This window comes from Pseudochaenichthys georgianus, chromosome 18, assembly GCF_902827115.2.
Source record: "Pseudochaenichthys georgianus chromosome 18, fPseGeo1.2, whole genome shotgun sequence".
Lineage (NCBI taxonomy): Eukaryota > Metazoa > Chordata > Actinopteri > Perciformes > Channichthyidae > Pseudochaenichthys > Pseudochaenichthys georgianus.
In genome coordinates this window covers 3220561-3292649 of record NC_047520.1, presented here as the reverse complement: position 1 = coordinate 3292649, position 72089 = coordinate 3220561, and the positions used below count along the sequence as shown (strand labels likewise).

The following is a 72089-nucleotide window of genomic DNA, read 5'->3' as shown; positions in this document are numbered from 1 at the left end:
ATTTACTGTAGCTTTGAGTGTTACTGGCCTGAGATTTTTTTATTACATGAATGAAGGTGACTGAGGCTTTTTAATATAGACTTTTCAGTATCCCACATTTTGCACAGAACTGTCCCACATTAGGAAAACAGATTGTCTGAGACAACTTGGCACTAAGAGTACTAATATGTCTACCATTTCTTTTATGAGTTTAATATCTGCATGTTCTCTTTTGGTTTGATTAGGACACATCCTGGGGATTTCAGAATGTTACTGATTTTGATTTATTGTATCGGCTTCATGTTGCAATATATTCCCGAAGTCTGAAATTCAAAAATGTTCCACATTAGGGCAATTCACCCTACATTTAATCATTTTGTTTATTTTTAACGAAATAAATGTGGTTTAATCCATCATGAAATGAATGTAGGCTATTTACTTAGTACATATCTGACATAAACGATTAACACACTGTTCATACTGCTCACAGGCTGATATCTAGTGTATTCATACCCCTCACTGTTTATTCATCATTCAATTCATTATATATTTTATTCTGTAGATTGTGAACATTACTTTTCACTTTACTGCTTGTTGCACCTGGTTAGAAGCTAAACTGCATTTCGTTGTCTCAGTACCTGTAATCTGTGCAATAACAATAAAGTTGAATCTAATCTTGAGCAGGAACTAATGTAGGCTATTTACTTAGTACATATCTGACATTAACGATTAAACACGTTTGTGCATTCTTTATGAATGCAAACCGAGTCAACCAACCCCCCATGTGTCCTATGCATGTTGGGGACCCTTTGTTTAAAACTAATTGGCCATCGGAATGTGTGGAGTCACATTCCACAGCTCTCCCCCCTCCTGTGATCCCCCGCACACAGAGAGAGAGAGAGGGAGATCGCTCTTCTGGAGTGAAGAGAGCGGAAATAATGATATTGCAAGTTAGAAACGTAAAATGTATTTTTACAGACACTTGGGGGAAATATGCTGCATTTTGAATGTCCGATAGTCCACCATTAACACCTTAGTCCGTCTCGTCTCATCAACGAAAACTAAATATACATGACATACTTTGTTTTAATAGATTTCGCATGAGAGCAAAAGGAGAATATCCGTGTGTAAGAGTGAAAATGTATGTATGTAAAATGAGAATATATGTGTGTAAGAGTGAAAATATGCTGCATTTTGAATGTCCGATAGTCCACCATTTCCACCGGAAATATCAAACATTTAATAAAAGTGAAAAACAATGAACAAGACTTAACGGATTCATCATAATTAATTATATTTATTTCGTTTGGATGTAGGATTTTTGACTTTGTTTAGAGCAGTGATCTTCTACTATATGAACATGTTGGACCCAAAATCTCAACAAAAAAAACGTAAAAACAGATTTTGAAAATGATTTTATTTTTCATAACACAAACATACACAACGAAACCATTTAAAAGCTGGAAATATATACATGGGATGTGACTATGATAATGTGAAAGTTTAATTGAGGTAGCATGGGATTTCATTCTGATAAGGCAAAAGTGTTATTATAAATATAATACAAATATATATATATACACATTATGTACAACAATCTGTTTTTTATGTCTTTATCTGTGCCACGCTTCAAAGCGGTTTCTGTCAACTACGACACAGAGGGCAACATCACAGATTCCTCCTCCTCCATGTCAAAAAACAAGCTTAAAGCTTGACTCACGTTCAGAGTTCTCTTCATCATAGTTGAGTCTTCAAAACTCAAAATCTATCTAACTATATCTAAATTCTCAATGTTTGTCTGTCACTTTACTTCAATCGCAGTCTCCCGCAGCCTCTCTTCGTCTCCCGCCGCCTGTCTTCGTATATCTTTGTCTCTCTCCATTTCCCGCCGTCTCTCTTCGGTTCCGACCGTCCCTCTTCGTCTCTTTTCGTCTCGTTTCGTATCACTCCGTTTAACTGATTACCTCACCCCCTCCCTGGTAAATACATCCTGTTGAGCAGAATCTACAGTTTCCAGTATTTTCCGTTTCGTAAAATGATAAAATACGGCGAAGATATTAAAATATGTGCTTCCATTATTCATACTTCTGAAATATATCTGTATTAACTTTATATCATCATATGTCCGTGTTTATTGGGTATTTTTGCATGAAACAAAGACTGGCATATAGTTTCAAGCCAGTACTTTCAACAGCAATACACATATACATCCTGTTGAGCAGGATCTACAGTTTCCAGTATTTTCCGTTTCGTAAAATGATAAAATACGGCGAAGATATTAAAATATGTGCTTCCATTATTCATACTTCTGAAATATATCTGTATTAACTTTATATCACCGTATCTCCGTGTTTACTGGGTCTTTTTGCATGAAACAAAGACTGGGATATAGTTTACAAGCCAGTACTTTCGACCGAAACACACGGCAATGTTGTTCGGACTGTTGTTTTTATGCGGCACCGGCTTGAACAGGTCATGTGATCTGATCACGCCGGCGTGACGGTCGACTCCAAAGGGTTAATATTAAATACATATAAGTATTTTTACAACTTGTATTTAGAAATACTCTGTTGTAATTATTGATGCATACATGTGTTCATCCATTCAATGTGGCATCTGCTATAATGGGGTTAATGTATGATATTACTTAATAATACAATACATTATAATATATGATATGATAATTACATTTTAGTTTTATTCATTTCTTATTTCATAGTTTCTCATTATTATTTTTAGCGCTCATCTTATTTTTGATTTTATTAATCTGTGTGAATCTGTGCTGTCCTGTTTTTCACTCTCACCCTGTTGCTGTTTGAACTACTGAATTTCCCCACGGGATTAATAAAGGTCCATCTTATCTTATCTTAATGTATAAGTTGATTTACTTCAATCTACTGTACAATATTACAAGAAATATACTGCATAAAGCAAACTATATACTTTATTTGATCTAAAATATTGATGTTTCTACAACACCCATTGTGTATTTTGTGAATGAAGCGCCATCTCATGGTTAAATCCTGTAATTGAACAAATAGGGAAATTGGGCAACGCCCTCTAGCAATTTGGCAACACCCCCAGCCACTGGCATCCGCTGGGCTTTTGACTGAGACACACCCATTTGAGTCTGATCTGGAGTGCTACATCTGTAAAGCTGAATAAAACCTCATTATAAACTTCAACAAAGGACCGGAAACTCATCTGTTTGTGTCTGCGTCTGGATCACTCTTCAGCCCTTCTGTGAAAGTAACGGCAAAATTATATAGGACATAGGAAAGGAAATTGCCAATACAGAATGGTTTAGGCCCAAAATACATTTCAGACCTACTGCTAAATTATGAACCATCCAGAACTCTCAAGTCTTCTGGTCAGCTTTCTGTCCCCAGAGTCAGAACTACAAATGGAGACGTTCAGTTATTATGCTCAAAATATCTGGAACAAACTAAAAGAAACCTGCAGGTCCGCTGCAACTCTTATTACTTTTAAATCCAGGCTGAAGTCTTTCCTTTTTGCCGCTGCTTTTAATTGATATATTCTGCTGCACTGTAACTTTTATTCATGTACCTTTGTTATTCTTGTTTTATTATCTTTGCTTTTAAATTAGTGTCTTTAAATGCCAATGTATAATAAGTTTCTTAATGCTCTTAATGTCTTTCATTTTTGTAAAGCACTTTGAATTGCATTGTGTTGAAATGTGCTATATAAATAAACTTGCCTTGCCTTGTCATGCTTTAGCAGGGTGGATGGTTCTATCATATCACCTCAACCATCAATTTCTTTCTACAGGGAGACTCAGGTGGACCAATGATGATCAAAACTGGTTCAGTCTGGGTCCAGAGTGGTGTTGTGAGTTTTGGAGAAGGCTGCGCCTGGCCAGATTTTCCTGGAGTTTACGCCCGTGTGTCCAACTACGAAGACTGGATCAAAAATCACACTGGCTCTAGCCAACCAGGCTTTGTTGACTCCATGTCCTCAGGCGTTGACACCGACTTAACCTTTAACTGTTCTGAAATAACCACAAACACCCATGACGACAGTTTGTTTGGCAGTGGTGAGAGAGTGATCTCCTCACTCGGTCTTCTCCTTATGTGTTTTTATGCGCTGGTTGGAGTCATATAAACATGGAGATGTTGAAGTAAGACAAGTTTAAGGTTTCTGTGCCCAAATGGCTCATTCACTTGATTTGATATGAGCCCTAATTTTTTCGAAAATAGAACATATGATTTAAGATATATAACTGAAATGTTTTAATTAGCGATAACCCTTCTTGTGATTTAAAATAATATAATAAAACTCTTATAGGTTAATTCCTGTATTGTATTATGTGTGTGTTTATTGTAGTTTTGGTCTAGTTATGTTCAAATGACCTTAATGTAGTTTTCAAAGTTTTCAAAGTTGCAATAATTGTTGACTTAACCTAAAGTTTAAGTAACATAACGTAACTTCCAAACTTTGTGCTAAACTGGGCTGAACACATAGATACATCCACCAGATTAACCTAACCCTAACCCTACCTAATCTAAAGTTTAAAGGTGGGGTAGGTAATTTTGGAGAAACAAGCTCGAGTGCACTAGAATTTGAAAATACACAGCCGGAAAAAATCTGCCACTTCCTTACAGAGCCCCTCCTCCAACACACAGGAACGCGCACATGACCAATGAGGGCACGAGATAAGTTTGTGCCCAGATGGAAGGCTGACAGGCAGGTAGGCCATCCAGTTACTTTAGCCGGGCCGGCTCAGATAATTGGTCGTGATTTTTACAGCGCCACGGCTTCCACTGATGACATTTATTTATGGATTTTTTGTCAAAGCACTTAAGATATTCATTGCTATCGGGATGTTAAGAGCATTCCATGGAATATAACAAAAAGTGTATCTCAAGCCGGTTTCTCAAACTTACCGACCCCACCTTTAAGTAACATAACTGCCCGACTTTGTGCTAAGCTAGGCTGAACACATACATCCAACAAATTAACGTAACCCTAACCGAACTTCACCTTAAGGTTATGTAACATAATGTAACTTCAAGACTTTGTGCTAAGCTAAATGGACAAATCATCTCCTCAGTCACAGCACAGTCACCCCTTGTGACTTTAATCACCTCCGGAAACCACCGTGAACTTATCCAGTTTAAGGTAATATCCTCTCCTTCTACACCTCTGGTTTTGGGTTACCCGTGGCTACGTACTCACAACCCACACATTAATTGGGCTAAGGGAAGGATTATTGAATGGGATCAGCACTGTCTCGCTAACTGCCTGTGGTCTGCCATACCTTCAACTTCTGTTTCCCCAAATCCTGTTGTCTGCCCTGATGCATCTGTAGATTTGACTGGTGTTCCTACTACTTACCAAGACCTGCGTTGGGTCTTCAGCAAAGAGAGGGCTCTCTCTCTTCCTCCCCGCCGACCCTACGACTGCCCAATTGATCTGCTCTCCGGAGCTCCTCTACCCTCCAGCTGCCTCTACAATCTGTCCCGTCCTGAGAGGGAGGCTATGGAGCTTTATATCACGGACTCTGTGGCTGCTGGTATTATTCGTCCCTCCTCTTCTCCTGTGGGTGCCGGGTAAGAAGGCAAGAAGGATAAGTCGCTACGACCTTGCATAGACTTTCGGGGGTTAAACAATATCACGGTCAAGAACAAGTACCCATTACCCCTTCTCACCTCAGCTTTTGAACCTCTCCAAGAGGCAACCCTGTTCACCAAGCTTGACCTTTCGAAACGCCTATCATCTGATCCGCATCCGCCAGGGGGATGAATGGAAGACAGTGTTTAACACTCCATTGGGCCATTTTGAATATCTGGTCATGCCTTTTGGTCTCACTAACGCCCCAGCAGTTTTCCAGGCTATGATCAATGATGTCTTGCGTAACTTCCTTAACCGCTTTGTCTTTGTCTACTTAGACGACATCCTGATTTTCTCCAGGAATCAGGAGGAACACGAGAACCATGTCCGCAGGGTCCTACAGAGACTGCTGGAGAACAAGCTCTACGTTAAGGCGGAGAAGTGCGAGTTCCACCAGAACCGGATCAGCTTCCTGGGCTACATCATCAGCCAGGGCAAGGTGGAGGCAGACCCTGGAAAGATCAAGGCAGTGGTGGAGTGGCCAGTCCCAACTACAAGGAGGGAGCTCCAGAGGTGTCTGGGATTTGCCAACTTTTACCGTCGCTTCACCCGGAACTTCAGTAAAGTAGCTGCACCTCTCTCCAGACTCACCTCCGTCAACATCACGTTCTGTTGGACTCCAGAGGCTAACAGAGCTTTCATCAAACTCAAGTCCTTGTTCACCTCAGCTCCCATCCTTATTCAGCCAGACACAGAGAAGCAGTTTGTTGTGGAGGTGGACGCGTCTGATACTGGAGTAGGAGCAGTTTTGTCTCAGACGGCTGGTCCTGATAACTTCCTCCATCCATGTGCTTTTTTTTCACGTCGCCTCTCTCCTGCGGAGCGCAATTATGATGTTGGTAACAGGGAGCTTCTGGCTGTTAAGTTGGCACTAGAGGAGTGGAGACACTGGCTCGAAGGCAGCAAGCAGCCTTTCCTGGTCTGGACGGACCACAAGAATCTCTCCTACATCCAGTCGGCGAAGCGACTGAATTCCCGACAGGCCAGATGGGCTCTGTTCTTCTGTCGCTTCGACTTTTGCCTCACCTTCCGCCCTGGCTCCAGGAATATAAAACCCGATGCTCTGTCTAGGCTATACTCTCCTGACTCTCCTGATCCTCCAGATGCTTCAATCCTTCCCAAGAGTTGTGTAGTAGGCGCCCTCTCTTGGGAGATTAATAACACCATCCTGGAGGCATTGAGAGAGCAACCAGACCCAGGCAATGGTCCTCCGAACCGTCGGTTTGTTCCTGATGCTGCCTGCTCCAAGGTTCTACAGTGGGTCCACAATTCCCGGTTCTCAATCCATCCCGGAGTAAACCGCACTCTTTCTTTCCTGAAAAGACATTTCTGGTAGCCAACGATCAACAGGGACACTCTGGAGTACGTGTCCCACGTGTGCTAGGAGAAAGTCTCCTGCAGGGTTGCTCCAGCCTATACCTATCCCTAGTCGTCCCTGGTCACACATCGCACTGGATTTTGTTACCGGCCTGCCCCTCTCCCAGGGCAACACCACAATCCTCACTGTAGTAGACCGGTTTTCCAAGTCGGCTCACTGCGTTGCTCTTCCAAAACTCCCGTCAGCCCTGGAGACCTCCCAACTCCTCACAGAACATGTTTTCCGGTTACATGGTATCCCTGCCGACATTGTCTCAGACCGCGGTCCCCAGTTCACCTCTCGAGTTTGGAGGGAGTTTTGTCAATCCCTAGGAGCCTCAGTCAGCCTGACTTCTGGATATCACCCCCAATCAAACGGCCAAACAGAACGAACTAATCAGGACCTGGAGTAAGCTCTCCGCTGCATCACCGACCGAAACCCCTCTACTTGGAGCTCTCATCTCTCCTGGGTTGAGTACTCCCACAACGCACTTACCTGCTCCGCTACTGGTCTCTTCCCCTTTGAGGCTTCATTAGGGTACCAGCCGCCCCTGTTCCCCGAAGAGGAGCGAGACTTGGCAGTTCCCTCAGTCCAGAAGCATGTGCGTCGCTGTCAGAAAATCTGGAGAGATACACGATCTGCCCTTCTCCAGACTTCGGCACGGAACCAGCGATCAGCCGACCGTCACAGAAAGGCAGCTCCTCTACACGTCCCAGGCCAGTCAGTCTGGTTGTCCTCCCGCAACATTCCTCTCATCTCTGAGTCCAAGAAGCTTTCCCCACGCTTCATTGGTCCTTTTCCCATCCTAAGGATCATTAACCCTTCCACGGTTCGGTTAAAGCTTCCCAGAGCTCTGAGAATTCACCCCACTTTCCACGTGTCTCAGATTAAGCCGGTTCACACCAGTGAATTAAGCCCTCCGGCCTTACCCCCTCCTCCCGCCCGTATCATCGACAATCACCCTGCTTATACGGTGCACCGTCTTTTGGACGTCAAACGTCGGGGCAGGGGTTTCCAGTATCTGGTGGACTGGGAGGGTTATGGCCCCGAGGAGCGATGCTGGGTTCCTCGTTCCCGTGTCCTGGACCCAATCATGGTGAGGGCCTTTCACAGGGCTCATCCAAACAAGCCTGGTGGTCGCCAGGTGGCTCCCATTGAGGGGGGGGGGGTACTGTGAGGAATTGCAGTATCTCCTTCTCCTTTTTTCGGTTTGTCTGTCTTCCTGGCTGGGCGTGGTTGACCTACTTTCCGTTTCCCACCAACTCACCTCCGCTCCTGTTTCTCATCATCACTGATTACCACCACTCACCTGCTGCTGCTTAAAACTCCGGTTCGATCATCAGACTTCGCCAGTTCTTCGTATACTCACAGTGGTAAACTCCAGTTCCGGCTGACTAGAATTGCTAGTCTTTTTGTATACTCTTCCAGTTGGATTGTTTCATATACTAATCTTGTTCTGTTTTGTGCCTGATCCAGAAACTACATATTCCATTCCGTCCTGCCTGCCACGTCCAGCCCAACCTCCGTCTCAGCCCTGCTCCACGGTCTTCCCACTCTGTTGAGAGTTTACTTTGTCTCCTGCCTGTTTTTTGAGGACTTAAATAAATCCAGTCTTTTTGACACTTCACCTAAGTCTCCGTCCCAATTGTTCTTGCATAGCGGGTTCAAGTTTTGAGTCTCTTTACGAGGAGCGTAACAACCACATTGTGTTTGTTTGTGAATCATGAGGCATTTGTAAAATCTGTTTAGTTTGTTTGTGGAGTTATGGCAGGAAATTAGCTCCATATTATTTATTCTAATCCTTGGCTGCTCCTGGTCTCTTGAACGCCTAGCAGGCTCATAATTATAATCATATGCATTCGAATATATATTTTCAACCTCTTCTGTGTCAAAACTAGCATTGTGATCCATGTTTCTTCATACACTGGCCGCTCTCCCCCATGTTACGTCACACGCGGGAGGTCACGAGTAGGGTTGGGAACCGAAACTCGGTTCCAGATGAGAACCGATAAGAAAATGCCGGGTACCGGGCGGGTACCCATACAAAATACACAATTTCTGCTTAACGGTTCCTAAACGCGGTAGACCCTGTATTCCACCGGGTCCGTCTGCGCCGCGGGTTCGTCTGCGCCGCGGTGACCCGGTGGAATACATAGCGGACTGGCCATCTGTGTGTTCTGGAGAATCACAGAACGGCCGGTTGTCAGCGGGCCGTTGACGCCGGCTCGGTACGCTGACGGCCCGCACCGCCCTTAATTTTTTTAAACGGCATCATGTAAGTTGCGCTGACAGGCCACAGAGGTCCACAGTTGCCCCGCAGTGAGGCTCCCCCGCCCTCCCGTAGATAGTTCACGAGCTCAGTCACTTCATAACACCAAAGATGGGTCGCGGTAAACGCTCTGAAGTGAGGCTCCACTACACTAAAAAAGAAAAAGACAAGACACAGTGTAATGCCTGTTAATAGCTTTCCAAAGGCATAGCTCAGTTAAAATAAAGCACAGCTATTGTGCATTACATTTGTATTGCATGTATATATTTTTTTTTGTAAAAATGTCAGTTAAAGCTTAAAAGAATAAAGATATTTTTGTTATCTAAATGTTTGACCTCTTTCTTTTACAATTTTGGAATCGAAATGGGGAATCGATAAGAACCGGAATCAATAAGCAGAACCGGAATCGGAATCAATACATTTCAAACGATACCCATCATGTGGGGAGGCTTTTTTTATGCTGAAGTAAAAATGTCTTGTAAAAACGACGCCAGATGTCACTGTAGTGTATATTTCTGTATATTTTTTTGAAAATCTAGTGTATAAATCATTTTCCTACACATTTATTCACTGGTGTGTCTAACCTGCAAGTTGCTCTTTATGGGAATCATGCTTTCATATAACCTCAACCATCAATGTATTTCTACAGTGAGACTCAGGTGGACCAATGATGATCAAAAAGGGTTCAGTCTGGATCCAGAGTGGCGTCGTGAGTTTTGGAGAAGGCTGTGCCTTGCCGAAGTTTCCTAGAGTTTACGCCCGTGTGTCCCAGTTCGAAGACTGGATCAAAAATCACACTGGCTCTAGCGAACCAGGCTTTGTTGACTACATGTCCTCAGGAGTTGATAGCGACTTAAACTTTGTCTGTCAACCAATCCCCACCCCCACCCAACACCCCTCTCCCACCACCCAACACCCGTATCCTACCACCCAACACCCCTATCCCACCACCCAACACCCCTATCCTACCACCCAACACCCCTATCCTACCACCCAACACCCCTATCCTACCACCCAACACCCCTATCCCACCACCCAACACCCCTATCCTACCACCCAACACACCTATCCCACCACCCAACACCCCCATACCACCGATGACGACCGTGTGTTTGGCAGTGGTGAGAGAGTGATCTCCTCACTCGGTCTTCTCCTTATGTCTCTCTATGCGCTGGTCGGAGGCATATAAACATGGAGATGTTGAAGCAAGATAAGTTTAGGGTTTCTGTGCCCAAATGGCTCATTCACTTGATTAGATATGAGCCCTCATTGATTGATCTACTTCTGTGCCTTTAATTTAAGTGTAAAGCTAATCTTCATTCAATTTCTGGTGGAAAGGCAATCATTTTATAACATAAATGCAGATGAGTGGATTGATGTAAAGTTTGGTAAAAAGATCAATGACTTTGCATTCTCCTGTAAAGAAATGTTTTTCCAGATATAACGTAATAAAAACAAAAATAAATTAGATTCTTTCCGTAAAAAATGTTTTTCTTTTTCTCGGGTCAACAGGCCTATGAAAATTAAAAGAGTTTGGGTTGATGAGAGCTTTGAGAATGAAGAAAACAGTAAAGTTTCGGGATACCAAAACAGTGCGCTGAAAGACACTAAAAAGCTAGTGCTAACTCTTTCTGGGTTCATTCCTTTAAGAACATTCTTTAACATAACGCCTACTCATTTGACCAATGGTTTGAGATAAAAAAATAACTACTGTGGCTCAAAACTTATATCTGTCAAGAGCATAGACTGTATATATAAATGGACGTAGTGTCCGTGACGTCACCCATAGGATTCTGCAGAGTTGCCGTGAAGCCCTTAGTAGGCGGAGTCGGCCACTAACGGCTCGACTGTGACGTCAGAGTCTAATCCCAAATAAGGGAAAAGAGGCGGAGCCGAGGCGGGACCTGCTGTCTCCGAACTGGAAGTAAACAGAGCTAGCTCAGGCTAAGAAGCTAAGCTAACATGAAATACATGCATACCAAGTTACTGCTAACAGTGTAGTTCCCCTATATAAACGTTACATTCATAATCAAATGAGACAATCTGCAAGAGAATTAGCTATATTTTGTTATTCTTAATACTTGTCATTCACACGTTGAGAAAAGACAGACTCCACCGCCCGGACCTAACGGAGCCGCAGTGGGCTAGCTCCGGCGGCCAACATTTGCTCCCGTTTAGCGTTATGGGCGTCATAGCCATAGACTATACAAGTCTTACCCAAGGCTGAATCATAAACTAAAATGTATATGTTTGCATAAAGGGTTACGTCCTTAGATGGCTAATATAAGTAACAAGCTAAGCTACCAAGCACACAAACACCTGCGAACGGGGTTAACATGTATAATATTATAATTTTAGACTTCTTGGAAGTTCTGTTAGTACATTCAAGTGCACAGCACGACATTTTAATTGTCTGGTATTTGTAACAATATTCCCTAAAAGGCACAATCACCACAAACACGGCTAAAGCTAAAGGGTCAAGTACAGTACTATGACTAACTAACGTTGTAGCCTCTATGGTTGTAGCCTAGCAGAGTGGACAAGTTGCTGTTAGCTGACAGTGAGGCATGTACATGTCCATCAACGTGACCACGCCCTAATTTATGCAAAAACGTTAAGACCTAATATAAATAAAAGGGTCGTGTTAGAAAACAATTCACTCACAGATTCATAATCATGAAGGTGGAATCTAACTATATCGATAATAATATTTATTGCATCCATGGGTAGAAACATATTTTTTTCTGCTATAAAGTTGGGCATTTTAACATGGGGGTCTATGGAAATGTCTCCTTTCTGCAGCCAGTCCCTAGCGGCCCATGTATGAACTGAAGTGTGTGGCACTTCCGTATTGGCGTCCCGGCTGTTCCCCAGAGTTTGCCGATTGGTCAAGAGCTTTGTAAAACAAAATATATATATATAAATCTCTTTTATACAAGAGGAACTACAACTACTGCCTAAACCTGAAAAACAGGAAGCTCTGGTTTCTTTTACACTTCCTTTTCCACAGAGCTCATCAGAATATACAGGTCAGATGTACAAAAAGGTAACACTATTGAATATGTGTTGGGTCAATCTTCAATACTTTGGAGTGTCCTTTTTAATGCTTTCTTAAATAATAGGTCTCTTTTGTAAGGGTGTACTTAAAAACACATAATTATGTCATTTTGTTCACTATAGTTCAAAGACAAAGATGAGTCTCCAAGACAGAAACTGCAATATTTCTCACACCCTATTTCACAAGGCCTTTTGAAAAGTTTTCGGGGCCATGAGAAGAAAGACAGGCTTGAAAAAGAAGAGGTCGCTGACTCTTAAGACGCATTTAACAAAAGCCCATTGAAATGTGGTCACTGTTACTGAGGCAGTAAACAACAGATGTTTTTTGATCACACAAAGAGTAGGATCGGTGATGGAGAACGAAAGCCAGACACTGCGAGTCAGTCCTTGTCCAGAACTTTTTAACAACTTTTACTATTCTATGGGCATAGATTTGAACATAAAAATAATTTGTGCGTAAATATGTGATTTGTAAATGTAAAACACCATACACAAATGCATTTAAAAGATTTGCAAACTCACAAATACATTTGCAAATGTAAAACGGATCTGCAAATACGCTAAATATTTGCACAAAATAAAAAAAGATCTGTGAATATCGCTTTACCTTTAACAACTTTCGATCAGGCCGGTCTCGGCTAAAATCTACTCGTGTCACTCGGTTATTTTCGGAAACCACGTGATGGCCTGCTGATGACGACATTTCCGCATGATTTCAAAGTAAGAGCATGATGGTTTGTTCTATGCACTGTTTTTGTATTATAATGAACAGCGGAACGTTAGATGCATTCTTTATCGCCATCATCATCATGTTATAGTGATACAGTTAGTTTGTGTTGTGTTCAATACAGCATATATCGAACACTTTCGTATGCATTGATGATGAAGTACAGGCTACAGGTAGTGCTGCGTACCGGTACGCCGAACCGGTACTGGACTTGTAAAAAGTTTCGGTTCAAGTCCGGAACGTCGGGAACCGGTATTTGGACTCGCAAAAAAACTAGCACTTACGTATATTCTCCTTTTTGTTCTAAACCATCTAAAACCTTCCATAGATCGAGAAATTTGCGCTGTGAAAAGATGAAAAACATCGTGTCGCCTCTGATATGGAGGCTTTTACCGAACTCACGAAGTCTCGCAAAATATCGCAACTGCTCGCAAGATCTGTGTGACCTCAAGGGAAGCTAGCGATGTGATTGGCTTAGACATAGTGTCTTGAGTCTTGACAGTCCACAGTCTCCTCACTGTCCGAGTGACATAGATGAAAGATGCTTAACCTCTTAAGCCCCAAGCCTGTTTTTCAGGTTTCAGGCTCGAAAATGACATGCCCAAAACAAAGGACTATAACTTAACTTCTAAAAGGGTTGTATGAATAATTTATTTTATCAAAGCAAGGTCACATCTGTGAGTTGGATGTAGAAGTGACAGAATCAATAAAGATGTTTCAGTGTATTCAGTAAATCCAGATGGAACATAGTCAAAAAGTGTAAATTCTTGTCTCCGCCCAAATAAAACCCAGTACTTATAGTGAAAACCACCCTTGAATGATGGGTTAGTAGCCTCAAAGCTTTAGGAATCCAAAGTATAACATATAAGTACCCTGTATCAAGATTGAGGCAAAACAAGTGAAAAAAAACAACCTTTTTAGAGAGATTTAGCAAAAAAAAGTCCAAGCGGACTAAGCTTTGGGCACATTTGGGTACATTTGGTTCCATCAGTGCCATTTAACCTTTTTCAGGTACCAGACTGTAAAAATCATTGTATAACATTTAATTATCACTATAGGTATTCATTCCATAACATCTTTTTTTTTTAAATAGTAAAAAAAATTGTGTGTGCGTGCGTGCGTGCGTGTGTGTGTGTGTGTGTGTGTGTGTGTGTGTGTGTGTGTGTGTGTGTGTGTGTGTGTGTGTGTGTGTGTGTGTGTGTGTGTGTGTGTGTGTGTGTGTGTGTGTGTGTGTGTGTGTGTGTGTGTGTGTGTGTGTGTGTGTGTGTGTGTGTGTGTGTGTGTGTGTGTGTGTGCATCACAGTGCCTTTAAATGCCTTTCAAGGTTCACCATTTTCTGATAATGAAATTAAAAGCTAACTGGGCCAAATGTACGTTATTCTTTCATTCCCTTTTTTACTCTCTAAACGTTAATTTTCAAATATTCACACAGGAATGCGACTCCTATCCCCAGCAGGCCGCTTCACATCGTTTGTGAAAAACCTGCAATATGTTCTGCGTGGCTGATCGGAAAACTAACAAGCAAACAGCCCGGAGCAACAGTCTCATTGTTATTCCGTGGATGGGATTACTTTATTCTCAGTGGTGTAAATTGTAAATCGAGAGAGCTTTCTATTGGTGTAGAATAGAATCACCAATTTTGCACTTGATGCAGAAGATTCTCACTGAATTGAAACTCCTAACAGGCACAAAAAAAGGAATTTGTCGATTAATTACAGCAGTGGTCATCAACCTTTTTAAGCCCAAGATCACCGACCTCGGCCTAGGTGAAAGGCGAGATCTACCTATTGCAGAATTGAGTGAAAAAGACGGCACAGACAGTGCTTCCAATTTGAGGCCTTTTATAGGCTAATTACATCTGAATTACTGTTGCAATGAAGGCTCCATAATCAGCTCACGGCATATAGGCAGGGGTAAAGTGCTATTTTTTATGAGTGGGGGGCGGACTTCACCTTCTCTAGGGGGGTCCTCACCTCCTCTTGGTCTTCACCTCCTCTAGGGAGATTTTTTTTTTAAATATTGAAGTTAAAAGCATCAATCTGGTGCACTTTGAGAGCAACATGAAGAGATCTATGGATACCTCTCTCAGCACCCAGATGAAACAGAACTGTAAACAGATTTTTTTTTTCTTTATGGATATTTTACAAATCACTCCCCTTTTAAACTGTATTCTTGTGTTACTGCCATATAGTATTTCATGCCTGTTTTTCATGTATTCTCTTATTGTTTGTATAACTATAATGATCATATGAAGGTGTGCCTCAGAAATAATCTTTTGAATAATTTGTGACAAAACCGTTCTAAACACTCAGAGAGTCCTTTAGCTCACCTGAGCCCCTCAGTCTGACAGGGGAGGACTCTCCTCCAGCTTGTTGTGGAAACAGCTCCTTATGTCCGTTAGTGCAGCTAGCTAACCAGATGCTAACATCACGCTAGCACCGGTCCCTCTCTCTCCCTCTCTCCCTCTCTCCCTCTCTCCCTCTCTCCCTCTCTCCCTCTCTCCCTCTCTCCATCACACTAAATGCGCTATTGCCACACACACACACTGAGCCGAGCTTGAATGACACAAGCACACGTGTATTTCCATGCAACTCTCTGATTGGTCTGGTGACTTGCCTCTGTTGCATTCACTGAACACGGGAAATTGCAGTCCTGCCGTCCTCTCTTGTGTCATGATGAGGTTCACGGAAAGCACGGTTAATGTATTATATTATTGAGGTGACTCAAATATACGTCAATCAAGTGGCACCTGCTAACGGGGTGGTGGATGATAGGTTTACATCTAAAAACGTATTTTTCAAACATTATTATTTGTATTTTCTTTCTTTTGTTACTTTTTTTTTTTAACGGTCCGCGATCTACCTGCACCACACTCGCGATCGACTGGTTGGCGACCACTGAACTACAGTCATTAAACGCATAGAAATAGTCAGCCATTACAAAAGAAATACCTATAAGCTTGATAAACATTACGCAACACTTTTTATCTACTGAACTTGAATTATTGAACAGTGACGTCCAATAGAGTAAAAGATGGAAGAAAACAAAGGTCATGGTTTTTTACTTACGCTTGTATCTCGGCCGCGGATACAATCGGCCGAGATGGGTTTTCTCCGCAGGGTGGCTGGTGTCTCCCTTAGGGATAAGGTGAGAAGTTCAGTCATCCGGGAGGGACTCGGAGTTGAACCGCTCCTCCTTCGCGTCGAAAGAAGCCAGTTGAGGTGGTTCGGGCACCTAGTAAGGAAGCCATCTGGGCGCCTCCCTAGGGAGGTGTTCCAGGCACGTCCAGCTGGGAAGAGACCAGGGACGTGCACAGGTACGGGCTAATGTTGCCAGGTCAACGGCCCGTTTGGCCTTTTTGGCTGACCTGCCCCTCTGGAGAGAGCGAGAGTTTATTTTTATTAGTGCGAATGCTGTTCCCCTTATTTCAGCCAATACTTTGGCACTCCATAACTTCACCTTATTTTCAGCTACAGAAACCATTCAAATATTAAACTATTAAGCCTGTTCAGGAATCGATGGGAAACCTTCAACTTTTTAAAAATATTTTATACTTTTTGATTGGATTTACAGCCTCATCGTGTTTCATGGCGAGTGGTCTGTCGCCATGGCAACGACATTTGATGACACCCCATACTACGCTTAGATGCATTGATGGCTGCATCGTTATCAAACCTGTGAAGTTCTGGGCTGTTTGGAGTATTTTCACTGAAGCTATGAGAAAACCATGTTTCAAGGCGAGCATTGTGTTGCCATGGCAACGGCATTTGAAGAAATCTCAAAAATGTCCCGAAGATGTCTTCACGGCTGGACTGTTGAAGTCTGCTGCATGTCAGTTGGAGTGATGACATCATCATCATAATAATAAGAATAAGAATAATGCGTATTGAACTGGTTTAATTAATTAGTAACTTTATTTAAGGTAGCCTAATTAGTTAGAAGCAGGGGTTAAATTGGGATTTGATATGTGGGGGGGGGCTCTGTGTGGAGGTGCGAGAGGGGGGGGGGGGCGGAGGTCGAGGATCTCATTATTTGACCTTAAGGGATATAGGCCTACACTGTGGCCCTAAATCAACTGCTCCATTATCTGTATCAAATGCAGATATTGATGCCACCAAATGTCACAGCTCTGCGCTGGCAGCTCTGGGAGGGGAAAAAACATTTTGACTCTTTGCGCTCATCCTAATGTTCGGTCTTGATGTAACAACATTCATAATTAAGTCAAGGTAACACCCTTTTCACCCCGGTTACACTTTTCATTTGCCCTGTACGATGGGCGCTGTAAGTGATGAAAGTGGGGGGTGTTGGCTTATCAGGCGTCCGCAGCTCACAGCCAAAGTGGGTGTGGGATCGAGCGAGAGATATAAATGCAATTTATGTAAACAAATATTTCCAAGGCACTCTTTTATAATTATTGGGGTAAACAGGTTTTAAATCATTTCAATGTATACTATAGGACAGTAAACCAAAAATATCGTTTAAAACTTGAGAGATACAAAAATATGCATACATAAATGTTAACTAGGTAAAATAAGATATGAATGAACAACAAAAATAAAATAAGTTGCATTTATTTGCTATTGGCTATGGTAGGTTATTGGTTATGTTCACATACTTATTTGATTATTAAAATGTAAACCAATCTTTTTCATATGGGTGTTTAGAGTTGTACCCCCTAGGTCAGGTCTCTAGTAATGTGTGCTCAAAGTGCACCCGATTGAAGCATATGACTTTACATGTTCAAACATGTGTCCCTAGTGCCCACCTATCCGATTTGAACATGCTGATGTATGTGATGTAGTAGCCTAATGCAGGTGAAAGATCATTGTGTTTGTATTGTGTTATAGGTATGCATAGTTTTCTATGCATTTTGAGGGTTTTGGGGGGTTTGACGATAGATATATATACAGTGGCGTTTCTATATGTACAAAAGTGGTGGGGCACAAAAAACGTAGATGTCTATATATAAGCTTCTGCAGTGAAGTTCATGGCTGGTGAGGCACTGGCACTGACTCTTCAGGTTTACAAATATTATATTTTGACCTAAATCAAAATATAATATTATTTTCAAAAGCTTTTTTTGTCTGACGCTTCAATTAATTTTAAACAGACAGTTCAACAAAAGGATACCCAAAACATGTAAATTTATCATTTCAATATTGAATTGTTCTCTCTTAGTAAGATCCCATTTTCAATAACATTGCAGTCTTACCTTGACATGAAGATTAAGTCCATTTGCCTATCCTTCTGGACAAACATCTCTATTACTTTTTTGTAAAAGTCCTCTTTATCTTCTTGTAGTTTCAAAAGTCTATCATAAATCTAATCTAATCAATAGATTTATGATTCGAAAATGATAAAAGTAGGGTAGACATGTGGATATTATCCGGTTGAACAAAACGTGCATTTATCTAACAGGTTTGATTCCCACAGATCTTATTTTGAGCTATTTTCTAAAATCCTATGGAGAAATCTCGTTGCTTTTTTGTGGAGGGAAGCCATGCGCAGCTTACTTCCGGGTTTTAAGACGCGTCACTGCAGCTCTCTCGTCTCCTCTTGACACACCACACTTTTCGCGGCACACGTACTTACAGCCAATCAGCTCTGAATTATGTGAGATGACGTATGGTGGGGATGGCAGCTCTATGCCCCTCTGGTCATTATTTTTTTGCCACACACATTAAATAGGACAATACTCTGAGCATGCGCAGTGTAGTTTTTACAGTCACCATTGACTTAAACAGGGAGAGGGAGGGGCAGGATCGGGTTTTGTCCCACATGGCTCAAAACAGCTCAATAGGCACACACTGTAGACACTAATTAGAAGAACACAGACTAAAACAGCAATGTACAGACGAATAAGATGATTAAACATGATCTTACAATATATTTTATATATTTTTTTTTTTTTTTTTTGCATTTTTTTGTAATCATTATTTGTAATACTTTCTGCTGACACTAGGTGGGGCTGTCCTGCCCCTAATGACCAGTCGCCACTGTATATATAAACACTAAATGACTCACCCGCGCTGCTGGCCAATGGAGACCGACGTTGCCACTTGGCCGCCATCTTGCTACAGGGAGTTCTCTCATTCATAACATTATGGTTTACTATTTAAATAACCATAGCTTGCTCAATTTTCAACCAATTTTCAAACGGTTTGTTTTTTATAAACATCAATGATGTAGTTATGATACTGCATACTTATAATCATGGACTTTCATATGAAAATAACATTAATCAGATAAAGCAATAGCTATACACACACGCACAAGGTATTTATATTAAATATTTACCGGTGTATATATTTCCATTTATTTTATTATATTGTTAATATTTAAAATAAATTATAAAATTAAAATACATTTATATTTTAAATATAAAAATCGGTCTCATGTTACCACTCTGTAAGCCAAGAGTTGTTAATTTAGCAATGCCTTAGCTTGAAGAACAGGGACACAACTAATGGCAATAGCATATGTTGGTATATTATTTAGATATTCACACCTTTATCAGAAGAACCAAACCAACATAAAATGTGCTCACAGACAGGCCAGTTCTGTCTAATTTATCACAATTATTTTTGACATGAGATCTTCATATCATCCTAGTTTTGTATTTAGTTTCTAGATTTGTAAACAAATCCAGAACCTTTGAAATATGTTATTGAAAAAAGACAAAGAATAATATAAACTGTACCATGTGTCCTTTTGTGTCCTTCTGTAGTCCATTTGTGGTTTGTCTTGTCTCACCCCAGCTGATATATCACAAAATCCACTGTTTAAATTGTTCCCTATATTGCCCCTATGCAATATAGGGAACAATTTAAACATAAACTATCCTAGGTGTCCTTGGGTGTAAAGGCGGCCCCCCAAAATAAATGTATTATTATTATTAAGAAGAACAACTTGGTGTGGTGTGGATGGGATGTAGGAAGCAGGAGCAGGTGGGGAGAGATGGGACTTCAAGGTTATTTGTTTTAAATGTGTCTTGGAGATAAGGACCAGCTGCACACAATAAAATACAGTATAACACAAAACCAATAAGACACACGGTGACACATGGCACACCAACAATCAATCATCGCCCAGCCTCAGCTTTGGTATTCTTTCACAACCATGTTATGGGTTTATTAGACTGAGCAAACAAACATATGTGGTGATCCCACGGGTTCTTGTTTGCAGACAGCGGCGATTGGATCATCCGTAGGCTGCACAAAAGTCTGGCATAGTCAGGTACTTCTGTAAACACAAAGCCAGCAAATTCCTGTATCATAATGCAAGATGTTTTTAACAAGCCAAACCACTTGGAAGAAATCATGTGTAACTTAAGTTATGTTGAAAAGAAAGAGCAGTTCTGCCTCTCCCACTGGTGTAAAGTTGCTGGGTGAACTTTGTAATACTAGGTCTCACTCACAGCCTCTTGTTATTAGCCAGCTAATAAATACAACCACATACACAAAGAAAAGCTGCAATTTCAACATGTCCAAGCATCCTGTATCATAGCCATGCTAATAATGTTTATAATAAACCAAACCGTTTGTAAATCAGTCAAGATTTCAGTGAGTTAAGAGTATTTTTGTGCAGATCACTCACCTTACAACAGCTACCATAACGCGAATCAGAGTAACTGTTGACTGTAGCAAGATGGCGGCCGGTCAGCTACGCTGGAAAATCTCCCATGAGCCATCTAGTGTTTATATATATCTATGGGTTTGACCCCTCGAACCCTAGCGAGCTGGCTCCCCCAAAATAATTAAATAACATAACCCTAACCCTAAAACCGAAATAAAGTAACAAAAAAAAGTACTAAATCCGCCAGACACCCGAAAATCTTCGCGCGCGCGAGGGATGCATGTGTCCCGTTTCTCCATTTCTGGAAGTTGGCAACCCTACGACCAGCTAATGGTGACCAGCTACTAGACCACTGTGACCACCAGCTTTTACCAGCTAAACCAGCTATCCCGACCAGCTAATGGTGACCAGCTACTAGACCACTGTGCCCACCAGCTTTTACCATCTAAACCAGCTATCCCGACCAGCTAATGGTGACCAGCTAGACCACTGTGACCACCAGCTTTTACCAGCTAAACCAGCTATCCTGACCAGCTAATGGTGACCAGCTACTAGACCACTGTGACCACCAGCTTTTACCAGCTAAACCAGCTATCCCGACCAGCTAATGGTGACCAGCTAGACCACTGTGACCACCAGCTTTTACCATCTAAACCAGCTATCCTGACCAGCTAATGGTGACCAGCTACTAGACCACTGTGACCACCAGCTTTTACCATCTAAACCAGCTATCCCGACCAGCTAATGGTGACCAGCTACTAGACCACTGTGACCACCAGCTTTTACCATCTAAACCAGCTATCCCGACCAGCTAATGGTGACCAGCTAGACCACTGTGACCACCAGCTTTTACCATCTAAACCAGCTATCCTGACCAGCTAATGGTAAGCTAGACCAGTGATTTTAAAATGGGGGTACGTGGACCCCTAGGTCAGGCTGGTTGTTGGTCTAAGTTGTTTATTTCAGCAGGGTTCAGCAGGATGTCTACTGGAGGCTTAGAGTAAAGTTGTTATATATAATACATATAATGGCACTGTTCTAGTGGTAAACACTTAAGAAAGTACATGTCAAGCTATGTGCTATCAGAAACAATGTGCAGCATGTTTTGGGAGTAATATGCTGTGTGTTTACATTAGCAAGCATGCTAACACTCAGAGCTAACGCTGTATAGGCTACTGGAGAGAATATGTGTAACGTAAATGTCCTTGTGGTAAACCCTGCAAGAGAGAAAGGTTTGAGCTCCATACTGTTTCAGAAATAAAGCTTGAAGTGGTTAGGAGCATAACATGGCATTTAATCACCGAAGCGTTTAGCTGAGATCTCCCGGTAGAAATCTCTCTCTAGCAGAGAAATAAGAAGAAGACATAACTTCCAGCATGTGTGCTGAGCTACAGTAGGCTGAACACATAGATACATCCAATAAATTAACCCCAACCATAACCCTACCTTGTCTAAAGTTTGATAACTCCCAGACTTCGTGCTAAGCTAAGCACATAGATACATCCAAAAAATAGAGATGTCATTAGACCAATGTTTAATAATCAAATAAGTATGTGAACATAACCAATAACCTACCATAGCCAATAGTAAATAAATGCAACTTTTTTGTTGTTGTTGTTGTTGTTGTTCATTCATATTTTTACCTAGTTAACATTTATTTATGCATATTTTTGTATCTCTCAAGTTTTAAACGATATTTTTGGTTTACTGTCCTATAGTATACATTGAAATGATTTCAAACCTGTTTACCCCAATAATTATAAAAGAGTGCCTTGGAAATATTTGTTTACATAAATTGCATTTATCTCTCTCGCTCGATCCCACACCCACTTTGGCTGTGAGCTGCGGACGCCTGATAAGCCAACACCCCCCACTTTCATCACTTACAGCGCCCATCGTACGGGGCAAATGAAAAGTGTAACCGGGGTGAAAAGGGTGTTACCTTGACTTAATTATGAATGTTGTTACATCAAGGCCGAAAATTAGGATGAGCGCAAAGAGTCAAAATGTTTTTTCCCTCCCAGAGCTGCCAGCGCAGCGCCCCCCCCCCCCCCAGATCTGGCGCCCTAGGCAACTGCCTATGTCGCCTATGCCAAAAACCGGCCCTGACTTAACCTAACAACTTATTTAATTTGTTTTCACAATTACTAATGTCATGTTTTTTTTTTATTCTTGAAGAGAATGTATTTTTTTCTGGCATTCTTCCAGGATTAACAAAAATAAGAATAACATTGAGAACAATCTTTGAAGTAAATGGCTGTTGTTAAACGCTTCCCACATTTACTTCAATCATACAATAGAAAATATAAAAGTACCCAAGGAATTGCAACAGTAATTCAGATGCAATTAGCCTATAAAAGGCCTCAAATTGGAAGCACTGTCTGGGCCGACTTTTTCACTCAATTCTGCAATAGGTAGATCTCGCCTTTCACCTAGGCCGAGGTCGGTGATCTTGGGCTTAAAAAGGTTGATGACCACTGCTGTAATTAATCGACAAATTCCTTTTCTTTTTTGTGCCTGTTAGGAGTTTCAATTCAGTGAGAATCTTCTGCATCAAGTGCAACATTGGTGATTTTATTCTAAACCAATAGAAAGCTCTCCCGATTTACAATTTACACCACTGAGAATAAAGTAATCCCATCCACGGAATAACAATGAGACTGTTGCTCCGGGCTGTTTGCTTGTTAGTTTTCCGATCAGCCACGCAGAACATATTGCAGGTTTTTCACAAACGATGCGAAGCGGCCTGCTGGGGATAGGAGTCGCATTCCTGTGTGAATATTTGAAAATTAACGTTTAGAGAGTAAAAAAGGGAATGAAAGAATAACGTACATTTGGCCCAGTTAGGTTTTCATTTCATTATCAGATAATTGTGAACCTTGAAAGGCATTTAAAGGCACTGTGATGCACACACACACACACACACACACACACACACACACACACACACACACACACACACACACACACATAAATGCACCTAATGAGTGCTCACACACACTTAGAATCAGTGCATGCTATTTGTCACACCATTGATCCTGCAGGCCAGAGGAATGTTTTACTTTCTTGCCAGGATAACATAAAAGAATGACAGAGCGGAACAAAATAATAGCTCCCAGTTTTTCAGGTTTGCACCGTCAACTTATGAGTGGAGTTCATCCTGTACAAAGGACATTATGTTTTTTTATAATATCCCTACGTGGATCAAAGAATGTCCATATTATCTTATTACGGAGCTCTTGACAGATATTAGTTTTGAGCCACAATATCTATTTTTATCTTAAAATGTAAACCAATCTTTTTCATATGGGTGTTTTACGGCCCGTCCACACAGCGGCGTGTGTTGAAAGCTTCACCATTCACTTTGAATGGGGTGACGTCACTTTGCTGGCGTGGCTCGCTGCAAAAGTTGAGCAATGTTCAAGTTTTGAAGCCACGGCAGAAGCATCAGCCAATCGAATCATATGCCAGTACAAGCTCTAGCCAATCAAACCGCTGCTTGTGTGTCAGGGGCGGGAGATTCATGTAATTGGTTGTTGGTCCAGTCACCGAATGCAAGTAGTCGCCTTTGCTTATTTTGTTATGAGATGTGAATTACTGTTCAACTTAGTTGATGTAATAATCATTTGGTTTCTTTTACATTAAAAAAAGGTCTTATGTTTTTTTTCGGGGGAGGCCCTTTTTCCAGTTTAGAGCAATAGCCCCTCCAAATGTCTGTGCACGTCCCTGGAAGAGACCAAGGGGTAGACCTAGGACCAGGTGGAGGGATTATATCTCTTCGCTGGCCTGGGAGCGCCTTGGGATCCCCCAGTCAGAGCTGGTTGATGTCGCCAGGGAAAAGAAAGTTTGGGGCTCTCTGCTGGAACTGCTACCCCCGCGACCCGACCACGAATAAGCGGGAGAAGATGGATGGCTGGATGGATGGCTGAACTTTCTAATGGTGAGAATTATTGTTTTTTTCATGTTAGACAAAAAGGAATCGTAAAAGTTAAAACACAAAACTGGTGAAATGAATATGGACCATTTCATTTATATCTGAGTGAACACTGCAACACTGGGAGCTTCATGCATGCTGCAGACACAAAGGCATCAATTAAAACAAGTTAGACTCAAGTTAGTCATCAAGGAAAACAAACAAGTTAGACAAAATGGTAATTAAAGGTCAACAGTTTAAAGTTGTGGGCGGAGCTAGGTATGAGGTTTCGGTATTAAATAGTGAGCACAGAGGGAAGAAGGCACAGTGAAAATGGCTCTCTACCGATTTCTGTGTGGTTCAGCGGTGATGATCATCCTTTTATCCAATGGTGAGAACGTTTATGTGATTTTTATTTAAGCAATTACAAATGTTTGGTTGTTAAATGATATTATGCTAATGTGTTTAAGTTGATGTTGGTATCTCAAGGGACCAAAATAGTAGAGATTGTGTAGCTGATCTCTAAATCTTCCTTCAAATTAAAGAGCAAATATTTGATCTACTAATAACTGGAAAATGACTGATTTTATTATGTAATCAAAAGGATTTCAAGTGCATGTGAAGGCTAATCAATTAAAGTCACTGAAGTATCAGAGTCCTTGTAATAAGTGCTAACCGTGCGGCTTGATTTGGATTTTTTTTCTTTCACTACATTGATTGAATCTAGTCTTTCTCTTTCTTTATTTAAAAAAGTATTAATAAAATGGTCAGCAAAAGTATTGGTACTTTGATTTGGGTTAATCTTTGAAATAGTTTTGTCTGCTGGAGAGGCAGTGCAGAAGTGAAATATTTCAAACTACGTTTACCCATCTGGGTCAATGGACCGTAAAGGAATATGAAACCCATTGTAGTCATTGTGTGTTTTTTTTTTTTAAATCCTCTCAAAAACACAACAGGAATATTTTTCGTCAAAAAAACCCCAAAAGAATGGGATTTAGTAGAAAATGTAACTGGTTGAGCTGATTTTTTGTTGTTGTATTTTATTTTTGCACTTATGAGTTCTCTGGTGTTCTCGTGTTCACTTGTTCTGCGCGATTGCTGAGAAAAAAATTAGCACGAGTGTGTTATTGGACAAGACGTGCTGTGCGAAACTAAAGTCAAAACTCAAAATCAATGGGAATATATTGTGTACTGTAATACTTTCACTTATCTAGATACTAGGTAGTTTACAAAATAAGATTTTTAAGATAATTGAATTTATTTAGGAACTAGCCAAGTCAATCAATCAACAAGCCATGTTCTATGAATTATCAATAACACATTCATCTAACTATAGTCAATCATCTGACCTCAGTAAAAGGCCAATACAGGAACTATGCGTGGAGTTTTTTCACAGTGTGCTATTAGTAAGTGTAAGATTGTTGTTGAAGATAAATTGTTCCACCACTAAATGCTTGCCATCCTTGGTTTCAAGCAAGACGTTTGCATAACATTTTTTTGTCTGTGTTCTCAATTTCAGGAAGTCATTCACAACAGCAGCCAGGTAAGCATCCAAGAGCAACATTACAAGTTCTTCAAGATTCCTTCAGTGAGTTATGAAAAGGACTGATTGTACATGTCCATGTCTAATCTGATCTCTTTTCTCTGTCAGCATGTGGCCGAGCGGTAAACAACCCAAGAATTGTGGAAGGTCAAAATGCGGCTGCAGGAAGTTGGCCCTGGGTAGCCAGTATACAAGCATATGGCAAGCACCGTTGTGGAGGGTCCCTGATCAGCGATATGTGGGTTCTGACGGCTGCTACCTGCATCATGTAGTAAGGAATCAACATTGATCAAGATTTATTTTAGATATTTTACAGGAATTGCTCATTTGTTGCTTCCTAGTTGAGAGCCATATGAGACAATTGATATCAATCAGTACTCTGGATGCTTAAAGTCACAAAAATAAATCTAATATTTTTGATTATTTGCCTTCAAGTTACCCGGAGAACATGACGGTTGTTCTGGGCCTCGAAAGCATGTCTGGTCCAAACTTGAACAAAGTGTCAAAGGCAATTGATAAGATCATAGTCCATCCTTTGTCCTCATCCCTCAATGACTACAACGACATGGCTCTTCTGAAGCTGTCGAGCCCGGTGAACTTTACAGACTACATCCAGCCAGTGTGCTTGGCCTCTGCAAACAGCACCTTCTACACCGGTGTCAACAGCTGGGTCCTTGCTTTTGGTGATATATCAAGTGGTAAGCTCACTGACTACAGGCACAATGATGTCTTTTGTCTTTTTTAACACCAATTGTAATCTTAACGTTTGAACCATCTCTAATTAGGTGGCCCCAATGCCGACACCCTGCAGGAAGTGAGGGTCCCAGTAGTGGGAAACAAAGAGTGCAAATGTGCCTACCCATACTACGATCTCACAGACAACATTATCTGTGCTGGGTTCAGATCTGGAGGGAATGGGTCATGTGAGGTAACCAACTTTTTGTGTATTTATTTTTGTGACACTTTCTTCAGAAATGTATTGTACAGGGGGATGAAAGAGAGAAGGAAAATCTACATTTTTTTTATTTCAATAAGCGGGTGGCTATTTATAACCAGTATATATGTTTAAAAAATAATCTTAATATGCATCCCTGAATTATGAACTGTAATATATAAACGAGCTGCAGGTCATGCACGTTTTACTTTTGCTCTAGTTATGTTAGAATTACTTTATTTACAAGGTGTGTCCCTGTTGCAAGAATTGTTGACTTAAAGGGGACCTATCATGCAAAATGCACTTTGTGATGTCTTTTCTACATAAATATGTATGTAACTCACGCAGCGTCAGAAAATAAAACCCTCTCTCTTTTCCTCCGTACCCAAATCTTTTAAAAACGGGTGTTCAACGAGCGGATACAGATTCCATCCGATCTGACGTCATATCGGCAGCGGACCCACAGAAAGTTGCTATCAGAAACAATGCCTGTCGTGTTTTGGACGTAATCTCGTCTTTGTTTACATTAGCAAGCCTCGCTAACACTCAGAGCTAACTTGTACTGGAGAGCACATGTGTTTAAAAAGCAGGAAATAAAAAAAGAACTCGCCTTGTGATAAACCTGCAAGAGAAAAAGCATTTGAGCTCCATACTGTTTCAGACATAATCCTTGACAAGGTTTAAACAGGATGGCGTTTTACCACAGCAGAATTTAACTTTATCTCAGGTAGAATTCTGATCAGGCATTAGCTCCGCCTCCTCTTCTTTTCTTTTTTTCAAGCTAAGGACCCAAGATCCGCGTTTCTCTAACAGGGCTTCAAAAGAGGGGTTTGAGCAGTTTGAGGGATGGCTGCAATGGGTGATCTGTTTGGTATTTTGAAAAAGAGACATGTTTTGTATAGGTATGACCCTACAATATATTTTTCAAATATGGCATGATAGGTCCACTTTAAGTTTAAGCAATATAACGTCACTGAGGGAAAAACTTCCAGACTTTGTGTTAAACTAGGCTAAAAACATAATAGATACAGCCAAGAAATAAACACAGAGTTTAAGCCAAATTAAGTTCTTGTAACTTTCATTCAATTCAAGCCCAAAATCACAAATCCTATTTGTCTCATAGGGCCTCACAAGTCAACAAACACAATGGGCAATGTAAAACAATGTAAAAACAACGTATCTTACAAGATCAATGTGAAAATACCAAAGGGTCCATGAGGATGTATAAAAGGGGGTTTAAAACCAGTCTTAACTGTACGCTGTACTAAAGAGGAAAGTCGTTAACCTGCTCTTAAATGTGTGGACACTGTCTGCCTCCCTGATCGTCACTGGAAGTTGATTCCAGAGGAACGGGGCTTGGTAGCCGAAAGCTCTGCACCTGATATTTTTTGTGTGGACTCTGGGAACCACCAACAGACCTGCACTCTGGGATCTTAATGCCCTAGAGGGGCCATAGGAGATTAAAAGAGCCTGTAGGTAGGATGGACCATTCTGCGCTTTGTATGTGAGTAAAAGTATTTTAAAATCAATCCTGGACTTAACTGGTAGCCAGTGCAATGCTGCTAAAACAGGAGTGATGTGGTCCATCTTTTTCGTTCCTGTTAAAATCCGCGCGGCAGCATTTTGTATGAATTGAAGGGCCTTTAATGATGAGTTTGGACAGCCTGATAAAAGGGAATTGCAATAATCCAGCCTGGAGGTGATAAAAGCATGGATTAGTGTCTCTGCATTGTTGTGATTTAGGATGTGCCTGATTTTTGCAATATTCCGTAGATGGAAGTAGGCACTAGGCAGTCCTTGAAATTTGCTTTATATGTGATTTAATAGACAAATCCTCGTCAAAAATAACGCCAAGATATTTTACCGTGGTGCTGGAGGTCATGGTGATACAATTAGAAGAAATGATGTTGTTGGACGGTTTGTTCCGAAGGTGCTGGGGGCCTAGTATAATGACTTCTGTTTATTCAGAGTTTAATAATAGAAAGTTGCTGGTCATCCATGTCTTTATGTCTGTGAGGCATTCTTGCAGTTTAACTAATGGAAATTGTACATCTGGTTTAATTCATAGATACAATTGTTTATCATCTGCATAACAATGAAAATTGATGGAGTTATTCCTTATGATATTGCCCAATGGTAGCATATATATGATGAACAGGATGGGTCCAAGTACAGACCCTTGCGGTACTCCATGACTGACTGTAGTTTGTAATGAGGATTCATCGTTGACAGATACAAACTGAGACTGTTTTGATAGATAAGACCTGAACCAGCTTAGTGCAGTTCCCCTTATACCTATCACAAACTCTAATCTTTGGAGTAGTATGTTATGGTCAATAGTGTCAACGGCAGCACTCAGATCTAACAGAACCAGGATAGAGGCAAGTCCTTTATCAGATGCACAAAGCAGGTCATTTGCTATGATGTTTTCTAAAACCTGACTTTCTCAATTTCTCAAATAAACAATTTGTGTTTAAAAAGGCACACAATTGTGAGGCCACTGCTTTCTTGAGGATTTTTGAGAGGAAGGGAATGTTTGATATTGGCCTGTAGTTGGCCCTAACCTCAGGATCAAGGTTTGTTTTTGTTATAATAGGTTTAATTACAGCTACTTTAAATGACTGTGGAACATAGCCTGACAGTAAAGATATATTCATCACAGGTGTATTAATTAGGGGTGCAATTTCCTTGAACGGCTTAGATGGAACAGGGTCTAAGATACAGGTAGATGCTTTAGAGCAGTGATGGGGGTACGCGGACCCCTAGGGGTACGTTGGGGTACTGCAGGGGGTACGTGAAATTTAAAAAAAAAAAAAAAAGCCCAAATTGAGCCAACAAAATGCCGTCAATATCAGGAGGCATATGCTTTGATGGGATTGACGTCAACAAACGGCAACCCACCCCAGGCAGGCATTGTGTTTTTTATGTGGGGAGAAACCAGCCAACAGCTCGATGAAACCAGCGCACCTCCAGAGACATCTCAGCACCAAACACCTGTGTCATGTTGGTAAGCCACCGGAGTTTTTCAAGAGAAAACTTGCTGAGTACAGATCCTCGCAAGAGATGATGCGAAAAAGCCTCCACAACATCAGCCAAAGCACTGGAGGCATATGCGGTGTCACTGCCCATCGCTAAAGCCAAAAGCCGTACACGATTGCAGAGGACCTGTTACTCCTAAATAATGTAATTGCAGTGATATTACATAGTTTGTTTATAATTGCACATATTTTCAGGTACAACGTTTTATTTTTTAACCCTTTCATGCATTGTGGTCACTACATTAGAAACTGCTAATTTAATGCTGTTTTCCTGTATGCATGGGGTTTCGGATAGTATAGTTGCACATCAGGCACCACAGTGGATTTTATTATAATGTTTGTGTATTGTATTTTATAGTTTTTGCATAATATATCATTTTGTTCATTGGTTTGTTAAACATATATTACTTAAACATCTGTTTTAAAAAAATGTCTCATGCATAAAGATGAAAATATCCTTAGTTTGTTGTAATTCATGCATGAAGGAGTTAATAAATCACACACTGATGGAACATCACTATATTGTAATGATTTATATAGGCTTTTTCTATCAAAAATGTTCGGGGTTGGTCAAGGGGTACTTGGCTGAGAAAATGTTTCAAAGGGGGTACATTACTGAAAAAGGATTGAGAAGCACTCCTTTAGAGGATGCAATAATTGAATTTAGTTGGTTTTGGTCTTTCGGAGAGAAGCACTCTAAGTATATGTCCGGTGTTAAGGGCGATTCAGTGCTGGCTAAGGGTAGGTGGTGGTTTATTTTGTCCCTGAGAGTTATAATTTTATCACTAAAGAAGTTCATAAAGTCATTACTACTGATGGATGTAGGAATAGAAGGCTCAATGAAGCTGTGACTTTCGGTCAGCCTGGCCACTGTACTAAAAAGAAACCTGGCATTGCTTTTTTGTTCTTCTATTAGGCAGGTCACCCTTGAAAAAGACATCTTTTGATCTCAAGGGGCTTTCACCAACAAACAAGGGAGGAAAAATAAGCTGCTCTGGCAGTGTGTAGTTCCTTCTTATATTTGTTAAGGTTATCAAGCCAGAGTAACCAAAATTCTTCATGCTTGGTGGAGCGCCATTTCCTTTCAAGTTGCCTTGTCCTCTGATTTATTATGCATGTTTTCATTGTTATGCCAGTTAGTTTAATTTTAAAAGGGGCAATAGAGTCCAGTGTTATTTTTAGCACCCCTGTAACACTATAAATCATATGATCTATTTGGGGTGGCGTAAGGTTAGTAAAAGAGTCCTCCCTTGGACTGTGAGATGTTAATGAGCTAAGCACTGATGGAATTTTTTCCATAGATGTTGCCATCAGAATCTGATAGATTTATTTTGTAGGCATTCAGTGCAGTGGCTTATAGTCTAATAACAGAACACCAAAAGTGAATAAGTAGTGATCAGATAAAACAGGGTTATGAGCACTGACTGATAGATGCTCAATTTGAATACCATATGTTAGAACAAGGTCGAGTGTGTGTTTGAAACAGTGGGTTGGTTGATGTACATTCTGTATGAAACCAATTTAATCTAATAATGAGGTAAAAACAATATTGAGGCTATTATTCTCAACGTCAACATGAATATTAAAGTTACCCACAATAATGACTTTATCGGTTTTAAGGACTAAACTTGATAACAATTCTGAAAATTCAGATATGAATTCAGAATAAGGACCTGGGGCCCGATACACTGTGACAATTGGCCGATTGGCTGAATTGTTTTCCAAGTTGGGTGCAAAAGACTAAGAATCATTTATGAGAAGACTTGAGTCGTAGATGGCTGCGACTCCGCCTTCTCGACCAGTGACTCTAGCAACATGAGTATTTATATGAGTGGGTGGAGTGGCTTAATTTAGTGTCACATGTCGCAACCAGGTTTCAGTGAGGCAACATAAGTCAATCTGATTGTCTGTTATTAAGTCATTAACTAATGCAGCCTTAGATGACAAAGTTATGATGTTTAACAGTCCACAATTAATTGTCTTGTTTTGTTGCATTAATGTACTTTTGGTGTTCGCTTTTATGAGGTTTTTGTGTAGAATTCCTCTTCTTTGTATTTGCCTCGTTGGCCACTGGGTAGAGCTGGCGGGCAGTATTGGGAGTGTCTGTGGCGGAAAAGTAGAGATAATGGTTCAGGGTCAGTGACCGTTGTTGTGACTAGCGCTGGCGTGGCTGTAGGGGACAGCGGACGATGGCAGGGGGCGCCAATCCCCTGGTCAGAAGACTGTCCCGATACCCCAGAAGAAGATGGGTTTGATGTTAATAGTCAGGCACGAGGATAGGACAGCACTGTGTGTTAGCGGACAACATCTGAGAACCTGCTCTATTTGGATGTGCGCCGTCGTTGTTAAAAAGAGACCGGCGATTCCAGAAAAGGTTAAAATTGTCAATAAACCCAACGTTCGGAGCTATGCAGGTGGACTGCATCCAGGTCTGAAGACTAAGCAGTCGTCTGAAGACTAAGCAGTCTGCTGAAGCGAGCGGTGCCGCGGCCTACAGTGGGAATCGGCCCCGAAATAAAAACAGACATTTCACGGTTCTTTAGGAAGTCAAAAAGGTGGTTAAAATCAGATTTGGTAAACTCAGACAGTTGACGAGCTGCATCGTTTCTGCCTAGGTGGATCATCACTCTTTTGATGGATAACGAGAGTGTGGGCAGTAAATCCTGGAGCTTTTTCTGAATGTCGGATGTCATGGCACCGGGGAAGCAGTGTGTTGATGCATTAAAAAAACGCACATTCCTGGCTATGGAATCGCCGATAATCAAGGTTGAGGGTGAGAAGAGTGGCCGTGGGACTGTAGACGGGGCTCCGCCAGAACCGAACAGGTCACAATCAGTATCCACAGCGTGAGCAGCTCTTACCGGCTGAGGCTGGGTGGTCACAGCCGGGGTCTGCTGCGGCGAGGATGTGGGGTTTGTTCCTTGAAGAATGAGACCTTCAGAGCGTCTCCTGGTCACGGCCTCCTTCAGTAATCTGCGGCGAAAGGAGGACGAAGGCTTCGGCGCTGAAAGGGGTCCCCTGCTTTGTTTTCCTGTGCTCGGCTGGCAAATCCTCCGGGCCGGAGATGAAGGATGAGATGGAGGGGAGACGGCAACACGAGAAGGAGATGCTTCCAGGTGTGGCGAGACCACAGCGGCATCCGACGGATGAGCAGGAGCCTCATCAGGAAGAACAGCAAAACGGTTCGATGTCTCCAGACGAGGCCATGGTGTCGCTGCAGCAGAGCAGTTCCTTCCGCCACAAACCACCTCGGACCAGGCTGGCTGCACCGCACAGTGGGATCGATTTGGTGTGGAAGTAAGAGTTGGGGCCTTGGGTCTGGCTCCCATTCGAGCCCAGTCAATACCTGGGTGTGCAGGGGCCTCCGCCGGAGGAATGACATTGCACGGCTCCACGGCTCCAACAGCAGTAGCGACACCTGATTCGGTCACGTTGGATAGTCTATCCTCCACAGCTACCGGGCTCTCCATCTTTGGATCAGGAACAGCACCAGCATTGTTGTTGACAGCCATGGAAGTGTTTCCGCAGAGTCCGAGGCCGCGGCCTGTGACAGCCGGGAGGACGGTGACAGAACGACAGACGCCTGCATCTGTGAGATGTGTATGGACTGGGCATGGGCGATCGATAGAAAGCTGTCGATCATTTTTCATTTTTCCCTGACTTCTTTCTCCAGCCTGTGAATGTTACCCTCCAGTTGTGAGTACGCAATATGACAGTTCTCACACACAGCCATGCTTGTAACTACGAGCGTCTTTAGGGTTAACACAACCCTAAACAGTTCTCTGTCAGTTGTACACTTTTAACGCAATCTTTGATTCGGTGGTTTAGACAGAGTTAAAAAACGAAGTAAAAACAATTAGATCGTTTTAAAAATGTGGAGTTAAATGAGTAGAAAACCTTCAAATATCACCACTGGTGTAATTGGAGGCGAGGTTGCTGCCATCTTGGAATGTCAAAGCTTAGAATTCCGACATGGAAAAATCCAGCTTTCGACATAATGACTAAGATAAAGCTTCATACATTTATTTTAAGGCAGGTCAGACTGAAACAAACAAAGAGCCTTACGGTACGTCCACACAGCAGCTTCAGAAGAAACTTCCACCGCTTCCAACGCTTCTCTGCCCATTGACTTTGAATGGGGATGACGTCACTTTGCCTCGCTTGTCGCCGAACTGCATTGTGGGGGAGCGAAGCGAAGATTTCCAGGATGTCCAGGATTTCCAGGATTCCAAAGTTGAGCAATGTTCAACTTTTGAAGCTGAGCTGGAAGCGCCAGCCAATCAAACACGTTTATGCAAATCTGACAGTAGAAGCGCTAGCCAATCAAACCGCGTGCAAGCTGGGAGAACCAGACCGCAGTTCATTTCCTCATATTCCAAACGAGAAATTACGGTAGCAAATCACCCGGTTCTTTACGACCAGAACTATTAACGGGATACAAACCGGAGGAACCCGGCATGGAGGGTGGTGGCAGAGACAGTGGGCGAAACTGGTAGGTTTTCGCCCACTTTATATATATATATATAGTTTATATATATATATATTGTTTATATATATATATATATTGCTCGCATAAAATCCCCGGGGTTTTTTGCTTTGTATGTCGGGGGCGGGAGATTCATGTGATTGGTTGTTGGTCGCATTGCTCGCAAAAAATCCCCAAGCTGTCAGACACGCCCAGCTCCAAGATTTTCAAGATTTTTGAAAAGCTGCTGTGTGGACGTACCGTTAGGGGAATCATGCTTTAGCAGGGTGGATGCTTCTATCATGTAACCTCAACCATCAATTTCTTTCTACAGGGAGACTCAGGTGGACCAATGATGATCGAAAAGGGTTCAGTCTGGGTCCAGAGTGGCGTCGTGAGTTTTGCAGTAGGCTGTGCCTTGCCAGATTATCTTGGAGTTTACGTCCCTGTGTCCCAGTTTGAAGACTGGATCAAAAATCACACTGGCTCTAGCAAACCAGGCTTTGTTGACTACATGTCCTCAGGAGTTGATAGCGACTTGGACTTTGTCTGTCCCACCACCTATCCCACCACCCAACACCTCTATACCACCGAGGACGGCAGTGTGTTTGGCAGTGGTGAGAGAGTGATCTCCTCACTCGGTCTTCTCCTTATGTCTCTCTATGCGCTGGTCGGAGGCATATAAACATGGAGATGTTGAAGTAAGACAAGTTTAGGGTTTAGGGTTTTTCACACACACACACACACACACACACACGCACACACACGTGAGCTCGACAAATATATTAAGAACACTTCACAACCTCCTCCCACTCACACACACACACACGCCCACGTGCAGCTCGTAACAGGCAGGGTGTTACATCGGGTTGTCGTTCAGGCCCGTGAGGCATGCTGGGATCTCGCACCCTTTCAGTGTGTCTCTTCGCTTTCGCACCGCATAGTGACACCCGTTTGGTTAAATAGACTTCTTCAGATGCTGGAGGACGTGTCAAAGGAGAGCGCAGAAACTTCCAGACCTGCGTGCTCTCATCAGAGGAGTTTGAAACACGAACATCTGAGAGGCAGCGTAGACATACTTGAAAGCTTCTTGGAGCTCAAAAATACATCTTTCAAGTTGTACACATATTTAAGAGGTGTGTATGTGTGTGTGTGTGTGTGTGTGTGTGTGTGTGTGTGTGTGTGTGTGTGTGTGTGTGTGTGTGTGTGTGTGTGTGTGTGTGTGTGTGTGTGTGTGTGTGTGTGTGTGTGTGTGTGTGTGTGTGTGTGTGTGTGTGTGTGTGTGTGTGTGTGTGTGTGTGTGTGTGTGTGTGTGTGTGTGTGTGTGTGTGTGTGTGTGTGTGTGTGTGTGTGTGTGTGTGTGTGTGTGTGTGTGTGTGTGTGTGTGTGTGTGTGTGTGTGTGTGTGTGTGTGTCAGAGATGTGAATCTGGCCTTTAAATGCCACAAACTTCTGATAATTAAATGAAAACCTAACTTGCTTTAATCTTCTTCTGTGCAGCCTCAGCTTCCTTGTCAGGATATTGTTTGCCATAAGTGTCTCACACACACTCGCACACACACACAGTTATGCTCATTTTACTCTTCAGGTTGCTTTGTGATAAATCATACCGATGCATATTGTCTAAGTTCACTGAGCAAGGCTACAGTTTTCAGGTATGCAAGCTGACTCCGAGACCTTTGAGCAAACACCTCCCATGTATTCAAGAAAGGGCTCGCACACAATTAAAGAAAGCCTCTGCAGTGAATTAAAGGTGCAGCTGATTCTGCTCCACACACACACACACACACACACACACACACACATCTATGCGTCTGCACTTCGGTGTCCTCCAGATACATACAATTCAAAAGCATTACATTCTTTACTATGTGCTTTATTGCCTGGGTGGCATTGTCCACATATCATATGTTGTGTATCCATCTTTACACGTTTAAAGGCGCAGTCGGTTGTGCGTTGGTGTTCGGATCAGGGGATCACAGGTTCAAACCCCACTGCAGTCAGCATGTCGTTGTGTCCCTGAGACGCTTCACCCCAAATTGCTCCAGTGGGGATTGTCCACAGTATTGAGTATGTAAGTCGCTTTGGATAAAAGCGTCTAACAAGTAACAAGTGTAATGTAATATCCATGTTCTGCTTCTTTGACTGCAGCTTTCATTTAGTTTCTTTTATCCAACTGTTAAAACGAGAGCCTCAGATTTTAGATTTTGCACGTAAACATCTCAAACTGCCTGTATGAAAGTTCCATGAACAGAAAGCAATACAAAGTAAGAGAGACGCAGAAAGTGCAGCATAGTTTCACATCAGAGCAGGCTAAAGACTAGCAAATACTCCTCTAGTGATTTTAAAACTTTCTCCCTTTAACAAATCTTTTGGCAGCAGCAAGTCAGGAAATCAGACCGTGGAAAAGCTCAAACTGCAAGGCAGCCAACGAGACTTTTGATTTTCTGAAAGTCATTCGATCGTTGGAATAATGAATCACCGTCGTGACCCCTCTCAAACTTCCGATCCCAGTTCTCTTGCAGCCCTGCTTATTCCCTGGTGTTGCCTTTGATGTGTGATTGACAGGTTCATTATCAGCCGTGCAGATTTATATGCATGATGCACTACAGCGAGTGGAAGTGCGTGGTACCCTATTGTTCTGGCTGCCCTTCATTTCTATCGGAGTAGATTAACGTCTTCGTGATTGATTGACTTAAAGGATATAATCATGTGGTTTCTCAAAGTCTGCCACATTGACGTCTTCAGCCTTTTTTTAAAAGTAGTCACATAAAAAGAGTTGCATCGTCTGAATAGACACAAAATGTCCCTATACATACACACACACCAAGAACATGGCTTGGTTTGCATCTTCTTCATGCTTTTCCATTGGTTTTGGCGCAATATCGAAATATACAATTGGATGGATCGCCACGACATTTATTGCAGATATTCATAATTCCAAGACAATGGACTCTACTGATTTCTAGCACAACGAACAGGTCAAAGTTTAACCCCTGCTTTGAGATATCTCCGGAGGACAACAGCAAATCTAAGAAGACACTGTAAGGGTAGGGATGTCCCGATCACCTTTTTTTGCTCCCGATCCGATTCCGATCATTTGATTCTGACAATCTGCCGATACCGATTTTTCCCGATCCGATCTTTATGCAATGCCTTAAGAGAAAAATAAGGTAACAGATAACGGCTGGTCATCCAACGCGATGAACTCAGAACTTGGCTGTTGTTGTGTTGGCCTTGTCACTGTTCTGGGGCAGTTTTTTTGTTAGATTGGTCGTGTTGAACGTAGCTCTGTTCTTTCCACCACGCGGAACCTCCATCTTGCAAACATTGCATCTGGCTGTTACACTGCCTTCGCTTTCAATTTCATAATACTTCCAAACTCCTGACATTTTCTCTGTCCCGACTCCCGAGTCACCAGCTGAACGTAGCCTCTCGTTAGCTTCCTGCTGCTATTAGACACTGCGCCCACTCTGTTGCCAGCTTTCAGAGAAATAAGCAACCAGGTCTGAAAACAAGCCCAAAAGAAGCAACACATACATGATGTTGTGTAATTTAATAAACCAAAACTAAGGCCTCTGGAAGACTGTAAGACGTGAACATGGTCATTTTTGTTTTGTAACATTATATAAAAATAAAAAAAATATTTTATATAAAAAAAAAAAAATCCCGATCCCCGATTTTTTTCTCCCGATTCCGATCTTTTGATCACGTGATCGGATCGGGACATCTCTATGTAAGGGTTTTAAATTAAATAGAGAACAAGATGCCAAGAAGAAGCTGAAGAAGAAGCAGAGGCCAAAAAGAGAAGACAAAGACAAATGAAGAAGGAAAAGACAGATGAAATCTCCTTTTCCCCCTTTTAACCTCAACGTTCTGATTCTTAGCCACTTGAGGGCAGCAAAACAACCGCCACCACCTTAACAGTGAGGTTGTTCTGTGATATTGAATAAAAAAATATAACATTAGAATAAGAATAATTTTAGGGATGCACGATATTGTTTTTTTTAAACCGATACCGATAACTTCCTGCTTCTCAAGACCGATAACCGATAATAATAATATAATATATATATATTAAATGTACCTGTAGTTTTTGCACACCTGGTGGTAAAAAAGAGACTAGTAGTGAGCAAATGACATGAGCATTACTACTATGAACAAAACAAAGCCAAGAACAGTTCTGACTCTTCAAAGTGACCATATTTATTTTCCCAAATAAAGTTCTTGCCTTTTTCAAAAGCCTCGTCGATAGGTAAAAGCCCCGGTGCCTTTGCAGCTGGCTTTGGATTCGCCGCTAGTTTAGCAGCGCAGGCGTCTTCGTACGCTTTTAACACACCATCGTAGCCATGGCGATGTTTCAGGCGACTGATCAGGTTGGAAGTATTATAGCTCGTTGCCTTTTTCCCTCCTCGTGGAACTTCTGCATCTGTTAATACAAATAGCAAGCGAACTATCTAACTCTGAAACTTTGAAATAGTCCCATACTACCGACGACATGTTTGTTTACTGTCCTGGCTTCACGGCCGCACGCCATTTACGTCACAGCCAGGCATGAGTTAGGGAGCGCTGGATTTGTGAAAAACTCCCCTCTTCCTAAACCACTATACCACAGTACTGGCAAAACGGGAGGAGCCGAGTTAAAAACAAGCGCCCCTCATCCCAATCCACCCACACCGCAGGACTTTTTTCTTTTTTTTTACCAAAAAATATATTGTATATTATCGGGGCTATTAATACTGTTATCGGGTTTATCGGGATAACGTCATAATTCATAATATCGGACCGATAATTATCGTGCACCACTAAATAATTTAAATTCAGCCTCGGCGAAATTGAGTTTTGTGAAAAAAAATTAAGATACATTAAAAACTAATTATTCAAACGAGCACAATAAGTTAAAGTAAGACGTCCAATAAAAGATAAATACAATAAAAATATTTATATAAAATATTCATCACAAAAATTCCAATAAAGATCAAATAAAATAAAGTAAATCTATTTAAATAACATTGAAAAAAAGGCACATTGTACTACAATAAAAACCATGATTATACAACAAATACAGTGGTGTATTAGGATTATTATAATAGTGCTGAATTGCACAATTTGAATTTCTATGGAAGTCATCATATCAATACAGTAAAGTAAAGTACTTGTGGGTAATGTCTGCAGTAATGTCTAATATGTGTAATGGGTACCTGTAAAAGCGCTCTAATAAAAAAATTGTTATCTCTCGTTATCCTCCCCATGTTTTAAAAGGCTGACATGCACTCGTCATCAGTCCGTCCATATTCCCTTGTTCATTTGATTTTCCGCGTGTCAGCGCTTCGCTTGGTTTCCTCCGCTCTGTACACGTCCAATAGCAGCGACTCTGTGTTTGCTCATTAGACAAAAGAGCTCTTGAGGTTGCTTCTGCGTCCTCTCCCTCTAAGAGTGTGTTCCCACGCACATTGTCTTACCTACTTTGAAGCTTCTTGCATAATTTGTCGAGCTGATTGTGGCTCTTTCTGCCACATGGATGAACACAATCACACGCTGAGGCAACTACACTTTCTATTTCTGAAACATATTAAAAGTAAAACAATGGATGGTGATCCTGCGGTTTGGGAATATGACTAATTTAAAGTGTTTGTGTTGATATTTCTACACAGTCTCACAAAAAACATGTCATAGCTACGTTGGTCCACAGGGAAACACGTAGTAGATTTAAGCAACAGCTCACGACAGGCCGTGGGATATGCTCATTATATCACAGCTAAGGGGCGCGGTTCGGCCCGACCCCAGCTCTCAAACCGACATAGGTACTAATAGCGTACTGCTGGCCTTTAGTGTTTCTAACACTTCCATAAAACTGGCGAAGTAAGCTGTTTAGCTCCGGTTTGGACACTGTTCCGAAATCCACCATTTTCTCCTGGGTTTTTAAGAACGCTTTGAGACATTTGACAGCCCAGGTAGTTGACGCCAATGTACTCTTTTCGTTGCGACTTTTTTCAAACGCACTCAGCTCGTCAGTTGAAACAGCCGCAAATCTTTCGTTGGTTTTGTGGTCTGTGTCCATGTCCAACCATCCATCAATACTGAGGCCCCCCAACAAATCAAAATTAACTATAAAATCTGACATTTTGTAGCTAACGATTTTCCAACGAGAGACAATGTAACAGTGTAACGGCTGTGTGTCGCTATGGAAACCACTACTTCTCCGCTGCTTTCTTGTTCCAGTTCGAAAAGGCCCAACGGTATACCGTTTTTCTCAGACGCGGAGGGATACTGACTTGTTGTGAAAAGGCACGTTCTATTTGACCGTTGTTTGATCGTGGAATCAAACACGCCTATTGACCAATCAGAGAGCTTGCTCACACCTATGTGTTATAGAATCACAAATAACCCTCTCAAGACGTGACATGGATACAATATTTTGTAAAAAAAAAACATGGAGCTCAAATAATCTTCGTAATATCTATCAAACTATGGATCCTACACATCCACTGGACGTAGATTCTGAAAGTACAATATAAACTTCTCGCTACAAATGTAATCAAAAATAATTATAATGGCCAAACTATCCTACAATTTAGGATTTTCCGCTAAAAATAAATCGGGTGTCCGCCCAGTGGTTGCGTTAGACTTTTTCGTTGTCTGTCATTGTGACGGACAGGATCGTAAAATGTCCGTCATAATCCATTATTACCCGCCATATTTAATATTTATGTTTGGGTACTAAGCAGCAAATGGTCATTCATTCCTTTTTTTTATGGTTCATACAGAACTTTTAAGGGCATGGAGATGAACATGAACAGAGACACCGACCGTGTGGTCACTTTTCATGTCAACACGAATATGAATGATTTATTTTTCCTTGCCACTTGCTTGCCCCTCTGCCGCTGGCTGAACGTTGTCAGTTTTAGTCTTACTGGCTTGTCCTTCATCCTCCACCGCATCAATCCCTCTTTTCACCTAGTTTATTTTTATTTATTTTATTTTTATTTATCCTTTATTTATCCAGGAATGTCCCATTGAGATACAAGATCTCTTCTTTCAGGGAGTCCTGACCAACACGGCACACAACAAGTTTCAACATAAAACAAACATTAAACATTAAACAAAAAAAACATACAATTCAAATATAAATACAGAAGGCCATTTGTGCAGTGGCAAGAAGCATAATCACATCAGCAATAGCATCAGGTAAAACAGTTACATGAAGGGCTAATCGTAGCATACCTTTAAAAGCATTTACAGTAGGAAGTGCCTCTAGACAAAGTTTTACTTGCAGCGTATTCCATAAAAAGGGAGCATAGTGGGAGATCACCATCACAATCCACACCATCACAACTACTGGGCTTATTAAAAAAGCTTCGGACGATCAGCTGCCGTGACATTTTGCGATTGCTAAAGCCGGTTAAACAACGAGGTAATCAACGAGGTCAAAAACAAGACTAGACAATAGCTACTTAATATGCACACACTCGCCACCAACTGGACAGGGGTGTGAATGACTAAATAATAGTTACAGACTCCAGCAGAGTACAGTAGATCGCCCTCAGTCGACCTGGCCACTAAGGATGTAATATAATGTGGGCTGCTGGTGAACATGTTGGCGCTGTTCCGAGTTGTGTTCTAATCTGTCAAAATGACTGCTTTCAGATTTTTCCGTCATTCTTGGAAAAATTAGACGGAAAATATTCGGTTAACGCGACCTCTGTGTCCGCCATGTTTTTCTTTCTGACACTGGGAAAGTTTGAGTGACAAAAATATTGTGTCCATGTCACGTCTTGAGAGGGTTATTTGTGAATATACTACGTGTTGCCCTGTGGACCTACGTCGGTATTACACGTTTCTTTGTGAGACTGGGTTGGATATTTTGAGAGCAGCTCGAGAGGAAAAAGTGAGAAGAGGATTAAACGAAGTCCCGCAGAGGAAAACAAACACAATAGCAGTGAATCAAATATTAAAAAAGAGGTGTGAGGAAGGGAGGGGAGAAGCTGTGAGGTGCATTGAGGTCAGAACACACTCATTTAATCTCTTCAGCATCATTTCATGTTACAGGAAAAGTTAACAATACATGGCTACGTATTGAAAGCTTAAAATGTTGCAGATGAGAGAAGAAGCTTATAGATTATGGCTGTGTGTAAACTGGCTTTATCTCAACATGAACTCCACAGACTGCAGTGTCTGAACCCAAAATGTAAAGCAAACCGTTTGTGGGTCAGACTCGAGTCGAGCGGTTCCCTCTCCGATGCCTCGGGGACATGCATCAGTCAGGAAGTCAGATATCACACCGTTTGATGCTTTGGGGGCTTTTATGTCCAAATGCAGGCCGATCTGACAGCTGGCTGTGATGAACACAGAGGAGGGCGGCGGGAACAAAGGAGCGGAAGAAGAGCAGGGACAGGAAGGCAACAACTCCCAAAACAGAGCGAAAAATGGAAGTCGCAAGAGAATGAGAAAGGGAGAGAAATGGCAGCTAACAGGATGACTTACATAACAATTTACCGTATAGAAACTATAAGATTGTAGAGTTGTCCCGACACCAACATTTTGGTTTCGACACCAAGTCAAGAATTGCGATTCTTTTTCGATACTTTTCTTAAAAAAAGGGAAACAGTCTTAAATGTAATTATTGTGCTTTATTTCACACCAGAACACAAACCTTTAAACAATGAGAACAATAAACAAAATAAAGGACAAGAATTCGTATTAAATAAAATTAAGCATCATCTCAAACAACTTTTTTGTTTTATATTTTATTAACATGTAATAGTAATATAAATAATTATTGACAAAATGTACATTGCAGATGTTAGCCACATTGGTAAGTTAGCTAAAAAGATATTAGACAGTTATCATTTCCATTAATTGCCTCGTCAAACTACGAAAACGTTAAATAAATTACACTTGTTTGACTTAGATTTGAGGGCATGAGCATGATGTAATTATGTTATCTATCACATTCGCTAACTTGTCTGTCTTTACATTCTTTAAACAGCTCTGGATGCCGGTCGGCGAGGTGCTTAGCCAAGTCTGATGTGTTGGCTCCCTTGGTTTGCCGGGATCTAAAACATGTCTAACAGACGGGCCTCGTGGTGTCCGTAGGCTTGCCCTCACCGTCAGAGATCTCGCTAAAATACTTACAAATTTCGCTTCTGGCGTCTTTTTTGTCAACAAACCGAGAGAGGGGAGGCACTTGGAGCGCGCTTGAGAGAGGGGAGGCACTTGGAGCGTGCTTGAGAGAGGGGAGGCACTTGGAGCGTGCTTGAGAGAGGGGAGGCACTTGGAGCGTGCTCGAGAGAGAGGGGAGGCACTTGGAGCGTGCTTGAGAGAGGGGAGGCACTTGGAGCGTGCTTGAGAGAGGAGAGGCACTTGGAGCGTGCTTGAGAGAGGGGAGGCACTTGGAGCGTGCTTGAGAGAGGGGAGGCACTTGGAGCGTGCTTGAGAGAGGGGAGGCACTTGGAGCGGGCTTGAGAGAGGGGAGGCACTTGGAGCGTGCTTGAGAGAGGGGAGGCACTTGGAGCGTGCTTGAGAGAGGGGAGGCACTTGGAGCGTGCTTGAGAGATGGGAGGCACTTGGAGCGTGCTTGAGAGAGGGGAGGCACTTGGAGTGTGCTTGAGAGAGGGGAGGAACTTGGAGCGTGATTGAGAGAGGGGAGGCACTTGGAGCGTGCTTGAGAGAGGGGAGGCACTTGGAGCGTGCTTGAGAGAGAGAGAGAGAGAGAGAGAGAGAGAGAGAGAGAGAGAGAGAGAGAGAGAGAGAGAGAGAGAGAGAGAGAGGGGAGGCACTTGGAGCATGCTTGAGAGAGGGGAGGCACTTGGAGCGTGCTTGAGAGAGGGGAGGCATTTGGAGCGTGCTTGAGAGAGGGGAGGCACTTGGAGCGTGCTTGAGAGAGGGGAGGCACTTGGAGCGTGCTTGAGAGAGGGGAGGCATTTGGAGCGTGCTTGAGAGAGGGGAGGCACTTGGAGCGTGCTTGAGAGAGGGGAGGCACTTGAAGCGTGCTTGAGAGAGGGGAGGCACTTGGAGCGTGCTTGAGAGAGGGGAGGCACTTGGAGCGTGCTTGAGAGAGGGGAGGCACTTGGAGCATGCTTGATAGAGGGGAGGCACTTGGAGCGTGCTTGAGAGAGGGGAGGCACTTGGAGCGTGCTTGAGAGAGGGGAGGCACTTGGAGCGTGCTTGAGAGGGGGGAGGCACTTGGAGCGTGCTTGAGAGGGGAGGGACTCCAGGCACGGCTGCAGTGCAGGGAGTGGAAGCAGAGCGCTGAACACACACGGCTCTTATTAAAACGGCGCTTTCTCACCGGAGTACTTTCCCCCGTCATTCTTAAAGTACCGATACTAATGAAACGGAGGAATCGTAACGTTTTTAACGGCAGGGCATCGCGGTACCTTTCAAGTATCGGTACACCGTGCAACACTATAAGATTGCCAGTTGTTTTCCAAAACTATGGGGTGTCAACTTTTGGGTTATAACACCAACATCTCATTCTGCATTGCTTTCAAATTCCTTGTACACAACGTTGCAACAAGCTTTTCCTAAATTAGGAACTAAGGGTCCGTCACATTAAGAGCTGTTCCCAACCGACTAGTGGGGAGTTTGAGTTATTAGACCCTCCCATAAGAATTGTTCAAACCCTTCAACAGGAAGTTATTAAACCCTCTAACAGGAAGTGTACATCGGTCCTGACTTAACCAGCTACATGACCATAAAACATTCTAGAAGTTAATTGTGAAGGTTTGTTTATTAACAGGGACTATAAAAGAAGCAGCCCGCAAAAATTAGATTTAAAGACAATAAGACGTTAATAAAGAAAGAAACAGCCGATTATAAACAATACTTAAAATGTGGAATTGGGTAATAGTTTATCTGAATGTATTGCTGGAGAAAAACATGGATGTCAGCTGCTTGGAAAGACAATTTAAGCCAGAGATTTCAACGTTTCGGAGCCTATGGTAAAGCATGAGCTCCAATATGTCCAATATGGATTTCCCCCTCTTAGTTTCTAGGATTTGAACCCCTGCGGTCTCTCTCCACAGCCTGAAGCACCTCCAGCGGCTCCTCTCGATGTGAAGAACCAGCAGAGGTCTTCTTCAATCGGCGATCTCTTCGCCCCGGCACGAAATGCGAGGTCAGCCGAGAGAGAAACCTAATTTCAGCTCGTTTTAAAATCTGCGGTCTCATTGTTTCAGCCGCTGACCATCAGAGAGAGTCAGGATGATGCTGACCTCTAAATCGAGGGTTCTGCCGCTCGGCTCGGCTCTCACTTTAAGGACGTTGCATGGATATGGAAGCTATTTGGCACAAGGCTCCACCGCCTAATAATGCGTGGATAGACTTTTACAAACATATTTTTCAACACAAACCACTCTTTTGCACAAAAAGCGGGCAGCCTAAGTTCATTCTCTCAGATGGGGAATCCAAAATGTAGGATTGTGTTTTGTTCGGCAGCAGTTTTTGAGGGCATCCCCTTAAAAAAAATCTGTTTCTGTAACTCACCCTGAAACACAAATTGTCATGAAGACACAAAACACCTTCTAATATTAATAACAGCCCACTTTCAACACCCCAAGAGTCTTTAAAATACAATTTGTTTGTCTAACGGTTATTTTTCTATCACGTAAACGTAAAAGGTAATGACTTCAGTATCATAGTTTCATTCCGCGACGCTCACACCAGGTTTGAAACCCATCACAGTCGAGGCTAAAACACCAATTTATCCGCAGCGGCCGAAAATAACCCAGAATTCAATTCAGCCACGAGACAGGGACACAGCTGCAATCACACCGGCGATAAAATGATCATGAACCGGAGACAGTGGGCTTCATTACCAGACCAAACACGGCCCTGAGTGAAAACAATAGGTCTAAATTGCATTGTGGGTTGAAGGGGTGCATCCTGGGAAATGTAGTGAATCAGGCACCAGAGATTTAGTTACTTTTACATTGAAGAAATTGTAATATACCAAGCTGAATATAAGAATGTACTTGTTTTAATTTACAAAAAAAGGGAATTTTGACCAGATTATCAACAGCTATGGGCTTTACTCATACAGCAAGAGAACCAGGGGTAATGCAGGCGGATCAGTATTGAAAACAAGTCAGCTGGAAGCGTTTTAGGAGCTGCTTGAGGACAACAAAGCATTTAGACGAAACCGATTTTGAACCAAAGTCGATTTAAAAAAAAAAAAAATGTGTCCGTCCAAACGAAACCGCTGGAAACGCTGTAGTACATATGCCGGGCCTGTAAGTGGCGCTCTACTTCCGCCACTAAATACACCAAAAGCAGCGAATAAGACCCCCCGAGCATTGGCATGAGGCATGAACAAACAGTTGTAGATTTTGAACTAAAATCTGTATCATGGTCAGTAGCGTCTGGAGCACGAACGCAACCCTGTGATCCGCCATTGTTGTTGTTGTTGGCAAAACGCATCAGCAATGACGCGGGGGTGAGGGGGAGAGGTGGGGAGAGGTGGGGCTATGGCGTCATCGATTCAGGAACAGATAGTATAGGGCGTACACACGGAGCCGCAAGCATGTCGTCCTCAGACCTTCCCACTTTGGGGGCCGGTTTCAACGTTTATCGTTTTCGGGCACCGAAGCCGCGGCTCCGTTTCGGCTTCGTGTGGACGAACCCTCCATACGATAGAGAACTTTAGCGGATACAACTGAAATTGTCTCCGTGTGGACGGGCCTTCGATTATGCTGACTAGGAGGTCAACATTGAGAATAACTTGAATTCGCTCAGTGGGACCGAATGTGTTGCCAAGAGGAGGAAAATAGAGCGCGCCAATTTCTGAGGGGATGAAAGAACGAAGACAGGAAAATGTGCGATGTGCTTTTGATCAGACTACAAAAAGCACAGACTGAGAAGAACAGCTACAAAAACAAAAAAAGGTCAATATGGTGCCAGAGTTTGGAGAGAGAGAATAGTGTGTAGTGTGATCAGAGGCAATGCAACTGTCCCGTGTTGAAGAGTGAAGATGAGGCTGCGATATTTCTTTGAGCTGCGCAGCTGGAATAACCTTTCAGGGGTGGTTACAGTGCAGGCGGAGAGGAAGTACCCCGGTTTGGTAAAGAGGAGCGACCATAACAGATGATAAATGTCCAATTTAAATTACAGAAATGAAAAAGGAAAGAAGGTACAGAATAACTGACACGCATTCATAGATGCAGGGAGAATGCAACAAACTAAATGGTCAGAAGTAATAGGGGAGAATCAAACGAAAGAGAGATAGCTAACAAGCTCACAATAGTTCTGAAAATGTATATTGGATTTTTCCACTTTTAAGCCATTTTTAAAACGGTGTCTGAAGTGTATGATATTAAAATGGACTTTTAAAACTTGCTTGATGTGCGACAGAAGCAAATAAGTGAATTAAAAAAATCCAAGTTTCAGCTGGAATTGAAGCACCGAAAAATATTACAGTTGAAGTGGAAAGAGTAGTGGAATACTACACTAAACTAAAACACTGTTAACATTTAATACATAATAGTACAGTTACATTTAATAAGAGCCGCATTCACACCGCAGGACTTTCCCTGGTACTTTAGTTCTTTAGTTCCGTTAGTACCAATAATGTCGCGTTCACACCGCCGGGACTACTCAGTGCCGGGAACTCTTTTGGAACTCTGTTGGTACTTTTTAGTCCCTGCTAGAGAGGTGGTACGAACCTGGTGACAAAAGAGTGCCAATTTCTATTCTATTTCTATTGGCTGGGCGAATTGCAAACCACGCCCCGTTAGACTCTGAATTTGTTTTGTTAGGCAGCCATTTTTTTCCTCGCTACAAAACCACATCCACACCTGAGCGAGTAGGTTGTTTGTACTTTAAAGCAGTTATGACCACACATACTACAACACCGGAGCGGTGGAATGATGAGGAAGTGTCGGCGCTTCTGGCAATTTACTCCAAGGACGGGATGCAGCAGCTTCTACAGAAAGCAGTTCCCGACTCCAAATGTTTTGAGCGATGTTCGCTACTTGAGCTGGGAATCGTGCACAGTGCACACGGATGCCGGGTAAAAATAAAGAAACTCAGACAGTACTATAAAAAAATTAAAGACCACAATAATAAGAGTGGTAACGATTTTCTATTGTTATTATATATATATATTGCCACTGTTTTTTAATACTGACACCTAACTTGCACTAAGGCGTGTCTGCTGCTATATATATTGCCACTGTTACATTGTTTTGAAACTACTTACACTTTATTTGACATTTCACACTGTTATTTAACTTCAATTGACATGCATACGACACACCTGGAACAGCATGATGCCGTTATTGTTATGTCTTGACTGTGCAATAAAACAAACAAACTTTTTATTGTGTCCCACCCCAAATTTGCAGAATAGAAGAATGTGAGAGCAGACAGGTGTCGGTGGTTGAATTTATCAGAAACACAAGTCTTACACACATAAACACAAGTAATGTATCATGTCATTTGTTTTAGATAAATAAGGGAAAAACACCAAACAAGGGTTGATGTCCTTTTCCAAAATCAGCCTGAGGGGGTAATATATAATAAATACATAAAGATAAAGTCCATTGTTATAATGGGGTATTTTATTTGTAAATTACCCTTATGAACTCCATCATGTCTGAGGTCGGAAAGTAAACAAACGCCTCATACAGCGGATGGGCTTTATACCCCCCTTTTATACCCCCCCCCCCCCCCCCCGTGTAGTTCTTCTTCTCTCGTTTTTTTGTTGTACTCGCCGTGAAGTGGTTTTGCGGCCTGCCAGTAAACCCAGAGAAGAAGAAGACGAAGTGACGTCAGCGTAATCGTGCCTCAGGGAAAGTACTGCGGTGTGAATGCGATTGGCACTAGCCCCCTGGCGGATTTAGTGCCGTGGTACTTTAGTGGTACTTTAGTGCCGGCACTAAAGTACCGCAAGTCCTGCGGTGTGAAAGCGGCTAATGTCTTTAGGCTAAAAAAACAAGATGTAAAGAGTAAACATTGGCCACACTTTGATAAACAGGATGCTCACAATAAGCATGTTTATCAGAGAAAATATATTTTTTAAAAACCATATCCAAACTGAATATTGTTTGTGTTTTAATCACAGATCTAGATTAAAAAAATGTCCGATTTTTTTTAAATCTATCATTTTTGTTATTCTTTTGAAGCTTTCTGCCGTTTTAGTTTGACCCACGAAGCAGCACTAAAGTAACCTTGTTTAAGATATTGCTATAACTGCTGTGTGTTCGATGATGTATTCATTGGCTCTGCAGCCTCGGCCTCTGCATCCATGCCGCTTGTTTCGACTCTAAAACATTTGGCGCACACACACACACACACACACACACACACACACACACACACAATCACAACGACCGGGAGCACTGCCAAATCCAAGAAGCTCCATTGTTTTTGTCTCATCCATTTACCGTCTTCCTCCCCTCAATCCCTCTCTCCTCTGACGGGGTGAGGATGCCCTTTCCTCTCCGTGCAGCTGGGGAACGCTAATGGAGAATAGCGAGGCCACGACAATGAGCCAGACACACACGAGAAGACCCAAAACACAGAGTATCAGTGTGCAACACCGCGACACATGGATACATGCATTGAAACGCACAATGAGAGACAGTTGCTATGGTCTCGCTTTTGTTTTGTCCAAGAAACGGTCACGGGAAAATAGAAAAATAGGTGCAAGAGACACAGGTTTGACATGAAATGAAACCGGAAGCGAGGCGTCAAAACCTAAAAACGTCACGTCTCTACCGACAAACTGCAGATTTTAAGTATTTTAAGTTGGAATATTGAATGTAAATATTGATTACAGACTTCTTGATTCATACTCAGGAAGGAACAAGTATCATGTAACACCATCTAATGCATATAAACCCCAAAATCCCAACCTTAGAAGCGGTAAAAACTGTGTACAAATGAATAAAAATCGACGCAGAGATGTGCATCGTGGATCACGTGATCGAAAATCTATTCTGTCTACCCTGTTTTTTATTTTAGGTTTTGCTGTTTTAAACTGTTAAGAGTATTTATTGTATTTATTGTAAGGCAACCTTGGTTTCTTTATAAGGAGCTTCACAAATTAAATGTATTATAATGTATTATTATTAACATTTGTGGTCTTATGGACAGTTCAAACTAAATCAATACTGAAAAACAAAGATATCAGCTTTTTCATTCCAAGTTTACTTGTTCCTTGTCAAAACCTGGGGCCTACATTACCCATAATGCAACTCAGTAAAGTTCAGGTGTGTTGTTTTACTAGTGTCTCCTCTGGTTGCTAGCTTCTAGCAGAAATGAGGAGCCACCTGCTCAAGTCTTTCAAACTCCACACCCCTGGATTTCATTTTCTAACTTCTGGTTTTCATCACCAATACAATGACATCACTAAAGGTCATTCATCAGACTTCACAGGTCTCCCTCCGGAAACAAAAGCTTATGCAGGTTTCTTTTGAACTGGCCGAGCTCATCCCATTAAATAACAAACGTGTCCCGGAGGTCTGTACAGATAAAGAGGACCCTCAGATCTCACTAATCAGTCGAGGTCTTTGTTGATTACAGAGAGAAAGAGGACTCCACACAGAGAGGGGAGAGGGACATGAAGATACAACAATTATCACAGTTGGAGCCGCTGGGGTCAGAACCAGTTGAAAGGTATTATAGAGCTGTATTCGTAAATGGTTTTCCAGCCAAAGGAAGTCAAAGACAGATGAAGCTCCTGACTTCCTTTATAGGCCAAAAACATCCCTGAGCACAGTATGGGCTTCACTTCAAATGTTCATCAAGGTTGGAGAGAGTAGAATACTTTCAAGAGCAGTGCGGTCCGCGGACCACTGGTGGTCCGTGAGCGCCCCCTAGTGGTCCGTGAGTATATTGGTAAAATGTCATATTTGAAATAAATAAATACATTTAAGTTTTTCGCACTGTCGCGGGAATATCTCCGCAATGGAGCGAGCTTAAGTTTCACTTTCAATTGCATGATATAGCCCAGATAAACACCTTCATCACACATGTTGCCACTTGTTTGTACAATTTTCAGGCGATTTATAAAAAACGATGTGTTTTTGGATATTTGTGATATTTGTTTCAACGTTTATCGGTTTCGGGCTCCGAAGCCGCGGCTCCGTTTCGGCTTCGTGTGGACGAACCCTCCATACGATAGAGAACTTTAGCGAATACAACTAGTTTTGCTGATATAGGCTTAGTTTGTCGGGGGACATCTTACTTCTTCCTTCTCTCTGTCTATACCCGTGTACTCTCATGTTCCGATTAACCCAGCTTCCCCAAATGCCTTTCTTTTTGGTGTCTATATACGCTGGGATCCGGAGTCATGGATGATCCTGCGGTCCTGTGTCCTGGATCGCGAGTCGTGGCTGTGGTCCTGGATCATCGGTCCTGGATGGATATCCTTGTGGATTCATCTTCCTATTATACACACATGCATTTCCAAACATTTGGACTACCTATGTTGCAAATGTATTATCTTTTTAATTTACACACGGCATCTATTGCACGTCTGTCCGTCCTGGGAGAGGGATCCCTCCTCTGTTGCTCTCCCTGAGGTTTCTCCCATTTTTCCCTTTAAACTGGGTTTTCTTTGGAAGTTTTTCCTTGTACGATGTGAGGGTCTAAGGACAGAGGGTCTAAGGACAGAGGGTGTCGTATTGTCATACTGATATTCTGTACACACTGTGAAGACCACTGAGACAAATGTAACATTTGTGATATTGGGCTATATAAATAAACATTGATTGATTGATTGACAACTGAAATTGTCTCCGTGTGGACGGGGCCTTCGATTATGCTGACTGGCAGGTCAACATTGTGAATAACTTGAATTCGCTCAGTGGGACCGAATGTGTTGCCAAGAGGAGGAAAATAGAGCGCGCCAATTTCTGAGGGGATGAAAGAACGAAGACAGGAAAATGTGCGATGTGCTTTTGATCAGACTACAAAAAGCACAGACTGAGAAGAAAAGCTAAAAAAACAAAAAAAGGTCAATATGGTGCCAGAGTTTGGAGAGAGAGAATAGTGTGGAGTGTGATCAGAGGCAATGAAACTGTCCCGTGTTGAAGAGTGAAGTATATATTATTATTATTATTATTATAAATGTCCAATTTAAATTACAGAAATGAAAAAGAAAACAAGGTACAGAATAACCTCTCTTTTTACTGACACGCATTCATAGATGCAGGGAGAATGCAACAAACTAAATGGTCAGAAGTAATAGGGGAGAATCAAACGAAAGAGAGATAGCTAACAAGCTCACAATAGTTCTGAAAACGTATATTGGATTTTTTCCACTTTTAAGCCATTTTTAAAACAGTGTCTGAAGTGTATGATATTAAAATGGGCTTTTAAAACTTGCTTGATGTGCGACAGAAGCAAATAAGTGAATTAAAAAAATCCAAGTTTCAGCTGGAATTGAAGCACCGAAAAATATTATTACAGTTGAAGTGGAAAGAGTAGTGGAATACTACACTACATTACATTACATCGCATTTAGCTGACGCTTTTATCCAAAGCGACTTACAATAAGTGCGTTCGACCAACAAAATACAAACTTGAAGAAAACAGAATCATATAAGTACATCAGGCTTCATAGAGCAAAAACATTTCAAGTGCTACTCAACTGGCTTTAGATAAGCCAGTCCTTTATTAGTATATAAGTGCTTTGTTAATAGTTCTATCGCTCGAAGTGGAGTCGAAAGAGATGAGTTTTCAGTCTGGAAGGTGTGTAAGCTTTCTGCTGTCCTGATGTCAATGGGAGCTCATTCCACCATTTTGGAGCCAGGATAGCAAACCCACGTGTTTCTGCTGATGGGAACTTGGGTCCCCCTCGCAGCGAGGGTGCAGCGAGCTGTTTGGCTGATGCAGAGCGGAGTGCACGTGCTGGGGTGTACGGTTTAACCATGTCCTGGATGTAGGAAGGGCCAGATCCATTCGCAGCATGGTACGCAAGCACCAGTGTCTTGAAGTGGATTCTAGCAGTTACCGGAAGCCAGTGGAGGGAGCGGAGGAGCGGCGTGGTGTGGGAACATTTAGGAAGGTTGAAGACCAGAAGAGCCGCTGCATTCTGGATGAGCTGCAGAGGTCGGATGGCACATGCAGGTAGACCAGCCAGGAGGGAGTTGCAGTAGACACTGTTAACATTTACTACATAATAGTACAGTTACATTTAATAAGGTCTTTAGGCTAAAAAAAAAGATGTAAAGAGTAAACATTGGCCACACTTTGATAAACAGGATGCTCACAATAAGCATGTTTATCAGAGAAAATATATTTTTTAAAAACCTGTTTACAACCTTTACAAAACCATATCCAAACTGAATATTGTTTGTGTTTTAATCACAGATCTAGGTTAAAAACATGTCAGATTTCTTTTTTAAATCTATCATTTTTGTTATTCTTTTGAAGCTTTCTGCCGTTTTAGTTTGACCCACGAAGCAGCACTAAAGTAACCTTGTTTAAGATATTGCTATAACTGCTGTGTGTTCGATGATGTATTCATTGGCTCTGCAGCCCCGGCCTCTGCATCCATGCCGCTTGTTTCGACTCTAAAACATTTGGCGCACACACACACACACACACACACACACACACACACACACACAATCACAACGACCGGGAGCACTGCCAAATCCAAGAAGCTCCATTGTTTTTGTCTCATCCATTTACCGTCTTCCTCCCCTCAATCCCTCTCTCCTCTGACGGGGTGAGGATGCCCTTTCCTCTCCGTGCAGCTGGGGAACGCTAATGGAGAATAGCGAGGCCACGACAATGAGCCAGACACACACGAGAAGACCCAAAACACAGAGTATCAGTGTGCAACACCGCGACACATGGATACATGCATTGAAACGCACAATGAGAGACAGTTGCTATGGTCTCGCTTTTGTTTTGTCCAAGAATTGGTCACGGAAAAATAGAAAAATAGGTGCAAGAGACACAGGTTTGACATGAAATGAAACCGGAAGCGAGGCGTCAAAACCTAAAAAAGTCACGTCTCTACCGACAAACTGCAGACTTTAAGTATTTTAAGTTGGAATATTGAATGTAAATATTGATTAAAGATTTCTTGATTCATACTCAGGAAGGAACAAGTATCATGTAACACCATCTAATGCATATAAACCCCAAAATCCCAACCTTAGAAGCGGTAAAAACTGTGTAAAAATGAATAAAAATCGACGCAGAGATGTGCATCGTGGATCACGTGATCGAAAATCTATTCTGTCTACCCTGTTTTTTATTTTAGGTTTTGCTGTTTTAAACTGTTAAGAGTATTTATTGTATTTATTGTAAGGCAACCTTGGTTTCTTTATAAGGAGCTTCAAAAATAAAATGTATTATAATGTATTATTATTAACATTTGTGGTCTGATGGACAGTTCAAACTAAATCAATACTGAAAAACAAAGATATCAGCTTTTTCATTCCAAGTTTACTTGTTCCTTGTCAAAACCTGGGGCCTACATTACCCATAATGCAACTCAGTAAAGTTCAGGTGTGTTGTTTTACTAGTGTCTCCTCTGGTTGCTAGCTTCTAGCAGAAATGAGGAGCCACCTGCTCAAGTCTTTCAAACTCCACACCCCTGGATTTCATTTTCTAACTTCTGGTTTTCATCACCAATACAATGACATCACTAAAGGTCATTCATCAGACTTCACAGGTCTCCCTCCGGAAACAAAAGCTTATGCAGGTTTCTTTTGAACTGGCCGAGCTCAGCCCATTAAATAACAAACGTGTCCCGGAGGTCTGTACAGATAAAGAGGACCCTCAGATCTCACTAATCAGTCGAGGTCTTTGTTGATTACAGAGAGAAAGAGGACTCCACACAGAGAGGGGAGAGGGACATGAAGATACAACAATTATCACAGTTGGAGCCGCTGGGGTCAGAACCAGTTGAAAGGTATTATAGAGCTGTATTCGTAAATGGTTTTCCAGCCAAAGGAAGTCAAAGACAGATGAAGCTCCTGACTTCCTTTATAGGCCAAAAACATCCCTGAGCACAGTATGGGCTTCACTTCAAATGTTCATCAAGGTTGGAGAGAGTAGAATACTTTCAAGAGCAGTGCGGTCCGCGGACCACTGGTGGTCCGTGAGCGCCCCCTAGTGGTCCGTGAGTATATTGGTAAAATGTCATATTTGAAATAAATAAATACATTTAAGTTTTTCGCACTGTCGCGGGAATATCTCCGCAATGGAGCGAGCTTAAGTTTCACTTTCAATTGCATGATATAGCCCAGATAAACACCTTCATCACACATGTTGCCACTTGTTTGTACAATTTTCAGGCGATTTATAAAAAACGATGTGTTTTTGGATATTTGTGATATTTGTTTCAACGTTTATCGGTTTCGGGCTCCGAAGCCGCGGCTCCGTTTCGGCTTCGTGTGGACGAACCCTCCATACGATAGAGAACTTTAGCGAATACAACTAGTTTTGCTGATATAGGCTTAGTTTGTCGGGGGACATCTTACTTCTTCCTTCTCTCTGTCTATACCCGTGTACTCTCATGTTCCGATTAACCCAGCTTCCCCAAATGCCTTTCTTTTTGGTGTCTATATACGCTGGGATCCGGAGTCATGGATGATCCTGCGGTCCTGTGTCCTGGATCGCGAGTCGTGGCTGTGGTCCTGGATCATCGGTCCTGGATGGATATCCTCGTGGATTCATCTTCCTATTATACACACATGCATTTCCAAACATTTGGACTACCTATGTTGCAAATGTATTATCTTTTTAATTTACACACGGCATCTATTGCACGTCTGTCCGTCCTGGGAGAGGGATCCCTCCTCTGTTGCTCTCCCTGAGGTTTCTCCCATTTTTCCCTTTAAACTGGGTTTTCTTTGGAAGTTTTTCCTTGTACGATGTGAGGGTCTAAGGACAGAGGGTCTAAGGACAGAGGGTCTAAGGACAGAGGGTGTCGTATTGTCATACTGATATTCTGTACACACTGTGAAGACCACTGAGACAAATGTAACATTTGTGATATTGGGCTATATAAATAAACATTGATTGATTGATTGACAACTGAAATTGTCTCCGTGTGGACGGGGCCTTCGATTATGCTGACTGGCAGGTCAACATTGTGAATAACTTGAATTCGCTCAGTGGGACCGAATGTGTTGCCAAGAGGAGGAAAATAGAGCGCGCCAATTTCTGAGGGGATGAAAGAACGAAGACAGGAAAATGTGCGATGTGCTTTTGATCAGACTACAAAAAGCACAGACTGAGAAGAAAAGCTAAAAAAACAAAAAAAGGTCAATATGGTGCCAGAGTTTGGAGAGAGAGAATAGTGTGGAGTGTGATCAGAGGCAATGAAACTGTCCCGTGTTGAAGAGTGAAGTATATATTATTATTATTATTATTATAAATGTCCAATTTAAATTACAGAAATGAAAAAGAAAACAAGGTACAGAATAACCTCTCTTTTTACTGACACGCATTCATAGATGCAGGGAGAATGCAACAAACTAAATGGTCAGAAGTAATAGGGGAGAATCAAACGAAAGAGAGATAGCTAACAAGCTCACAATAGTTCTGAAAACGTATATTGGATTTTTTCCACTTTTAAGCCATTTTTAAAACAGTGTCTGAAGTGTATGATATTAAAATGGGCTTTTAAAACTTGCTTGATGTGCGACAGAAGCAAATAAGTGAATTAAAAAAATCCAAGTTTCAGCTGGAATTGAAGCACCGAAAAATATTATTACAGTTGAAGTGGAAAGAGTAGTGGAATACTACACTACATTACATTACATCGCATTTAGCTGACGCTTTTATCCAAAGCGACTTACAATAAGTGCGTTCGACCAACAAAATACAAACTTGAAGAAAACAGAATCATATAAGTACATCAGGTTTCATAGAGCAAAAACATTTCAAGTGCTACTCAACTGGCTTTAGATAAGCCAGTCCTTTATTAGTATATAAGTGCTTTGTTAATAGTTCTATCGCTCGAAGTGGAGTCGAAAGAGATGAGTTTTCAGTCTGGAAGGTGTGTAAGCTTTCTGCTGTCCTGATGTCAATGGGAGCTCATTCCACCATTTTGGAGCCAGGATAGCAAACCCACGTGTTTCTGCTGATGGGAACTTGGGTCCCCCTCGCAGCGAGGGTGCAGCGAGCCGTTTGGCTGATGCAGAGCGGAGTGCACGTGCTGGGGTGTACGGTTTAACCATGTCCTGGATGTAGGAAGGGCCAGATCCATTCGCAGCATGGTACGCAAGTACCAGGGTCTTGAAGTGGATTCTAGCAGTTACCGGAAGCCAGTGGAGGGAGCGGAGGAGCGGCGTGGTGTGGGAACATTTAGGAAGGTTGAAGACCAGACGAGCCGCTGCATTCTGGATGAGCTGCAGAGGTCGGATGGCACATGCAGGGAGACCAGCCAGGAGGGAGTTGCAGTAGACACTGTTAACATTTACTACATAATAGTACAGTTACATTTAATAAGGTCTTTAGGCTAAAAAAAAAGATGTAAAGAGTAAACATTGGCCACACTTTGATAAACAGGATGCTCACAATAAGCATGTTTATCAGAGAAAATATATTTTTTAAAAACCTGTTTACAACCTTTACAAAACCATATCCAAACTGAATATTGTTTGTGTTTTAATCACAGATCTAGGTTAAAAACATGTCAGATTTCTTTTTTAAATCTATCATTTTTGTTATTCTTTTGAAGCTTTCTGCCGTTTTAGTTTGACCCACGAAGCAGCACTAAAGTAACCTTGTTTAAGATATTGCTATAACTGCTGTGTGTTCGATGATGTATTCATTGGCTCTGCAGCCCCGGCCTCTGCATCCATGCCGCTTGTTTCGACTCTAAAACATTTGGCGCACACACACACACACACACACACACACACACACACAATCACAACGACCGGGAGCACTGCCAAATCCAAGAAGCTCCATTGTTTTTGTCTCATCCATTTACCGTCTTCCTCCCCTCAATCCCTCTCTCCTCTGACGGGGTGAGGATGCCCTTTCCTCTCCGTGCAGCTGGGGAACGCTAATGGAGAATAGCGAGGCCACGACAATGAGCCAGACACACACGAGAAGACCCAAAACACAGAGTATCAGTGTGCAACACCGCGACACATGGATACATGCATTGAAACGCACAATGAGAGACAGTTGCTATGGTCTCGCTTTTGTTTTGTCACACTTCAGTCCAAGAATTGGTCACGGAAAAATAGAAAAATAGGTGCAAGAGACACAGGTTTGACATGAAATGAAACCGGAAGCGAGGCGTCAAAACCTAAAAAAGTCACGTCTCTACCGACAAACTGCAGATTTTAAGTATTTTAAGTTGGAATATTGAATGTAAATATTGATTACAGACTTCTTGATTCATACTCAGGAAGGAACAAGTATCATGTAACACCATCTAATGCATATAAACCCCAAAATCCCAACCTTAGAAGCGGTAAAAACTGTGTACAAATGAATAAAAATCGACGCAGAGATGTGCATCGTGGATCACGTGATCGAAAATCTATTCTGTCTACCCTGTTTTTATTTTAGGTTTTGCTGTTTTAAACTGTTAAGAGTATTTATTGTATTTATTGTAAGGCAACCTTGGTTTCCTTATAAGGAGCTTAACAAATAAAATGCATTATAATGTATTATTATTAACATTTGTGGTCTGATGGACAGTTCAAACTAAATCAATACTGAAAAAAAAAGATATCAGCTTTTTCATTCCAAGTGTACTTGTTCCTTGTCAAAACCTGGGGCCTACATTACCCATAATGCAACTCAGTAAAGTTCAGGTGTGTTGTTTTACTAGTGTCTCCTCTGGTTGCTATAGCTTCTAGCAGAAATGAGGAGCCACCTGCTCAAGTCTTTCAAACTCCACACCCCTGGATTTCATTTTCTAACTTCTGGTTTTCATCACCAATACAATGACATCACTAAAGGTCATTCATCAGACTTCACAGGTCTCCCTCCGGAAACAAAAGCTTATGCAGGTTTCTTTTGAACTGGCCGAGCTCATCCCATTAAATAACAAACGTGTCCCGGAGGTCTGTACAGATAAAGAGGACGCTCAGATCTCACTAATCAGTCGAGGTCTTTGTTGATTACAGAGAGAAAGAGGACTCCACACAGAGAGGGGAGAGGGACATGAAGATACAACAATTATCACAGTTGGAGCCGCTGGGGTCAGAACCAGTTGAAAGGTATTATAGAGCTGTATTCGTAAATGGTTTTCCAGCCAAAGGAAGTCAAAGACAGATGAAGCTCCTGACTTCCTTTATAGGCCAACAACATCCCTGAGCACAGTATGGGCTTCACTTCAAATGTTCATCAAGGTTGGAGAGAGTAGAATACTTTCAAGAGCAGTGCGGTCCGCGGACCACTGGTGGTCCGTGAGCGCCCCCTAGTGGTCCGTGAGTATATTGGTAAAATGTCATATTTGAAATAAATAAATACATTTAAGTTTTTCGCACTGTCGCGGGGATATCTCCGCAATGGAGCGAGCTTAAGTTTCACTTTCAATTGCATGATATAGCCCAGATAAACACCTTCATCACACATGTTGCCACTTGTTTGTACAATTTTCAGGCGATTTATAAAAAACGATGTGTTTTTGGATATTTGTGATATTTGTTTCAACGTTTATCGGTTTCGGGCTCCGAAGCCGCGGCTCCGTTTCGGCTTCGTGTGGACGAACCCTCCATACGATAGAGAACTTTGGCGAATACAACTAGTTTTGCTGATATAGGCTTAGTTTGTCGGGGGACATCTTACTTCTTCCTTCTCTCTGTCTATACCTGTGTACTCTCATGTTCCGATTAACCCAGCTTCCCCAAATGCCTTTCTTTTTGGTGTCTATATACGCTGGGATCCGGAGTCATGGATGATCCTGCGGTCCTGTGTCCTGGATCGCGAGTCGTGGCTGTGGTCCTGGATCATCGGTCCTGGATGGATATCCTCGTGGATTCATCTTCCTATTATACACACATGCATTTCCAAACATTTGGACTACCTATGTTGCAAATGTATTATCTTTTTAATTTACACACGGCATCTATTGCACGTCTGTCCGTCCTGGGAGAGGGATCCCTCCTCTGTTGCTCTCCCTGAGGTTTCTCCCATTTTTCCCTTTAAACTGGGTTTTCTTTGGAAGTTTTTCCTTGTACGATGTGAGGGTCTAAGGACAGAGGGTCTAAGGACAGAGGGTCTAAGGACAGAGGGTGTCGTATTGTCATACTGATATTCTGTACACACTGTGAAGACCACTGAGACAAATGTAACATTTGTGATATTGGGCTATATAAATAAACATTGATTGATTGATTGACAACTGAAATTGTCTCCGTGTGGACGGGGCCTTCGATTATGCTGACTGGCAGGTCAACATTGTGAATAACTTGAATTCGCTCAGTGGGACCGAATGTGTTGCCAAGAGGAGGAAAATAGAGCGCGCCAATTTCTGAGGGGATGAAAGAACGAAGACAGGAAAATGTGCGATGTGCTTTTGATCAGACTACAAAAAGCACAGACTGAGAAGAAAAGCTAAAAAAACAAAAAAAGGTCAATATGGTGCCAGAGTTTGGAGAGAGAGAATAGTGTGGAGTGTGATCAGAGGCAATGAAACTGTCCCGTGTTGAAGAGTGAAGTATATATTATTATTATTATTATTATAAATGTCCAATTTAAATTACAGAAATGAAAAAGAAAACAAGGTACAGAATAACCTCTCTTTTTACTGACACGCATTCATAGATGCAGGGAGAATGCAACAAACTAAATGGTCAGAAGTAATAGGGGAGAATCATACGAAAGAGAGATAGCTAACAAGCTCACAATAGTTCTGAAAACGTATATTGGATTTTTTCCACTTTTAAGCCATTTTTAAAACAGTGTCTGAAGTGTATGATATTAAAATGGGCTTTTAAAACTTGCTTGATGTGCGACAGAAGCAAATAAGTGAATTAAAAAAATCCAAGTTTCAGCTGGAATTGAAGCACCGAAAAATATTATTACAGTTGAAGTGGAAAGAGTAGTGGAATACTACACTACATTACATTACATCGCATTTAGCTGACGCTTTTATCCAAAGCGACTTACAATAAGTGCGTTCGACCAACAAAATACAAACTTGAAGAAAACAGAATCATATAAGTACATCAGGTTTCATAGAGCAAAAACATTTCAAGTGCTACTCAACTGGCTTTAGATAAGCCAGTCCTTTATTAGTATATAAGTGCTTTGTTAATAGTTCTATCGCTCGAAGTGGAGTCGAAAGAGATGAGTTTTCAGTCTGGAAGGTGTGTAAGCTTTCTGCTGTCCTGATGTCAATGGGAGCTCATTCCACCATTTTGGAGCCAGGATAGCAAACCCACGTGTTTCTGCTGATGGGAACTTGGGTCCCCCTCGCAGCGAGGGTGCAGCGAGCCGTTTGGCTGATGCAGAGCGGAGTGCACGTGCTGGGGTGTACGGTTTAACCATGTCCTGGATGTAGGAAGGGCCAGATCCATTCGCAGCATGGTACGCAAGTACCAGGGTCTTGAAGTGGATTCTAGCAGTTACCGGAAGCCAGTGGAGGGAGCGGAGGAGCGGCGTGGTGTGGGAACATTTAGGAAGGTTGAAGACCAGACGAGCCGCTGCATTCTGGATGAGCTGCAGAGGTCGGATGGCACATGCAGGTAGACCAGCCAGGAGGGAGTTGCAGTAGACACTGTTAACATTTACTACATAATAGTACAGTTACATTTAATAAGGTCTTTAGGCTAAAATAAAAGATGTAAAGAGTAAACATTGGCCACACTTTGATAAACAGGATGCTCACAATAAGCATGTTTATCAGAGAAAATATATTTTTTAAAAACCTGTTTACAACCTTTACAAAACCATATCCAAACTGAATATTGTTTGTGTTTTAATCACAGATCTAGGTTAAAAACATGTCAGATTTCTTTTTTAAATCTATCATTTTTGTTATTCTTTTGAAGCTTTCTGCCGTTTTAGTTTGACCCACGAAGCAGCACTAAAGTAACCTTGTTTAAGATATTGCTATAACTGCTGTGTGTTCGATGATGTATTCATTGGCTCTGCAGCCCCGGCCTCTGCATCCATGCCGCTTGTTTCGACTCTAAAACATTTGGCGCACACACACACACACACACACACACACACACACACACACACACACACACACACACACACACACACACAATCACAACGACCGGGAGCACTGCCAAATCCAAGAAGCTCCATTGTTTTTGTCTCATCCATTTACCGTCTTCCTCCCCTCAATCCCTCTCTCCTCTGACGGGGTGAGGATGCCCTTTCCTCTCCGTGCAGCTGGGGAACGCTAATGGAGAATAGCGAGGCCACGACAATGAGCCAGACACACACGAGAAGACCCAAAACACGGAGTATCAGTGTGCAACACCGCGACACATGGATACATGCATTGAAACGCACAATGAGAGACAGTTGCTATGGTCTCGCTTTTGTTTTGTCCAAGAATTGGTCACGGAAAAATAGAAAAATAGGTGCAAGAGACACAGGTTTGACATGAAATGAAACCGGAAGCGAGGCGTCAAAACCTAAAAAAGTCACGTCTCTACCGACAAACTGCAGATTTTAAGTATTTTAAGTTGGAATATTGAATGTAAATATTGATTACAGACTTCTTGATTCATACTCAGGAAGGAACAAGTATCATGTAACACCATCTAATGCATATAAACCCCAAAATCCCAACCTTAGAAGCGGTAAAAACTGTGTACAAATGAATAAAAATCGACGCAGAGATGTGCATCGTGGATTACGTGATCGAAAATCTATTCTGTCTACCCTGTTTTTATTTTAGGTTTTGCTGTTTTAAACTGTTAAGAGTATTTATTGTATTTATTGTAAGGCAACCTTGGTTTCCTTATAAGGAGCTTAAAAAATAAAATGCATTATAATGTATTATTATTAACATTTGTGGTTTTATGGACAGTTCAAACTAAATCAATACTGGAAAAAAAAGATATCAGCTTTTTCATTCCAAGTTTACTTGTTCCTTGTCAAAACCTGGGGCCTACATTACCCATAATGCAACTCAGTAAAGTTCAGGTGTGTTGTTTTACTAGTGTCTCCTCTGGTTGCTAGCTTCAAGCAGAAATGAGGAGCCACCTGCTCAAGTCTTTCAAACTCCACACCCCTGGATTTCATTTTCTAACTTCTGGTTTTCATCACCAATACAATGACATCACTAAAGGTCATTCATCAGACTTCACAGGTCTCCCTCCGGAAACAAAAGCTTATGCAGGTTTCTTTTGAACTGGCCGAGCTCAGCCCATTAAATAACAAACGTGTCCCGGAGGTCTGTACAGATAAAGAGGACGCTCAGATCTCACTAATCAGTCGAGGTCTTTGTTGATTACAGAGAGAAAGAGGACTCCACACAGAGAGGGGAGAGGGACATGAAGATACAACAATTATCACAGTTGGAGCCGCTGGGGTCAGAACCAGTTGAAAGGTATTATAGAGCTGTATTCGTAAATGGTTTTCCAGCCAAAGGAAGTCAAAGACAGATGAAGCTCCTGACTTCCTTTATAGGCCAAAAACATCCCTGAGCACAGTATGGGCTTCACTTCAAATGTTCATCAAGGTTGGAGAGAGTAGAATACTTTCAAGAGCAGTGCTTCTCAAAGTGCGGTCCGCGGACCACTGGTGGTCCGTGAGCGCCCCCTAGTGGTCCGTGAGTATATTGGTAAAATGTCACATTTTAAATAAATAAATACATTTAAGTTGTTCGCACTCTCGCGGGAATATCTCCACAATGGAGCGAGCTTAAGTTTAACTTTCGATTGCATGATATAGCCCAGATAAACACCTTCATCACACATGTTGCCACTTGTTTGTACCATTTTCAGGCGATTTATAAAAAACGTTTTTTTGGATATTTGTGGAGTTAGGTGGTCCTCGAGTGTTTTTTTATTGGTTAAGTGGTCCTTGGTATGAAAAAGTTGATACCTCAAATAAGTTTACTCAAGCCTAAGTACAATTGGTAAAAATGTACTTATATAAAAAGGTCAGTTAAAACAAAAGTGTAAACATGTATACAATAATGATGTAAGCCTAAATCACACCATAGAGTCCTTGTTGAACCACATTGATTGATCCCAAAGCAACTTTAGAGAGGAAAAACAATTGTTATCTAGGATAGGTTTCACTCATGCCCAAGTCAAATTTGTTAAAATGTACTTATAAAGTTAATTTCAAATAAAGATGTATAAATGTATACTAATATGTTGTATAATAGACCTAGGTAAAAAAGTATATTTAGGCTCCGGCCACACGAGGACGATAACGGTCGTATCTGCTATGAACCATCCAGATCTCTCAGGGACTGGTCAGCTTTCTGTCCCCAGAGTCAGAACTAAACATGGAGAAGCAGCGTTCAGTTATTATGCTACTACTACTCTGACTACTTTTAAATCCAGGCTGAAGACTTTTCTTTTTGTCGCTGCTTTTAAATGAACTATTCATATCTTAGACTACACTGTAACTTTTATCCATGTATTTTTTCTTTTAATGTTTATTTTATTAGCTTTTCTTTTTAATGACTAATTTCAAATGCCATTGACTTAAAGGTGGGGTAGGTAAGTTTGAGAAACCGGCTCGAGATCGCTAGAATTTGAAAATACACAACCGGAGAAAATCTGCCACTTCCTCACAGAGCCCCTCCCCCAACACACACCAACGCGCACATGACCAATGAGGGCACGAGATAAGTTTGTGCCCCGATGGAAGGCTGACAGGCAGGTAGGCCATCCAGTTACTTTAGCCGGCTCAGATGATTGGTCATGCTTTTTACAGTACTACGGCTTCCACAGATGAAATTTTGTTATGGATTTTTTGTCAAAGATATTCATTGCTATCGCCGATCGGGATGTTAAAAGCATTCCATGGAATATAACAAAAAGTGTATCTCCAGCCGGTTTCTCAAACGTACCTACCCCACCTTTAAGTTCAAGTACAATTATTTAATTTAGTTACAGTCCTTACTTCCATCCTTGATCTCCATTGCTGCAAGTAATTAAGAAATATTTCTCACTCTAAATGATTGAGCCAACTTCAGTGTGAGTGTTGATCGGTGTTGATGTGTAAATCCACTTTCCTGATTGCTCACTTCAACAGAAAGACTCATAAGTGCGAAAGACATCATTTGAAAGTCAGAACAAGTTTCTTGTTATTGTGGATCCAGCCACACACTCACGACTCTGCATGAAGTCTGAACCATAATAGTATACATGAGCTCATTTGAAATAAACTGGCACAAGTAACTGCTTCAAACGTGCATTGCGGGGACTTGGAAAGACTTGCAAGCCTTCATGTGACTGTGAATCAATTAGAACAAATGGAAAATCCCCCCAAACAAACTCTTTATTCTGGGTTCAGACGTGTTGAGCAGCAGCTGCACCTCAGTAGCGAGAACTGAAGCGCACAGAGTGAAATGAAAACATGTTTCCCAGCATGCCGCTGATCAATAGTTCATACGCAGCATTGCAACTCCAGTTCTGATGCGTATCTGCCTGGACTGAATGGGCACTATCTCCACCAGCACACTTTAATCAGACTGAGTTATTAGGTGTGTAGCTCCGAATGAACTGAGAAACACACACACACACACACACACACACACTGCAGCCAATCAATCACTTTAATTGACCGAGTGAATAACAGAGCAAGAATGGGCTCAGAAGTCTCCAGGCGCAGATGCAGCAGAGGGGTGTTTGTGCGAGATGATGGCCAGTGAATTGATTTGGCATGGATCCATCTGTGTGCCTGTGTGTGTGTGCGACTGTGTGTGTGTGTGTGTGTGTGTGTGTGTGTGTGTGTGTGTGTGTGTGTGTGTGTGTGTGTGTGTGTGTGTGTGTGTGTGTGTGTGTGTGTGTGTGTGTGTGTGTGTGTGTGTGTGTGTGTGTGTGTGTGTGTGTGTACAACAGTGAGTCTGTCGTGGGCAGCTCATATTCTCAGTCAGGGTCACTATATATGTTCTACTTCCACCTATATAGTTTTTTACATACATCTCATCCATGTTTCTGGGGATTCACTTTAAAAAGGGTAATACGCTACATTTTAGAGACATTGTCCAGATGTTGCTGAACATCTGTGCCGGTAAATAAGTAAACCTGAATTTCGTCAGAGCTTTCAGTGTTAAAGGAGACATTTCGTGAAAGTAAAAATTACCTACAAACCTTCACAATGGCGATGAAAGAAACCAGATGGGCCCAAATGTTATTGTATTTGAATTCTTAGCTTAATTAACAAGCACTTCCCGAAGAACAGTTGGAAACAGTTATTCATTTAAAGGCAAGTCGTGCTACTTTAACAGTTGAGTTGACATCAATGCAATGTCAGGATGTTTTTCAGCAGGTATACAAAGCGTATCCATCGTGGCCACATAGACGTACAATTCTTAGCTGAATGCAAAACCATGTAAGTGTCGAATTCACTGTTGAAAGTTGTTCTGGGGAATATAGGAGGTGGCAGGTTGGGGGGACATTTGAGTCGACAGAATGTCTGCTCTTAGTCCGGCAGTGAGGAGCTTGACCCCAAATTCTCTGATAAAGTTTTTTTCTCTGCTGATTATTCATATATAGAGTCTATATAAAGATATCGAGGGTGGTGTGGAGTTCTCACCCTTGGGCAATTTGAATTTTTCACGATTTTGTGCAGGTACCATTATTCGCGATATTCGTGAATCGCTGAATTAGGGGTTAGGGCTACTTTTTGACGTCTAGTGTAATGTAACATTCACATATTACAGCATATGATATACCATAGTAAAAAGGAATAACATACCTTTCCAACGGTGTATTATACATGTCTTTGTGATGAATAATAACGTCACATGACACTGGCATGTATGTCTTGCAAGGATGATCTACGGACATTTTTATAATAGTTTCCTAAAAATAAGTGGAAATATCGATTATTATATGTGCGGTATCACTGGAGGTCGGCTAATATGGTGTATTGATGTGTATTATTATATATGTATATTATCTCCGAGGCATACTTTGTGCTGGTAAAAGTGAAACTTTAAGCAATGTGTCGCAGTTTAATCTGATGACACAAAATCAATGTCCCCATCTCTCAGGCTGTTTCTGTGGACAGGCAGCAGGAGCATTCAGGAATCAGAGCTGTCATCTGGTCCACTTATTGATCTGAACAAATCTGTGAAGCGGAGTTAGCAACGTCTGAGGATTTTAGAGGGAAAGCCTCAAGAGAAAGTTTGACTTCCAGTAGGAGATCAAAGTTCGGCTTTAAGCAAAGTAAACCGAGTAGCAACAAACAATAGCAATATAAACGCATGTCTTCTCACTCTTGTTTCGTCTGTCTTGCCTCAAAACAAATCCAATCCACTTTATTTGTACAGCACAGTTTAAAAACAGAGGGTTTGCCAAAGTGCTTCACAATGAACATAACATTATAATAAAATATAATATTACACGAATAGATAAAAAAGCACACATAAGAATAAAAACAAGGCACATAAAGGCCATGGACAGACAGTGAAAGCATACAAATAGGTATGACACAGCTCAGACTGACTGGTAAGCGAGGGAAAATAGGTGGGTTTTTAGGCGGGACTTAAAAGCTTCAAGAGTGGGCGACAATTTAACATGAGGGGGCAGGTCGTTCCAGAGCCTGGGGGCTACCGATGAGAACGCTCGGTCTCCCCTGGTCTTTTTCTTTGTTTTTGGGACTACAAGCAGCAGCTGATCAGCCGACCTCAAAGCCCTTGAGGGGGTGTACACCTGTAAGAGGTCGGAGATGTACTCTGGGGCCAGCCCATTAAGAGATTTAAAAACAAACAATAACATCTTAAAATGGACTCTGAAATGGACAGGAAGCCAGTGGAGGGAAGCCAGTGGAGGGAAGCCAGAACTGGTGTCATGTGGTCAAACTTGCGGGTTCCTGTGAGCAGCCGCGCCGCAGCGTTTTGTACCAGCTGCAGGCGGGCCAGCGAAGTCTTATTTAGGCCGGCATAAAGTGCATTACAATAATCTAAACGAGTTGAAACAAAGGCATGAATTACACGCTCAAAGTTTAAAAAGGATAAAACCGGTTTGATTTTGGACAGGAGCCTCAAGTGATAAAAACTGGATTTAACCACGGAGTTGATCTGTTTATCTAATTTAAAAGCACTGTCTATGTTGACGCCCAGATTTGTGACCATGGGTTCTGCGTACTGTTGCAGGGAACCCAGGTCAATGGAAGGGACATCACCATTTGGTCCAAACACAATTACCTCCGTTTTGCTCTCATTTATATTTAAAAAGTTTAGCGCCATCCAGGCCTTTATGTCAGTAAGACAGTCAACCAGGGGCATCAGAGAGCTAGTGTTTTTTCTTCGGGGTAGATATAATTGGGAGTCATCTGCATAAAGGTGGTAGGAGACGCCATATTTTCTAAAAATCAGTCCAAGGGGGAGAAGGTATAAGGAAAATAAAATAGGCCCCAAAATAGAACCTTGGGGAACTCCACAGGATAAGGGGGCAGAAGAGGATGTAAAGTCACCAAGCGTAACAGAGAAAGATCTCTTGGACAGATAGGACCTGAACCACTCTAAGGCAGCGCCCCTGATACCCACACAGTGCTCTAGACGAGAGATAAGGATGGAGTGGTCAAATCGTATCAAAAGCAGCTGTGAGGTCTAAGAGCATAAGGATGGCAGAGTCACCAGAGTCTGTCGTGACCAGGAGGTCATTGAACACTCTTAGAAGGGCAGACTCAGTACTGTGAAGCGCTTTAAAACCCTAAAAATGTCCCTTTTAATTCTGTAAAAGTACCACAGGATGTTAAGGCACATATTTAACACAGACCTTAGTTTAAAGGTGGGGTAGGTAAGTTTGAGAAACCGGCTCGAGATCGCTAGAATTTGAAAATACACAACCGGAGAAAATCTGCCACTTCCTCACAGAGCCCCTCCCCCAACACACACGAACGCGCACATGACCAATGAGGGCACGAGATAAGTTTGTGCCCCGATGGAAGGCTGACAGGCAGGTAGGACATCCAATCCAGATTGGTTGTACTTTTTTACAGTATTACGGCTTCTACAGATGACATTTTTTTATGGATTTTTTTGTCAAAGCACTTCAGATATTCATTGCTATCGGGATGTTAAGAGCATTCCATGGAATATAACAAAAAGTGTATCTTGAGCCGGTTTCTGAAACTTACCTACCCCACCTTTAACTGCTCATTTTTAACAATTCATGGATGCCTTTGGATCATGGTTATAGTTGGATCCTGTAAACACTCATCAAACGATTCAATATTGCCATTCAACCTTAGCTCAGAAGTACATTTAATAAGAGTCTGACCTAAGGCAAGTATTTGTTTCTAACTTACACTAAGTGGCAAAACAGTAAATCCTAAACCTCTGTATCCCTGCAGTTTCACCTTAACCAATTAAACACACTTAGGCATGAAAAGTGACATCAATAAGTCGATAGGAAACAAACTGTTTGAGATCCACAACGAGGATTAAGCATGTCGTTTTTTATCAAGTCATTCAGAACTGAACAAAATGCAGGGATCTTATTCATTCTACATTTAATCTTAACCTACAGTCCTTAACTAAAGGTCAAATTAGATTATAGTGGTCTTTAAGTTAAAGGTCCCATGTCACAGCCATTTCTACTGATCATATTTCCATTGTTGAGGTCGACAAGAATAGATTTACATTGTTCAATGTTCCAAACTCACCTTGGTTTCTCACAGCATCTCTGTATCGTCTGTGTATCCACTCTCTGTCCTAAAAGGCTTGTTGGAGCTCCTGCCCCCCCCCCCCAGTGTGCTCTGATTGGTCGGGACGTTGCAAGGCTCGTTGCTGCGAGGAGCGGACAGGTTTCCGGGTCGGCGATACAGCGAGAACAAGCGAAACTCATCCCGAGCACACAAACACTCACAGCCGAAGTCAAAACAATAAGTGTGGCTTGATATCGAGTAAGAAAAAGGTTTGTAACGCTGTGAGAACGGGTCTGCGGAGGAGAGCGTTTCTCCGCCCTCCCAACTCGTCTATTACCAGCGTTCAGGGAGCTCTATGCAAGTCAATGGGGACCCCCTGTTAGATAGCCAAGGGGTCCTGGCAGGGACGTGCACAGACATTTGGAGGGGCAATTGCTCTAAACTGGAAAAAGCCACCCCCCCCCGAAAAAAAATATAAGACCAAAACGATTATTACATTAACTAATTTGAACAGTAATTCACATCATCATCTAATAACAAAACAAGCTAAGGCGACTTGATTTTTTTTTTTAAATCAAAACCAGGGACATTTTTTGTTTTGCGGTCCATATCTCATTAAAATATCTAATGTTAGAAACTACGAAAGAAAAAATGGACAATTCAATGTAGTTTGACCTTTGCAGACATACTGATAAAATAGGGCTTCTATAATTATCTTAAATAAACTCACCAATTAATGAAACCAGTTCAATACGCATTATTCTTATCATTCTTTATGAGCACAGTAACGGTACGGTATATAATCACTTATTTATTTAGTATTCCATAACATAACAGAGATGGTCAAACTAAAGTAGAGACATGGCAGAAATCCTACAATGAAGCGGGCAGTGAAGTGTTCTCCTGAGAGAGGGCGATCAAGAGAAGAGAGTGAGCGGCCCCGTCGAGGGAGTTTACCATGCGGGCAATTACATGTAAGAAGGAGGAGAAGAAAAAGAATGAAGCTGGTGTGTTTCCCGCAGCGAGACACTACACTACTAATTGTGGGCTCATGTTGATTCGACCACAACAGAAAAAGAAAAAAAATCTCTCGTTCTCTCCAGAGGAGCAGGTCAGCCAAAAAGGGGAAACGGGCCGTTGCCCGGGCAACATTAGCCCGTACCTGTGCACGTCCCTGGATCCTGATGTGTGAGGTGCTCCGCGGATTGGTCCATTTGTTGTTGATCTGGGTGTTCACACGTCACAGAACCCTGCAGGAAGCAAACAATGGAAACAGAGAAATGTCCAACGAGGCGTTCTGGGGCAGCAGACAGGTCTTCTCTGTGTTAGAGTTTTACTCGCTACAGGGTGCACTTTGAGGGTTTGTGACTCGCAGACCGATTACATGCAGAACAACCTTCATAACACACAAGGGGACGGGTAAGTAAAAGCATGACATGGGCCCTTTAAGACTTTTACTTCCAACTATTCTATGTTTTTAAAAAAGGTCAAGAATAAAGCTTCAGGACAGCAGGGGGATCAGGTCAGTATTAACAAAAGTCCAACACGGCTTCAGGAGAATAACAAGAGAACTTGAAGAGATAATGATCCGATGGTATAAATATCTCAAGTGTGAATTTGGAGATTAATCGCAGTGAGGAACACGGTGCATTATTGACCTCTGGTGGCCACCACCGGTATCACACCCATCACATGTTAAAGACACAAGAAAAATTCAGCCGTTTTATCGAAACAGATAAAAAATGTCTTTATTTTAAGAGTGCGAATTGACAGCCATTTAAAAATAGCACAGCATCATCCGGTCGTCTTTTATACAAATAATAATTGGCATAGTGATATAAACATGATAAACACTGTACAACGTATGGAAATAAACATACCTGCCAACTATAACAACGTGGGAACACTTGTAAAAACACG

The 72089-nt window shown here is 41.9% G+C and overlaps 2 protein-coding genes across 8 annotated transcripts in view; one reads left to right on the top strand and one right to left on the bottom strand.

Moving 5' to 3' along the window:
- Positions 1–24832: 24832 nt before the first annotated feature.
- Positions 24833–52770, top strand: LOC117463779 (serine protease 33-like). Of its 5 annotated transcripts, XM_034106218.1 has the most exons (7): positions 24833–24899; positions 26028–26051; positions 26160–26322; positions 26487–26749; positions 26837–26979; positions 34823–35189; positions 51012–51094. In XM_034106218.1, exons 1-6 carry the CDS (start codon positions 24842–24844, stop codon positions 35171–35173), a joined length of 1002 nt encoding a protein of 333 aa, XP_033962109.1. In that variant the 5' UTR covers positions 24833–24841; the 3' UTR covers positions 35174–35189; positions 51012–51094. The 5 variants fall into 5 exon arrangements, with proteins under 5 accessions (XP_033962109.1, XP_071062612.1, XP_033962111.1 ...); XM_071206511.1 differs by lacking the exons at positions 34823–35189; positions 51012–51094 and adding an exon at positions 51779–52770; XM_034106220.2 differs by lacking the exon at positions 34823–35189 and having other exon boundaries at positions 51012–51872.
- A 19131-nt stretch (positions 52771–71901) lies between these two features.
- Positions 71902–72089, bottom strand: part of ccnb3 (cyclin B3) — a 16123-nt gene continuing 15935 nt past the window's right edge. For all 3 annotated transcript variants that reach the window (XM_034106112.2, XM_034106110.1, XM_034106111.1), the window contains one exon: positions 71902–72089. This exon is cut by the window's right edge and continues 430 nt beyond it. The gene's annotated coding sequence lies outside the window, so the exon portion shown is untranslated.

What these genes read in the sequence shown, in the direction of transcription:
- LOC117463779 (XM_034106218.1), top strand. Translation starts at nt 24,842, where the DNA reads ATGGCTCTCTACCGATTTCTGTGTGGTTCAGCGGTGATGATCATCCTT. An exon ending in GCTGCTACCTGCATCATGTA is followed by an intron (nt 26,323 to 26,486) that starts GTAAGGAATCAA and finishes TTTGCCTTCAAG; the next exon opens with TTACCCGGAGAACATGACGG. An exon ending in TTTTGGTGATATATCAAGTG is followed by an intron (nt 26,750 to 26,836) that starts GTAAGCTCACTG and finishes ATCTCTAATTAG; the next exon opens with GTGGCCCCAATGCCGACACC.